General features: G+C 36.6%; 5 protein-coding genes and 1 pseudogene across 6 annotated transcripts; 2 read left to right on the top strand and 4 right to left on the bottom strand.

The window, feature by feature from the left end:
• Positions 1 to 4,594: 4,594 nt before the first annotated feature.
• LOC308428565 (olfactory receptor 1N1) lies at positions 4,595 to 5,530 on the top strand (the record flags this gene model as incomplete). The annotated part of the gene is made up of 1 exon (XM_080927074.1): positions 4,595 to 5,530. The coding sequence occupies one exon, from the start codon at positions 4,595 to 4,597 to the stop codon at positions 5,528 to 5,530; it is 936 nt and encodes a 311-aa protein (XP_080783200.1).
• Positions 5,531 to 8,587: 3,057 nt separating this feature from the next.
• LOC308428560 (olfactory receptor 1J4-like) lies at positions 8,588 to 9,526 on the bottom strand (the record flags this gene model as incomplete). The annotated part of the gene is made up of 1 exon (XM_080927069.1): positions 8,588 to 9,526. The coding sequence occupies one exon, from the start codon at positions 9,524 to 9,526 to the stop codon at positions 8,588 to 8,590; it is 939 nt and encodes a 312-aa protein (XP_080783195.1).
• A 25,097-nt stretch (positions 9,527 to 34,623) lies between these two features.
• Positions 34,624 to 35,595, bottom strand: LOC308428830 (microtubule-associated tumor suppressor 1 homolog; annotated as a pseudogene). The gene is made up of 2 exons: positions 35,583 to 35,595; positions 34,624 to 35,395 (listed from the first exon to the last, which is right to left on the bottom strand). The product of its transcript is annotated as a microtubule-associated tumor suppressor 1 homolog (transcript).
• Positions 35,596 to 36,130: 535 nt separating this feature from the next.
• Positions 36,131 to 37,072, top strand: LOC308428556 (olfactory receptor 1J1; the record flags this gene model as incomplete). The annotated part of the gene is made up of 1 exon (XM_080927065.1): positions 36,131 to 37,072. The coding sequence occupies one exon, from the start codon at positions 36,131 to 36,133 to the stop codon at positions 37,070 to 37,072; it is 942 nt and encodes a 313-aa protein (XP_080783191.1).
• A 9,456-nt stretch (positions 37,073 to 46,528) lies between these two features.
• LOC308428829 (olfactory receptor 1J21) lies at positions 46,529 to 47,467 on the bottom strand (the record flags this gene model as incomplete). The annotated part of the gene is made up of 1 exon (XM_080927397.1): positions 46,529 to 47,467. The coding sequence occupies one exon, from the start codon at positions 47,465 to 47,467 to the stop codon at positions 46,529 to 46,531; it is 939 nt and encodes a 312-aa protein (XP_080783523.1).
• Positions 47,468 to 52,704: 5,237 nt separating this feature from the next.
• LOC308428554 (olfactory receptor 1J21-like) lies at positions 52,705 to 53,646 on the bottom strand (the record flags this gene model as incomplete). Its single annotated transcript, XM_080927064.1, has 1 exon — positions 52,705 to 53,646. One exon carries the CDS (start codon positions 53,644 to 53,646, stop codon positions 52,705 to 52,707), a length of 942 nt encoding a protein of 313 aa, XP_080783190.1.
• Between the last annotated feature and the right edge of the window lie 18,443 nt (positions 53,647 to 72,089).

Raw genomic sequence — 72,089 nt, 5'->3', positions numbered from 1 at the left:
CCCCAATGGAGGAAAGGAGTCTTCCATTTTTATGCAGAACTCAGAGCTGTTCAGACATTGTGGACTGCAACCTTCAGCAGTAGGGCCCTCCAACAACAACAACAACAAACCACATAAAATTGCTTCCCAAAGTGGTTATAAAGTGTGCACTTCTACCATCAAAGGAGAAGTGTTCCCTTTGCTCCACATTTTCACCAGCATGAACTGTCACTTGAGAGTTTGTTCTTGTGGTCCAGGCTAGCCTCTGCCTCCTTCAGTAAATCCTTCCAACCTGCACCACCAGAACCTGCTAGGGGGATTCCAGATGAGAAACTGGAGAGAGACAGAGAGAGAGAGAGAGAGAGAGAGAGAGAGAGAGAGAGAGAGACAGAGACAGAGAGACAGAGACAGAGACACAGAGAGACAGAGACAAATAGACACACACACACACACACACACACACACACACAGAGAGAGAGAGAAACAGAGAGAAAGAGAAAGAGAGAGAAAGAGAAAGAGAGAGAGATTGATTTTATTCATTCTGAAAGGTGGAATCTCAGGGTAATTTTGATTTGCATTTACCTGATGAATAAAGATATTGGACATTTCCTTAGGTGCTTCCCAGACATTAGAGTCCGCAGTCAAGAATTCTGTTTAGTTTTGTACCCCACTTATTAACTGAATTTTTTGGTTTATTGATGTCTTAAGTTTTTTTTTTTATATTTTATATATCAGCTCTCTGATGCATGTAGGGTTGATGAAGATCAGATAAACAATTTAAATAGACCCATAACCCCAAAAGAAATAGAAGCAGTTATTAAAAGTATTCCAATTTTAAAAAAGTTCTGAACCAGATGTTTTTAGTGAAGAATACAAATAGCTAATAACAATATTTCTCAAACTATTCAACAAAATCAAAATAGAGGGAACATTGCCAAACTTATTCTATGATGTCACAGTCACTCTGATACCTAAACCATACAAAGACTCAACAATGAAAGACAATTTTTATTGGAGAGTTTAATGTATTTACACTTCAAATAGTATACCATTTAGAAATTCACCTGTCTTCCATTCACCCTCCCCATGTTTCTATGAGAATGCTCCCCCTCCCACCCACCCACTCCCACATGCCACACTGACATTCCCATACAACGAGGAAAGAAGCCTTCACAGGTTGAAGAGCTTCTATTGATGCCAGACAATGTATCTGTTACATATGTGGCTGGAGCCATGGGTTCCCCCCCCCATGTGTACTCTTTGGTTGGTTGTTTAGTCCCTGGACGCTCTGGGGGGGTCCTTAAAGACAATTTTAATGTCCAAATTTTTAAAACCTTATTAAGTTTTGCTTCTATGTATATACATTTAGATTTTTACCATTTACTTGCATGTGTTGAATCTACCCTTGAAGAAAACAAAATTCTTCCTCTTTTATAACCTACCATTTCCCAACAGTTCCAAATGAGACTTCATATCCATCCCTGTCACCAAGTCTTGGATTTTGTATAGCTTAAGCTTACATAGGTCCCGTACATTTTATCTCAGCTACTGTCCATTTATATGTAATTGTCCTATTGTTTTAATAAGGAACTAGAGACTATGGATGACAGCAAACAAGTTAACTTTCGTGTATATGTACTTATATGTATGTATGTATGTATGTATGTATGTATGTATGTATGTATATATATATTTCTCATGTATATGCAGGAGTAAGTGGAGTTCAGAAAAGGGTATTGAATACCCTGAAAACAGAGTTAGAGTGGTTTTGAGACATCACATGGGTACTGAAAACTGAAGCTGGGTCCTCTTTAAGAGCACCATATGCTTCTAAGCATGGAGTCATCTCCCCAGTCCCAAATTATGTTTCTGATGTTTAATGTTTTTCAAGCATCCTAAAGTAAACAGAGAGGTGCTCAAAAGCCAATAGCTGGGTAAAGCATCTAAAATTTGGTACAGATAATGTAAATATTTTGGTTCACAGATTCATCTGGCTTCCAACTTGAAACATTTTGTTATTATTATGACTCTTTTCTTTACAAGTTTTGTCCCTTAAAAATCTCCTCTAGAACATGATTGGGTAAGATAAATTAAATAGGTGCTTTGTATCTTTACTCAAACACAGGAGAAACTTTCAAGAAAAGTGATATAAAGTTTTAAATTTTGTTTGTGAAGGAGCTTGTAATCAAAGGGACCTTTTTGCAAAAAAACCAGATGTGTCATCCTAGAAAGCATATTTTACTATAGATTAGTGGTGCTCAACATTCCAATGCTGTGGCCCTTTATGGCATTTTTCATGTTGTGGTGACCCCAGCCATAAATTATTTTGCTGTTACTTCATAACTGTAATGTTTGCTAATTATAAATTATAACAAAATATTTATGTGCTACACAGTTTGAGAACTGTTACTATAGATTTTTATTGTAAAACAATATAGGTAAAAAAGTGTTTTGTGTTATGCATAAAAAAACAGTAAAACACCTCAACTTTAATGGCACCCAGTGCTGCAGTAATTTTGTTTGTTCTAATAGAGACAGGGGAATAAGGTATCATAACTGTTCACTAACAAGGCTCTGGGGGACCATGTTCCCTTATTTCTTGTGTCTATAGGCATTGAAAGTAGAGTTTGTTCAACTCTTTTCTAGGGATTATTAGTCTGATGAAACAGCAGCCCTGTATCAGTCAGGTCAGGCTACAAACTGAAAACGTAAAACTTCAAAATTTCTCAAAACCTTGTCTAAGTGGAATCATAAGTTCTGTATCAGATTACTAAGAGTTTTCAGCAAAGAAACACATTTCTCTCAATTTTCCTCTTCAAGCAGACGAATGAAACTGTGACTGCTGCAGCTTTGCATTCAACTATGACCTTGACTTGTCTTCGTGATCCTTTCCTTATTTTGTGGACCCCTCTTCATCTAGAACCCTGACATTTCTTCCTCCAAGGTTCTAACTCTTCTACATAGTGTTTCATCTTCAGTGAATGATGTGATTTTGCCTCAGTTTGTTTGCTGTTTGTATCTAATATTCCTTCTTTAGAACCCTGATTACAGTCAATCCTTTAAAAATATTGTCAATAAGATTATGAGTTTTTCTTTCTATATGAATACTTTTGTGTAGCTTTCTTCTCGGTGAACAGGGTAGCAGTGAGCATAAGAACTTGACTTAACAGGACACCAGGCCCATGTTCTGAAGTACTCTTACCACGAGCATCATCTGTCTCACACTTGACTGACACAATAGATGAAGAGGCAGTGGTGGTAAGTAAAGGGACTGCTTGAATTGGAGGACAGGAAGTAAACCAGTTCATGAAAACGCCTCACTAATGTCTCAAAGCCATGTTAAAATTACTGAGATAATGATTCTGAAAAGGATGACAAAGCTTTTCGAGGAAAAGCAAAATAGGAAATAGAGCAAAAGGTGTTAATTTAAAGTATTGAGCAGAATAACAAAAAGGCAGAATGTAACTAAACAATCTCTAATAAATAAATAAACATTTAAATGTCCCAATTTAAAATAAAATATTTTATCTATTTACATTCTAAATGTTTCCCCCCTTCCCTGAGTCTCCCACTCTTTTAGATAGTAATAAGATAATGGATGCATTTTATGTTCTCCTCTAAAATAACATTCAAGCCCTGTGAAATACAGAGAGGAAACAAATATTTATGTGAAAAAAGAGAGGATCTAGAAGTCAAGGATTCGTGGAATTATCACACAACCAGCATTCTTCTTTGTCTTAAAGGAATTTAAAAGTCATTGGGTCTTAGTAGAGCCTTTCCTCTGAGAATATTGAACGTGCTTAGTCACTGGAGTCTAACTTTTTGAGGCATCACATTTCTGTCATGATTAATTATGATTAATTAATTAAGCAAGAAACAAAATTGGTGGTAACTACTTATTTCTCATGAAAATTTTGAAATTTTGAGATGTGTTAGTCAATTCATTTGTGTAAATTTCAGAGTTTCACAGACATGTCATCATTCTCAGATTTTCCTCTTGGAAAAGTTTGAAATTTTAACTTAGAAATCTAAACACTACTTCAGAGAATCCTTTGGTTTGCAGATAAAAATTTCTTTAGGTGTGAACTCTGAAAAATCAAAAACATTTATGGAAGATGAAGATGTTGTCAAAAAATGTCCCAAGGCCTTGGTGTCTTTTATCTGAAGAAATGATCAAATATTGAGAGAATAAATAATTCAACTGCAATTTATTATAAAATGGGTTAACATGAAGGTTTATTAAAGGTGACTCTTTTTGCATGTTTTTAGATAGTCTCCAGAAAAGATATATAATTTGGATCACTTTAAGGACATTCTAGTGTGATAGAAGAACTTATAGGCTAGACTATGAACATGCCTCTGGAAGATGACCCTCACTGGAAAAATGCTTCTTGTATCACAGACTGCACTGTGGAAGAGAGGAGAACAGTAGAAAGCAAGGAATTGTTCAGGAGAGAATGAAAGGAATTAAAATCCAAGGGTGGGAACATTTGGACTAAGAGTAGTAAATTTAAATATAGATGTGAATGTTGAAGGCTCAAAGCCTAGTGTATGTATCTTGAGACCCGGCCCTGCATTCTAATTATCTTTTCAGACCTACAGATGCTCTAGACTTATGGAAAACCAATCCAGTGTCTCGGAATTTTTTCTACGAGGAATATCAGCATCTCCAGAACAACAGCAGTTACTCTATGGACTTTTCCTATGTATGTATCTTGTCACATTGACTGGGAATGTACTCATCATCCTGGCCATTGGCTCTGACCCACACCTTCACACTCCTATGTACTTCTTTTTGGCCAACCTGTCCTTTGCTGACATGGGTTTAATATCATCTACAGTGACCAAGATGTTGTTTAATGTTCAGACTCAGCACCATACCATCTCCTATACTGGTTGTCTTACTCAGATGTATTTCTTCCTGATGTTTGGTGATCTGGACAGCTTCTTTCTGGCTGTAATGGCCTATGACCGCTATGTGGCCATCTGTCACCCTCTCCACTATTCCACAATCATGAGTGCCCGACTCTGTGCCCTGATGCTTGCCCTGTGCTGGGTTCTGACTAACACAGTTGCCCTGACTCACACTCTCCTCATGGCTCGACTGTCCTTCTGTGTCGTTGGGGAAATAGCCCACTTTTTCTGTGACATTACTCCTGTCCTGAAGCTCTCATGCTCTGACACACATGTCAATGAACTAATGGTTTTTGCCCTAGGTGGTACAGTGCTCATGGTCCCTTTTGTATGCATTGTTATCTCCTATATCCACATTGTGTTTGCCATTCTTCGGGTTCGAACCCCTGGTGGTGGTACAAAGGCATTTTCTACCTGTAGCTCCCACCTCTGTGTGGTGTGTGTTTTCTATGGAACACTTTTCAGTGCCTACTTGTGCCCTTCCTCTGTAGTATCTACAGAGAAGGATGTTGCAGCTGCTGCAATGTATACTGTGGTGACTCCCATGTTGAACCCCTTCATCTATAGCCTAAGGAACAAGGACATGAAAGGGGCCCTAAAGAGGCTCCTCTGTCATAGGAGAATTTTATCTTCTTAAATACAAGAGTAATGTTCAGTGTAGAAAACTAGTCTATGTCAAACAAGTTTCTTCTTATTTCAGTGGAAGCTAAGAGAAAATAAAGGATAGATGTTATAATTCAAGAAATCCAAAATAAGTAAAAAATTTCCCTTCATTTAATTTAACATTTATATTTCTGTGATGGTTAAAAGACTTTCTGCAGTTTGCAAGGTTTTCTCAAGAAATGTTGTTATATTTCTTCACACTGTTCTTCCCATTGCTGCTCAGATATGTTCAAAGTTGAGGTTGGAAAGATTCCTCAGTAGATAAGATCACATGTCCTTCTTTCAACGGACCCAAGTTCAATTCCCAGCACCCAGCCCAGGCAGCTCACAACTATCTTTAACTATCCAGCTCCAGGATATACAGCACCCTCTTATGGTCATTAGGAACACATGCAGGCACATATGCATGTTCATACAGAGACACACATTCATATAAGTAAAAATACATATAAATATAAAATATTTTAAAATAACAGAATAAAAATACTCCTAAAACAAATAAAAATGGTTCAACCGCACTAGCATTCTAGTGACCACCAAATAGAATATAGAAACCTCTTTTCTTAATTAATTGTAAATGTGTCTTCAGATCTAAACTGGGCTTTCTGTCCTTCAAGAAAGAAATAAATGTTAGAATTTTGAAACATGTAAAATGGAATTTAATTCTAACATTCGACTTGACCATTGTCTACCATCTACATAACAATCAAACTTATTAGGATATCAGAGTGTATATTCACTTTGATTTCCCCAATGTTTCTGCAGCAGTAAGAATTTAGGTCAGTTCAGCATATAGAAAACCCCCAAGGTCTATGATTGCTTCTCCATGGCTCACTGTCTAACAGTCTTAGATTCCACCCAGCCAAGCTAGGTTATTATTGTATTAAAAAATTGAAATATATTTCTTTCTTAATATAATATAAATTTATTTCTGGCCACAAAGTTTAAATTTCTATCTCCTACAGTCACCAATTCCTAGTGTGTTGTTGGTAATTCAATGATTTATACCACAGTAGAGATTACAGTTAGGTCTTTGCATCTTGATTGTGCAAAGACATTTTTCCTGGGATCAAATATGAGTGATGATCAGTTTGCTTGTGCATCATTTTTATTTAAGGTATCCACTTTTTAATTGCTTTGTAAAAGCTGGGTGTCTTCAAGTTACTCCTTAAATTATTTAAGGTTATTTATTCACCATAATCAAAATGATCACAGCCACATAGGTTTCCATTCTTAAATATCTGTTCATAAAGCCAAAAATCAAAGCATTCCTTATATGTTCTGCAGAGTGCTGCTTTCCTTCATTACTATGACATGTGTGGAATGCCTCCAAATTATTCTCTTTCCATCCTCATATCATAATATTCACCCAGGCACCTATTGTCTGTTACCCAACATGCAATGTCTAATTTGGTCAATTGCCAAATATATGCATTGGCTATCCAAGTACCTAAATTACTTAATATGGCATCTTGCCTACTGCATAATAAAACACTTATCTACCTGCCTAGATTAATATATGATGCCCTCTTGACTCTTAAATATTTGTGCTTTAGCCACACAACCCCCTTTTAATTTCCTTAAACTTACTATGTTTTTGTAACACCTCTAGTTTATTTTATCCTTCTGTTTAGAGTATCACTTAGCCCATGCATATCAATCCTGCACACCCTTCAAAACTGTTGAAAATTTTCTTCATCATTATATTTTTCCATAGTCTATGCAGCATTTTTTAAGTCCTCTCTTGTGATACTTTTTGTAATTAGGCCATTAAATTAAACCTTAACTATAAAATACATGTACTGACTTGTTTTTTCATGAAATTATTATGAAGACCAACATAGCACAGATATAAGACACTATGAACAAATTCAGCCTATAAGACTGAATCATGAATAAAAAAGCATAAATTTTATTTTTATAGTAACATGTTTTTTGTACTCTGTTGGGTGTTTGTTTTTTTCTTGTTCTATGTGGGTAGACATAGACACACTGCTTGCTATAAAATAGGTAATTGCTAAATGTCTACTAGCTACATGATAAATTAAGTAACATTCTAAGTCTTTAAACAAAGATATATACATTAATGTATATATGTGGTAATCTCATTTCATTTACAGCTTCTTTCTTAAAAAATGTGTGTGTGCATGTGTGTGTGTGTGTGTGTTTGTGTGTGTGTGTGTGTGTATTATGTATGCACATGGAACTGGCTGGACTGAATTTGTTGGTAACATGATGTCATGCCTGTAGCTTAATTATGGAGAGGTTTTTTTTGTTTTTGTTTTGTTTTGGTTTTTTGTTTTTTTTTTTTTTTGTTTTTTTGACACTGTTATCCAATCAAAAAGCCTTGAGTGGAGCAGCTGAACTCACAACTGTGAGTTGTTAGAGAAGGTATTAGAGAAGACACAAAATATTTTTTCTTTCAGCTCACCTTTATTATAACTATTTTTATAAATGAGAAATTTATGGTATTAGAGGCAAAGGAAAGATATGATACTTATTTTTAATGTCCACTTTTGTAAACTTTCTACACCAATGTTGTGATCTTTTAACAATTCTTATGAACAAACATATTTCCAGGAAATTAAAGGAGTGCTTTAAATTATTCTAACACTTATTTGCCTACCAAGATTCAAATATGATGCCCTCTTGACTCTTACATATCTGTGCTTTAGCAATACAAAACCTTTTAAATTTCCTTGATTTTAGCATGCTGTTTTAATATCCCTGATTTATTCTCTCCCTATGTCTAGACTGTTATTTGTCTTGTTGCACATCAATCCTGCCTACCCTTCAAAACTCCAACACTGACTTTTTCAAATCAAAGGGCAAAATAAATTGACAAGGTTAACACAGAATTCACTTTTTATGTTAATGGGATGCAAGTAAAAAAGAAAAGAAGTATTCAGAATGTAGTCTGAGAAATGAAATATTTACTAAGTACATGCTTCATAATGTGACCACAATCAGAGGTATAGTATTTGGAGACACATGAATATATAGGTTTATTATGAGGATATTAAATATGTTATTAAGTTGAGATTGCTACCCTGTTGAGGAGCTTCTTCAAAGCCTCCTTCATGTCTCTGTTCCTTATGCTATAAATGAAGGGGTTCAGCAGTGGAGTGACCACTGTGTACATCACAGAAGCAACTATGCCTTTGCCACTAGAAGTGTTGGATGAAGGTATAAGATAAAGTCCAATAATAGCACCGTAATACAGAGATACCACAGAGAGGTGGGAACCACATGTGGACAAAGCTTTGCAGATCCCTTTCTTAGATGATACTTTCAGAATGGTAGCCCCAATGTGGCCATAAGAGATCAAGATGCATATTAATGGCAGGGTAATGACTGCTGTGCCTAGTGTAAAAATGACCAGTTCATTGAGGGAGATGTCTGAGCATGAGAGCTTCAGCAAGGCAGCAAGGTCACAAAAGAAATGAGGAATGGTGTTGTCAGCACAGAAGGACAGCCGGGCTAGGAGGAGTGTGTGAGATAGGGCACTGACACAAGATAGGATCCAGGACATTGCTATCAGTAAAATACAGAGCTCCTCTCTCATGATGGTGGTATAGTGCAGGGGATGACAGATGGCCACATACCGATCATATGCCATTGAAGTGAGGAGAAAGTTGTCCATATCAGTGAAGAATATGAAAAAATACATTTGTGCTATACACTCTGCATAAGGAATGGATGGATCCTGAGTATACATGTTACTTAGCATTTTGGGTACAGTGACAGATGAAAAGGAGATGTCTGTAAAAGCCAAGTGGCTGAGGAAGAAGTACATGGGGGTGTGGAGATTGGAGTCCAGCCTGATGAGCAGGATGATGAGCAGGTTCCCCAGCACTGTAATCAAGTACATGGCAAAGAACAGGGCAGAGTACATGCCTTGTTCTACTGGCTGGATGGGGAGCCCCATGAGGATGAACTCAGACACAGTACTCTGGTTATCCATTCTCATGTTATTCTTCTCTTTGCTGGGAAAAGAGAATATTAAAGAATGTGGAAACAAGCAGATACTGATTTTACAGCAGGGCAATAAATGTATCATTCATATTTTTATGAATATTATATGCTGGTATTACACAGAGATTTAAAGTAGATTGGACATGAAATGAGAGAATTTGCCCCCCCCATGAGTGTAATAAGTAGCATCATTGGCATTCAACAGCATCTGGGGACAAAGCAAGTGGGACCACATGATGACTGGCAGCTGCAGTCAGAAAGTACCTACACTGTTTTAAGAGAGAACTTAGCACCTTCAAATTGCAGTGTGGAGTTTTGAAATGTGACCTAATTTACATTAATAGTTAAAGTATAAGGTGGAAATTTTAGTGTTCAATAACAAACAATTCAATAAGACTGACTCAAAAACAAACTTCTGGGGATGTACACTGGTAGATCACTCATTCTGCATGCTGGAGGCCCCAAGTTCAATGCCCAGCAAGGCAAGAACAAATGGCTATTGCAAAATATGAATTGCCAATTTTTTGTTATGTATGAAGTTGATGAGAAGATATCTGCTAACTATGAAATCAAGTATAAATATTTCACTTACTTGTATTTTTTAGATAATTTTCTAATCTCATCCTGATTCAATGACCTCTCTTTGCCTCATGAAAACACATATCTCAATATAGAAAGATCATTTTGTTTGTTTTGTTTCTAATGACAATATTAAAAAATCACAGCTGTTCATCTTTGTCCTTCCTAGATTCTTTGGACTTCAGCATCTAGACCAGACCTACCCATTTATTGAGCAACCCTCTCATCAGGAATGTGTGTGTGTGTGTGTGTGTGTGTGTGTGTGTGTGTGTGTTTGTGTGTGTGTGTATACATGTGCATGTATCTCCTTTCCCTAAAGCAATTGTCTTATCTTAGAAATGCTCTAAAACATGATTTAGAAATGCTGTAATGCTGTAGGAAATAGAGTTGATGATCTATGTCCTAAACTTTCAAAAGCTCATTTAAAAGATCCCCCACCCACCCACACACACATACACACTCCACAGCTGCAAATTTCCACTCATGTTACTGGCCCTCTCTCCAGTCTCTCCTCACACCTGATTCTGCCCCATTTCCCATCCCCTCCACTGTCCCAGGGAGCCTCATGGTAGTCATTGTGTTGACCTTATCCAGAATACCTAACAGTGAGGATATGGAACCTGAAGAGGCCATCTCCTGTAGCCAGGCAGAAATCCCTGTGGAGAAATAAGAACACCAACCCACCCACAAAACTTTTGACCCAAAATTTGTCTCTAAAAGAAATGTAGGACACACACAGAGCAGAGACTAAAGGAATGGCCAACCAATAACTAGATCAACTTGAAACCCATCCCATAAGAACTAATCCCTGGCATTATTAATGATACTTTGTTATACTTACAAACAGGAGCCTAGCATAACTGTTCTTTGAGAGGCTCTACCAGCAGCTGATTGAAACTGACATGGACACCCATAGCCAAACATTGGATGTAGGTTGGAAAATTCTATGGAAGAGTTGGGGAAGAAATTGAAAGCACTGTAGGGCATGGGAACTCCACAGCAGGACCAGCAGAGTCAACTAACCTGAATATCTGGAAGCTCTCAGAAACTAAGCTACCAACCAAAGAAGAGACACAACAATTAAGAACGTGTGCTAGGACTAAGTCCCTGGTTCATATCTAGCAGGTGTACAGCTAAGCTTCTACATGGGTCTCCAAACAACTGGAGAAGAGGCTCTCCATATAACTGTAGCCTGACTGTGGCATCCATTTCCAAGAAGGTTGCCTTGTCTGGCCACAGTGGGAGAGAATGTACTTACCTAATCCTGCAGAGACATTGTGTGCCAGAGCAGGGGAATATCTGGGCTGGGCACTCTCTCAGAGGAGAAAGGGATGTAGGATATGGGAGTATTTCTGCATGGGGAGAATAATAGGAATGGGCAGCATTTGGGATGGAAAGAAAGAAAGGAAGGAAGGAAGGAAGGAAGAAAGAAAGAAAGAAGCAAAGAAGGAAGAAAGAAAGGGAAAAAGAAAGGGAAAAAAGAAAGATGGAAAGAGAAATTAAGGTGTGATACCAGAATCTCATTGTAGTTCTCAAGCACAGAAAGTGCTAGAAGAGCTGACTTAAGTGTCAAAGTTTTGTTTTACTTTAGACTTCATTCTAGTTTGAGCAGCCTCTGTTCCTGCGTCAACACAGCCTCTCCCTTTGGCCCTCACCAAAGAGTAGAGAAATAACAATAAGGAGAACACCAAGTGGTCAAGAAGGCAAGAATGCCTGGTCTCCAGGTTCTTACTGCTCTCAAGTGAGGCTGCTTCACTCTGTGGTCTGAAGGATGAAACACTATGGCTGAGTGCAGCATTGTACATTTAGGTCAGCATGGCAAAAAAAAAAAAAAAAGTATGTACACCAGGCTTGGTTACAGTTTATCACTACAGTGTGACCTATAGGTAACTGTTGAATTTGTGAAGCAGTCATTTTTAAAATTTTTAATATTTTACAAATTCATTTACAAGGGCATATTACCTTATGACATATCATTCTACATTTTGATTGGCTTCTCTCTCATACACACCCTCATCTCTTGTTTCTCATCTGAGACTAGACCCTCCATTCCCAATATTTATTTCCCTTTCTTAAAAATTAATAAATATTTCAATAAACATTTTAAAAGAAAATATGTTTTAATGAATATTAAATGGCTAATTTATAACCTAGAAATATATGAAATTAAAACATCAGTTAAAAGGAAAGTTTGATATGAAAAATACCAAGGTGTTGATGTTAATGATATCTTGGTATTTGATTGCATATAGTCACTATTTTCTTAAATCCTTAAAACATATCAATTTCCAGGATATGATAAAATATATGGTATGACATCCTCCAATAATAAGTAAAAACAAAAATTATTTTTCTATTTTCTCTGTAAATGCTTTTTATTTTTATCACCAATAAACAACTTCTCCATTCTAAAAAATATTCTAGAATACCCTTATGGCTCAAAAGTATCAGACTGTACCAGGAAAGGAAGGCAAGGAACCAACAGATTCTATCAAGAAGCTGGGAAATGAGGACTGTGTTTAGTAAGTTGGGCTTCCTAACTAGATATATTCTGAAATTACAATCTCAATACCAACTAAATAGAAGACATTGAAGAGAAAGATTGTACTAGACTGGTCATTCACTACCTATTCTAAATAAACATACATCATGATACCAAAAATCATAAACCATGATATCAGGCTCCCAGAGAGGCTATGTAGACAACTATCTCCATATTTCTTCTTCAGCTACTAAGCATTTGAGGTGAAACAAAATGGAGTTATTGGCCAATGCTGATTGCTACATCTCTGTCTCCTGGATCTAGAAGGAAGCAATTAATTCATTAAGAGCACAGTGAATTGCTGAGCACCTGGACACACACACACACACACACACACACACACACACACACACACACATACACACACACATACACACACACACACACACACACACACACACACACACCCCTCCATCCTTTCTCTAAATTTTGTGCTCAGGGTATCTAGCTCTCAGGAACTTCCAAGCTCACCTCTAGGAGATCCAATACATCCTCATAGTCCAAGCTACTCATTGACAACAAAGAGAAATATCTCGAACCTATATCTTAACCTTCTAAATTCACTGGTTTCAGAAACACGGTTGTGAAGACTCCACTCTGTACTCCAGAGAAAAGACACAAAGGACTAAGAAACCAAGATTTAAGCTAGAGAAATCTGTTAAAGATATATTGAATTCAAAGTTTCCTTCTGACTCCCTTCAGGAAGATGCCCTAGGGCAGTGGTCCCTAAAGTTAGATATTCAAGAGAATTACCCAGGGAACTTGTTAAAGAGTGCAATTCCAGAAAACCTCATTCATGAGAGTTGCGGTCAGGTGACTCTTAGACATGCCCTTCTAAGGGCAGACTTTGAGAAAACACTGTCCTTAGGAAACATGCCAGCTTGCTTGTGAATGTTAGCTCTAAGAGATGTGTGGAAGCCTTCTCAGCCACATTCAGCTTTTCTCCCTCTAGAGCATAGTTAGAAAAAAATTTCAAATGGAGAGGCTCTTTTGAGTGTACTTGTTTGTTGCTTAGAAAGTTAATTTCCCTTTTCTACCACAAATCTAGATAAAACAGACATGAGGACAACCTTTCTATTATGGATTTACTAATCCAGCTAAATGGATTTTTTGTTAATAAACAAATATGTGTATATAAGTGGAATTTATTTTACATTATTTGTTTTCTATAATAAGTTAATGTGGTTATTTTCATTTACACACACACACATTATTATACCTTTAAGAATATTTATTGATCATTTATGTGTGTTCTTTTGAACTATGAGTTTTAATGAGTAACAATTTTGGTTTGTATTGTTTCATTTTTGCAAATCTTCACATATTCTTAATATTAAATCCTATTTAACTGAAGTACCGTTGGCAAAATTCTGAACCCCAGGATTGAAATAAAAATAAATTTAGTTTAAATTTGCTGAACAAAAGATTTTTTAGAATAAATTTACAATCCAGTAATTGCTAGGAATATTGGAAATATTTCAAATGAGGTAGAATAATACATTCCAAGGCACAGTCATATGGGAATAGAAAGTTTCACAACACAATAAGCTTTACATAGACTATGAAAACTTAGAAACAAAAGAAATAATAACTAAATATTACTCTGATTAGACAGTGAACATTGCATTCATGTATTGAAATGTCAGTGTACTCATATGTAAGTATAATTACCATTTACTAATAAAAATAAAAATGAAACTATTAAAATCATTTATACAGTATAGCACTGTTTATTGAGCTCTCATTAATTATTTACATCCAGTTTATTATTGTTTAAGAGCTTGAGGACAAAAAAATGTTTCATAAAACATTCAAATTTGAAGTCAAATACATGATGTAAATAAAAACAGGGTTTTGCTGAAAATATTCAGATATTACTGTGAAAAAGCTCATACATGACAAGAATATCCCAAGTGCTTCTTTGGTATCCCTGTTTCTAAAATTGCAAATAAAGAATTAACATGGGTGTGACATTTGTTTACATGACAGCTACGATGATATCCTTGTCTATCATATTGCTTGATGCTGGGAAAAAGTACTTCCCAAATGGTCCCATAATATTGAGATATCACAGAGAGATGGGAGCCACATATACACAATGCTTTACAAATCCTCATGGTTGAAGGGCCCCTCAAAATGTTATCCAGAGTTTACCCATAAGATACCAATATACATATGTGAAATAGTGACTGCCATCCTGACTGAGAACATGACCAGTTCTTTGTGGAACAGACCAGTTTGATCATGGCATTTAGGTCTTAAAAGAAGCATGTCATCAGCACAGAAGAGCAGCCATGTAAGAAGATGCAAGAGAGGGAGCTGGCATTGTACAGGATCAAAAAACACAGCTTCTAATATTCACTAAGCTCTTTTCTCATGATGGTGGTATAGTGCAGATGTAGTGGATGTACATTATTGATGTAATTGGGAAGCCATTCAGGTCAGTAGCAAATATGAAGACAAGCATATAACAAAAGCATACTCTAAAGGAAATGAAGAATAGTGTGCATGTCCATCAGCACCTTAGGTACAGAGATAGATAAGAGAAAAAGATTCTTGTGAAGGCCAAGTGCTGAAGACGAAGTACAAGGGGGTGTGGAGGTGAGAGTCCAGCCAATGAAAAGGATGATGAGTATGTTCCCCGGCATCATGGTCAGATACATTGCCAGGAGCAGGATATAATACACATCTTGGCATTGTTAGCAGTCATATTAAAAGTACTCATGTTCTGGAAAAATTAAGCTGGTGCTGACCTGGAAGCTTTATACCTACTTATTAGCTGTCAAGTGCTGAATCAACAGGAAAATAAGTGTTCCTCAGGTTACCCAGTTTTGACACCTGCCAGCAACAATAATGACCAGCTTAGCACGATATGCCCATTGCTTTGATAATGGCACGATTTTCATGCTTTCTTTACATTTGCTTCAAAATCACAATTAAACACTTAGATTTTCGGTTCTATGACAAAATAGGCTTAGGAAGGCAGTCAAAGTAAAATGAACACAAATTAAAAAATGACCAAGGTGAACAAGAATGCCATGAAGTGATACATAAATTTAATTGATAATTTACTAGAATCACTAAGTCAGTCATGAAAAGCAGATGGTGGATGAGGAAAGTGCACTTAAGCCACAGCATTATGTTTCTGTGCTGTCTTACACATTGGTTCAGCCTGACTGTAGGGTAAAAGGTTTGAGCTCACTTCCAAGTTTGGAAACCTAACAAAGTACACTGATTCTGAGCCTGAAAATGCACTAATTCCAGAGCACAAAATCACCCCAGTCCCTGAGCCTGAAATCTCATCATTTACTGTTTGGCTTAAAATCCTGCAGATTTCCACCCTGGAAATCTCCACCCCAAAAAACTCCTCTCCTAAAAAAGCCTATATGCGCCTGGGGAGAGAAGACAGTAATAGGTAACACAAAGGTTAATTTCTTTGACTTATAGCTAGGAAGTTCAGGTGCAATCAGAGCATGCACAGAAGGTGCTAATCTTTGAATAGTGTTGTATAATTTTTTTCAACAAGTACTCAATGGGCACAATTGAAGATCACAGTTGGTGACTCAGACCCCTGAGGTTATATCTTTTTCTGTAACCTGCAGAAAAGTTTACAAAAAATAAAGTGATAAACTAAGTCCGGACACTGTAGGGCCAGGGCCTGGAGAAGGGTCTCCTGAAGCTTATGAAAGGTAGGAAATGGTGCAAAGAAGTATTTGTGTTAGGGCCAAGAACTAATTTTTCATATAAGTGGGCAAGAAGAGAAAAAAATGGAATCCGAGAGCACAAGAAGCCAACACCCATCCCCAGGAAGAATAGAATTTTATGCTTTGTGGTAGGGCCTAAAATTGACTGGATTAGATGTTTTTTTTATCTAGGGTAATGGCTTTGTTAGACTAATATTTAGACTCAGATACATTTTTAGAGGAGTGAACAGTTGAACCTTACAAAGTAAAACCATATATCCCATGCTGGACTGAAAGCTTAATAAGGAAAAGGTGTCAGCTCGGGTAATTTTCAGGAATGGACTACAAAAGGGAAACTTACATTTTAGAAGAGGCACAGAATAAGTCAGATCCATGGCTAGGTAGATTTGGGATGATCTGGAAACCCTGGGGCAGGATGGTTCAAGTGAGTTGGGTAGAAAAGTATGTCTAAGACAGTCCAAGTAAAGGCAAGGCTATTTTGTCACTAGGGGGTTCAGAGGAACAGACAAGAAGACATCCTTGATGTCTAGAACAGAGGAATTGAAGGTCTTTGTGTGTGGAAAGGAGAGTATATGGTTGGGTATAACTGGGTGAGGGGAATCATTGCTAAGTTGATATGTTTGATATGCTGAACCAAGTGGTTATTTCCATTGGGTTGTTCAACTACAAGTATGGGATATTAGATATGGAAGATATAAGGTGTAGAAGATTTTTTTTCCATAAAGGTTGGAAGTAAGACACTTAAATCTCTTGAACCTTTGGTGAGAAGGTATTGATTGAGTCTAGGTGATATATCTGGAGAAATTTTGTCATTGAATATTGAGAGGAAAATGATAATTTTTTTAATAAAGGGGTTTTGGGTATCCCATACTCACAGATCCTTTTGGAAGATCAATAAGGAAAAAGGTGCATCAGATTGTGTTGCTTGGAGGACAAAAGGATGAATGATGAACATGGAGGCAAGTAGATAGGGAAAGAAAAGGAGAGAGAAGGTCTCATTTGAGCTAAGAGGTCCTGTCTCAGTAAGGGCATGCATATTGATACTATAAGGAAGGAGTAGTTAAGGGAGATACCACTAAATATTAAAGATAAATGATGGCTTTTGGTGATTCAGGTAAACCTGTCCCTATACTAAGACAATAGAAGACAGGAGGGAGAGTTGGGTCCCCACAACTCCATCTAGATTGAATGAGTAATCCTGATGTCCAGAATTCTGTGCTGGCTACCTAGGGCTTCTAGTCAGAAATTGTGGTAGTTAGACCAAGGGAATCTGGGCCCTCCTCAGACATCCATAACCAGACTTAGAGGGTTGGATAGAGAGGAGTCTGGACCTGATTCTCAGTGTTGCAAAGAACATGGTAGCCATCAATACTTCAATGTTCCTCTTGGTGGAACCATGGTAATGATCAGAATGGTTTTCAACGCTTTGATAGATCTGGGTCCAGTGATCCTCCTAACCACATTTTAGGCAAGGACCTGGATGTTCTCAGGCTTTGGGAGCCTGGGAAGCTGCTATGGCCAACTGAATGGGTCTTCACTCTCTCAAGATGTTTGTTCCTGCTGGCTTTGCCACCTACCACATTTGGTTCCAAAATCTCGAGGCTGACTCTTCAGCCACTTGTTTCCTCCACCTTCTCTGTCTCTCCTCACCTACTTGGTAAGATTTCCTGATCCTGTTAAGCTCCCCAGGGCTCTGCCATGTAGGCAACTCTAGTTATTACAACACTTGCTTCTCTTCTTCTGTTAAAACCTTCTATGTTTCCTTGCCTTCTCTTCCTAGGAGCTACATTTGTATCTGTGACCCTTCCTCTAAACTTCCATGAATTCTGGTTTTATTAAAGCCTTGCTCTATTACTATAGATAGCTTGGTCTCTGTATAGCTTAATGTTTACAACTGGCATTCTCAATTTTCAATGATGGCAACTTTCTCCCCCTGCACAAATCAATGATCTGAAAATTTTTATACCTAAACTTGCTATCTCCTTTCTCAATTTTTTTTAAATATATAGGCACATTCCGGGTAACTATTACATTTGTACATCAATCATTCAAGATAATCTACCTCTAAACAACAGCATGTCCTAATAAGATTGGAAAATTGCTCTAATCAGGCTGTCAAAAACTGATTCAGTTCCCTATCAAGTTCCTTATCCATCTTGTTTTTTTATCTGGGAATACTCCTGTGCCTTTTTTCTCTATAACTAAAAGGAATATTTCTGTAAATAGTACCTAAAACGTATTGAGGTTGCCTGTATTTACCCAGCAAATACCATGGGACAAGTCTTGGCTCTCCTAAATGAATATCAGCTCTTAAAAACACTCTGTCTGGCTGCTTGGAAGAATGTTGGTTGTGTGTCCCTATTGGGTCAAACTCACTACTATCATTTGTGCCCTTCTCACTGGATTATTAGACTCTCTATTTTGCTGCTTATTAACTGCTTTGAGCCAAATATACTACTATCACCCTTATTTCTTCCATATCTCTCTCTTTGGTACCATAGATTGTCTAAATCCTCAGGGACATGCTTTATGAGCACACTGGATTCCTTGGACTATAGTGATACCATGACATTGAGCCCTGCCTCTCAGATGTTATATTCAAATGTTCACAATGCCTCAATCCTTGGTGGCTGCCAAGTGCACTTCTGCATACCTTCTGGGTGGCCTGACACATATATCCTGGTACTCCTTTTACCCAAATTAGGAGTAATACCAGGTGTAAAATCCTTGCTGGTTCCTAACAAAGGGCTTATAGAGATTAAGCATGTGATTAACAACTTATGCGTTCTTGTAGTCCAGGGCAAAAACTGCTGGTGTTGCAACTGGAGCAGCAGAATTGATTATCTCCCTAACTCTTTTTATCCAGGATCTCCACCAGGTGACTCAGACCCTTCAGGGCCAACTAGACTTTCTAAGTATTGTAGTACCCTAGTACTATAATACTATAGTACTGTAGTACTATAAAAGTTAGTGAAGATTATATTTACTAACCACAGAAGAAGGTAGACTTTGTCCATTTTTCTCAGAGAGGAATGTTGCCTCTGTGTTTGCAAATCATGTGTAGTTAGATACAAGATCTCACAACTACAGATGAAACTCAAAAGTGTAAGCAACAGTTTTATGGTGTTGTATCATTAACAGTCCATTATAAAATTGAATATTGTCTTTCTTAATTTACCTTCCCCTTTTCGTAATTTTACTAGTGATAATGAGCCTTATAAACTTCTTATCTTAATTTTTTTCAACAAAATTTTTTCTAACCAGACTTTTAATTATCTGATATTACAAGATTATCAAGCCCTGTCTAGAAAAATAGAAGTGTATGGCCCCCAACTACGCCATGATGGTGAAGGTCAACTTTACCCTAAAGAATCAGATGCCCCAAATTAGATGAAAGTAGTCTAATGCTGATATTGTCACCTTTTCCAACTACAGATTGTTTAGAACAGAAAAGAAGGAATACAGGGTAAAAGGCCCCAACCCACTTCTGGCTTTGAAAACCTATTCAAACCCACTAATCCGTGAACATGAAAACCCACTAATCTCTGAGCACATAAAGCACACCAATCCCTGGGATTGGCTTGAAATCTCACCAATCTCCACAAGGAAATCTCCACCCTGAAAAATATCCACCCCTAAGAAAGCCTATATTAGCCTGTCTCTGGATCTATTCCCTGCTGCTTCTTACCCTAACAGAGGCAGCCACCCTCTTTTGTCTCTCCCAATACATCTCTTATATGAGGTTTGTTGTATGGTATGACTTTGTAGATAGAAGAATATCATTAGAAATCATTTTAAATTTCATTTCTCTGGGATATCTATTATCTGGGTCCTAGCACTCTAGGCAGTGTCATTTGAGGACTCCCTCTTATGGGATAAGCCTCAAGTTGAACCAGTGATTGGTTGGCCACTCCCACAAGTTCTGTGCCATATTTACCACAACACATCTTGCAGAAAAGACAAATTGTATGTTGAAGGTTTTGTGATTACATTGGTGATCCAGTCCCACTACTAATGGTCTTGCCTGAATACAATTCAGGCTCCATATCTTTCATTGCTAGAAGTCTTAGCTAGGGTCACTCTCATAGCTTCCTGTGAGTTTTCATTGTCTTAGGTTTCTAGCTCATCCCAGAGATGCCCCTGATTCCAGGTGTCTCTCTCAGTACTCTCTTCCTTTTCCTTCTCTGCCCGACCCTATCAACCTGATCTCTGCTGATAATATTTCTACTCCCCCTGTACCCTTTCTTTCATCTACCTGAAAGATGTATTGTATTTCCCCCTCACAGTGAGATTTATGTATCTCATCTTGATCCCTCCTTGTTTATCTCTCTTGGACCTTGGATTGTAGCATGGTTCTGTTTTACGTTATGGCTTATATCCACTTACAAGTGAGTACATATTATGTTCACCTATAAAGGTCTGGCTTATCTTTCTCAGTATGATCTTTTCTACTTCTATTTGTTTATTTACAAATTTCATGATATTGCTTTTTACAGCTGAATAATGTTTTGTTATGTAAGTCTACCATATTTTCTTTATCCATTCTTCAGCTGAGAGTCATCTAGGTTGTTTTAGGTTTCTATATATTAATAAAACTGCTATGAACATAGTTGGACAAGCATCCTTGTGGTAGTTTGAATTATCCTTTGGGTACATGTGCAGAATTGGTATAGCTGGGTCTTCAGGTAAATCAATTCCCATCTGTTAGAGAAACAACCATATGATTTTATGGCTTTCCAAAATGACTGCACAAATTTGCAATACCACCAGCAATGGAGGAAAGTTCCCCTTGGTCCATATCTTCACCAACATGACTATCACTGTGTTACTAATCTTAGCCATTCTGACAGTATAAAATGGAATCTCAGAGTTATTTTAATTTACATTTCTTTGATGGCTAAGGCTGATGAACACTTTCTTCGGTGTTTCTTGGTCATTTTGGATTACTCTATTGAGTATTCTCAGTTTAGATCTATACTACATTATTTATTTATTTATTTTTGATTTATTGATGTCTAGTTTTTGGAGTTGTTTATGTATTTTAAAAATTGACCCTCTGTCAGCTGTGGGGTTTGTGAAAATATTTTCTCATTTTTTAGCCTGCCATTTTGTTCTTTGCCTTACAAAAGCTCTTCAGTTTCATACATCTAATTTATTAATTGTTGATTTTAGTACCTGCACAGCTAGTATTCTGTCAGAAAGTTGTGTCCTATATTAATGTGTTTAAGGCTTTTCCCAACTGTCTCTTCTATCAAGTTCAGTGTATCTAGTTTTATATTAAGGTCTTTGATTCACATGGACTTGAGTTATATGCAGGGTGATTTTAAAGGATTGCTTTAGTTATCCTGGGTTTTTGGTTTTCTATTGGATATAAAACCATGTCAAGAAGTTTGGTAAGTTAGAGCAGGTATAGATTCAGAGACTTGAAGGGAACATACCTGAGGCTTAGGTGACTCTCAGTTCCCTGAAGACTCCTGACTTGGAATACATGCAATGTTTCTCACATAAAAGAGACCTGGCCCATGGTCACATAGGCTCAAGACAGAATCTCCATGCCAATGAGGTACCTAGAGGCCTGGAGGGCTTAGACAATAAGCTTTCTTTCCCAGACATTACTCTGCTAAAAGGTATTTAATCTTAGGTGAACCCTGAGAAGTAGGGTAGGGACCATGACAATAAACTGGAACAACAAACTGTCTCTTTTCATCAAGATCATCTTTGTGGAGCTATGGAGAAGCCTTCACCTACAGAGCTCCAGATTAGTCTCTTGTAGAAGACCTCACTGCACTCCCAGCCACAATTACCATCAAGTCTGCCACTGTCAAGCCAAAGACTATCACTGTGAGACAATCAGGGTTTCTTTCTGTATCCTCCTGGGCCTCAGGCTAGGTGCTGTCCACAGCACATGGGCTTCTGACTCTGTTCTCAGCTTCTTTCATGACTCCAAGCAGTGTTTGGATGTCCAAGAACCTGAGAACACCATGACACCAGCCTTGTCGAAGATCAGGGAATCCTACAAACAGCTCTGCCTTTCCCACAACCAAGACTGTGCTTTTCCACCCTGGAGTTCCACTGATTTGGGTCTGAGGGGTTTGCCAGCTGGGACATGCATCAGTAGGAAATGGTTTACACTCTATAACCAGTTGTGAGTCTGTGTTCCAACCTGCCGCTGGGGTATAGGACATGCTGCTGCTTGGATGGGTAGAAAACAAAGGAGCCAGATGTGGGGTCTAAAATTGCACTGATGCTTTCCTACAGGACAGCCATTCTGTGAAGAAAAATGGGGAGAGTGCTTGACTGTGTCTCCTTGTACTGCCACAGTAGATTTCTGGACTTTAGGGAAGTGCCATGACACTAATCAGGGGATGGAAAAATACAGTCAAAGGTGGAGGAGGTCATAGTTGGGTTTTCTGACTTTCAAGCCTCCAATTGCCACTGAAGAACTGCACAGAGAAGTCTAAAATGAAGTGTTAGTGGACCAGAGTCTTTGACAAGGCTGGGACCGGACACTACCAAACTCATGTGCAACCAGGCTTTTCTGAGTTTTGAGGAGTTTAGAGCAGAGTTGGGGGTCCAAGAGCTGAGGATGACATCTAATCTGGGGCCAGGGGAAATGAGATCTTTAGCTTAGCTTAGCTTGGTAGCAGTTTTCTGGAAGATTTAGATTGTGGCTTTATAGGCAGAAACCTTCTCCATGCTTCTCTTCAAGGTTTTGAAGGGAAAAACAAACCATGTTTATCTATAACTTTTATTGACTATTCATGGTGGAAAATAGATGCATACCAAATACTCAGGGTGTACTAGAAATTAAATACCTTTTGCAGTAAGGAATGTCCAGGAAGGGAAGATATTGTCAAAACTTTAAGGGCTTCCAGGTGTCTCTAACATGGTGAACTCTGTTTTGGGATATGGGACCAATGTGGGGAGTATGCCATGTGTTCCAAGCCAGGAACCTGTCAGGAAGCAGGAACCACCTACCATCTCAGGTGGATGCCTAGGTGCTGGGGACTCAGACCCATTCTACCTCATCATGTTTTCTGGCAATGTGTACTGTCACACACATCTTGATTTAGTCAAGCCTCAAAGGTCCCCATAGTTGATAACAGTATTAACACTATTTAAAATTTCAAAGTCTTTTCCTGAGATTCATGCAATCCCTTAAGTGTAATCCCCTATAAAATCAAAATAAAGAACAGATCACATATTCCCAACATATGATGGCACAGGATACATAGTACAATTCCAAATGTAGGGAAGGGAGAACAGTGAGAAAATACTGAATGAAAGGAATTAGAAAACCAGCTGGAAAAACTCCAAACTGTGCATCTCCATATCTGATGTCGAAATGTTCTTCATAATTCCAACTCCTTTCAACTTTGTTAACTGCAACACACTTCTTTCTCCTGGGTTTTTCCCATTCTCTGTTAGCAACTCTCTTCAGCAGTTGTCTTACATCTCTGATATTTCAAACATCTTGCTCTTTCCAAGGCAATGTAGACTTCACCTTCAGAGCTTCACATAATGGCCTTTTAGGGCCTCCATCAAAGGACACCCTTGATAAACACATGGCTCCAGGGTTTTCCTTAGCTGCAGAGGGAGATTCCATAATCTCTTTCATCTATCCTTGACTCTAAACTCAAAACCACATGGCAGAAACTGCCAAGTTATGCTGCTTGCTGGGGAAGGAACAGTCTTCATTTAATAACATCTTCCTTAGCTTTTATACTTGTTTGTTTTTTTAATATTTATTTATTTGATTTATATGAGTACACTGTAGCTATCTTCAGACACATCAGAAGAGGGTATCAGATCCCATTACAGATGGTTGTGAGCCACCATCCCATAGAGAGGGTTGCTGGGAATCGAACTCAGGACCTTTGGAAAAACAGTCAATGCTCTTAACTGCTGAGCCACAGGATTATATTTTTCTTCCTTAACTTTCTGACTTAGGAGTTTTCCTTCACTGCCTAAGCTTGGTTGTTCAGAAATTTCCTTTGTAGATAGGGCTGGCCTTCAACTCAGAGATCTACCTGCCTCTATCCCCAGAGTGCTTAGAATAAAGGTATGTACCACCACACTTAGCTCTAATCTTTTCTATTATTTTTAGTAAGTTAATTACTTAGCATGGTGGGTTATTTCTCTGAGGTCACACTCCCTTTATTCCATTTAACATCTGTCTTTTCTTTCATATATTTATCTCCTTGAACACACACAGGCTTTAGCTCCATTTTACATCCTAAGTCCCCCTTTCACCTCAATATGTACATTTTGTATTTTTACTTCCATAACTGTCCTCTGATAGGCTCCTCCCAGCAGTTAGTGGAAACAGATACAGAGACATACACATGCATATTAGGTGGAGCTCTGGGTATTTTGAGGTAAAGTTGGGGGAAGTATTGAGGAGACCCAACAAAAACAGGGTCACAATAGAAATACTAACAATGTCAACTAACCTAAACCCTTGGGGACTCCTATACAATGAACCACCAACTAAAGAGCATTCATGGGCTGGACATAGGCCCCCTGTACAATGTGTGCAACTTGTTCTTCATGTGGATTTCCAACAGCTGGAGAAGGGGCTGTGATTGATTCTGTTGCTTTCCTGTGGATCCTGTTTCCCTAACTTGGGCAATTTTGTTGGCCTCAGTGGGAAAGGATGTGCCTATCCTCCAATGACTTGATTTACTAAGGTAGGGTAAAACCCAACTTACCACCCTTCTCAGAGGAGAAGGGAAGAGGAAAATGAAGGGAGTATCTGCATAACAGGGACCAGAATCATGGCAAGCACTCAGGTTTAATTAAAGTACCTTTTTATCTATCTTGAAAGACTATATAATTCTATACCTGACTTATATTTTGGTTTTAGGTTGTATGTCATCTGAAAGTTACCTTTTAAAATCTATATTAACTTTCTTGTTGCCAAACAACTGGTTTGGCTATGAGGCTACCAGTCTTCAACCACATCAGAAATCCCAGAATGACTAATATTACCTGATATATGAAAAGCACAAAACACAGCTTCCAAACATAGCCAATATATAGTTCCTCCAAGTGATCAGCGCCCATTATTAGATTCTAAGAAGAAATTGAGCATCAATGGAGTTGCTCCAGTTGTGGTAAGACAGCCACTAGGCAATAATTGCCTCATTCATCTACAGACAATACTGTCCAGAAAGGGACACTTTTGCAAAATAGTTGACTGATATTCTTTGCCAAGCCAAAATTAATAGCTCTTCAGTTTTCTGCATTAAGAAAGGGTACTGTCAGGGGCAGACAGGCCTCTAGTCAAATGATCTTTAATTTAAAATGTGTATAAATATCATATTCTGTGGACTTCTGACTCTTTTGAAGATTATCTATCTAAATAAAGCATCTCTGAACTGTTAAGCCTTGACTACTCTTGGCTATATTTAAGTGAAATTAACTTAAAAACACCCTTCTAATGACTCAGAACCATAAGTTTGTTATCTAGTCTCAACTAGTATTGTTTAACCAACTAAACACAATGTATAAACTTTAAATCTGTATTAAGTCAATTCTTTAGTACTGTAAAAATGATAACTTTGTATCAATTAGAAAGATTTTTACCAATGAAGAGATGACTTTAGCTTAGTTACCAAAATAAGATTATGATTGTCTAATCAAATCTGGCTAATTCCTACCTGTATTATTATGGCCATTTTTAAATTCTTTATAAAGACAACTTTACAATAGCCCTTTTCATCCCCCAAAGTTCAGGGAATCAGGCGATGACTCATCTTGGCTTCTTCAAGCTGAATATATGGGTATTGAGAATTTAGAAGCAGGGAGGGGAATGAAGAATCCAGACAGGCCTCGAGAGGGAAAGCCACACTGATTGTTGCTGTAGTCTCTGATGTCTAGAATCAGGCCAGTTCAGCCTTCTGATAAAAAGCTTTATCATAGCTGTACATTCTGTAACATATATAAAACTCAACAGAAAACATTTTAGTATCAAGAAATATTTTGTTTGATCTTTTTGAATTTAGTTTTTAAGGTGGTCTACCTGTATCAAATCTGATGTGTATAACTCTGGAAGGCACACAGAGCCTAATCACACCTCTTAAAAACACAAAGACAAAACCTTTCTCCCAAAATAGCATGTCCTTTAGTTGGCAACTAGAGTATCTTGTATTTTGTATTCTCTTCCAGACAAATAATATAAACAGAAAACTCAACATCATATCTATTTTGAATTAAGATAATTATAAAGTCTTGCTAGAGGGCATCTGATGAGCCATGTGGCCTTGGTGAGATAATTCACAAAACAAATTACTATCACTAAAAAATCAATAAGTAAGTAATTTGTAAAACCAAGACATTAGTTTAAAGTATTTTGACCTCTCTAGCTCTCAATCTGGACTGTCAGATCTTTAATTATTAATAACTTTTCTAATATATGTCTGTATACACTCTTTGTGGTGCACAGATCTCTATCAATGATAAATATTTAACATGTAAAAATCACCCCCCTTCTCTATCTATCTATCTCTCGGAGTCAGTGACTAATATTTCCTATCTAATTTTGAACCAAATTTTCATATATTTACTACACAATTCTGTAAATCTTGGTCCTTAGCTTAAAGTATTTTGATATGTCTTTCTCTCAGTCTAGAGAATCAGATATTCATTATTAATACCTAACCTAATATATATCTGTATTTATTTATTTTTTTTGATGTACAGACTTTTATCTTAGTTCTGAACTACTGGTGAAAATTTCCAGGTGATTCACATAAATTCTGTACTCTATTCTTCTACGTAGAAAATCAAACTTGACTTGAATACCAATTCTTTATACCATCTTAAAACAAATAAATAATCTTTATCTTTTGAAAACAATTTTTAAAGAATCAAATAGTTACTAATCTCTCTCTATATATATCTCTTTATCTCTTTTTTGCTCTTTATCACTATCTCTGTGTGTACCTGAATTGCCTGCTTTTTAGCCACAAGACACTACAGCCTGTCAGCAAAGCCTATCTCTTTAAGGTTCCGACACTTGAGATATCATATGACTCTATATGGCACTAGCCTCCTCTTACTCAAAAAATAAAAACATTTTAACTAACTCTTAGGCTGATAGCTGTAAACCTTTTAGTGGATTCTTGCCTAACATGTTGGTTTGCCACTTGTTGCAGTAAATATTAAAAAATAAATAAAGGCTTATCTCTATCAGCTCTGCATCTCACTCAACAGGCCTGATATTAGTACGGGGCCCCACTCACCTCTGCTGCCCAGTCTGAGCCACCACCAAGGTCTCACTCTGTTCAAACAACTCCCTTCCCTTGGTGGTTTTTCACCCCACCACCTGTTTTCAGCCTATATTCTGGGGTGTTTCTTTATCCCCAAACTCAACACAAACATAACTCTATAGCCTGATAACTTTTTATACAGATTTATGTATACAATTCCCAATCCACAAACCCTATACACAACAAGATTACATCAAATAGACAAAGATACAAACTTCCCTTCTATATGAAATATTAGACATATAAAATCCTTAAATGTTCATAGCTATTTAATACCAATTAGCCCCCACCTGAATATAGCTCATTTTTTATGGAGGTTCATCTTAGAACTTCTCTTTCATCAGTTTCCCTCCTCTGACCTCTGACCTCTCTTTCTCTCCACCTTCTGGTACTTAGTCACTGGCTCTCCTTTATTTCACTAATGAAAATGAGAAGGTTCAAATGAAGTCACCTTGTGAGGATGTGACTAGGCAGCCCTTCTTGGGGAAGTAAAATTAACATTAAAATACGAACAGCTTCAAGATAATCTAGAAATTAATAAATGGAAAAAACAAGGTATAGGGCTAAACTGAGAATTCTCAACAGTGGAACCTGGAATGGCAAAGAAACATTTAAAGAAATGTTCAATGTCCTTAGATATCAGGGAAATGTGTTCAAAACCACTCTGAGATACCATCTTATACCCATCAGAATGGCTAAGATAAAAAACTCAAGTGACATCACATGCTGACAAGTATGTGGAGCAATGTGAATACTTCTCCATGGTTAGTGGGAGTGCAGACTTGTACAACCACTTTGGACATCAGTTTTATAGTTTCTCAGACAACAAAATATAGTTGTTTTTTAAACAAATTTATTTTAAAAAACAAAGATAAATGTACAAATTTTAAGCATTTTTGCATAAAAGTATATGAATGCATTTTTGTCAATGCTTGGTTTTTTTTTAAAGGTTTGATAGTGTGCATTAAGATCTTACTAGTTACAATGAACATAAAGTACGTGTAAAACAGGATGTAACTTGGAATTAGTCAAAGTTTTCTTGGTGTGTAAAGATTAAGCAAAATGATCTTTTCTTTTTTTTTTCTTTTCTTTTCTTGAACTTCAATATAGTCTGTGAGTTGTTTCTGGGGTGTTCTGAGCTTTCTGGGGTCAGTATCCAATTATCAGTGACTGCATAATATGTCTGTTTTTTCGTGACTGGGTTATCTCACTCAGGATGGTATTCTCTAGATGCACCCATTTTCTTAAGAATTTTGTTAAGTCATTGTTTCTGATAGCTGAGTAGTATCCCATTGTGCAAATGTACCACAATTTTTGTATTCATTCATCTACTGAAGGGTATCTGGGTTCTTTCCAGCATCTGGTTATTATAAATAGAGGTGCTATGAATGTTGTGGTAAAATAGTTGTTATAGCTAGGACCCTCCTGGTAATATACCCAGAAGATTTCTTGCTAAAGTACAGGGACCCTTGCTCAAAACTATTCCTGGCAGCATTATTCATAATGGCCAGAAACTCAAAACAACCTAGATGTCTCTCAACTGAAGAATCAATAAAGAAAACGTGGTACACATACAAAATGAAATACTTCTAACTTTTCAAAAATAAAGACGTCATAAAATTTTCAGGCAACCTGATGGACCATCTTGAGTGAGGTAACCCAGAAAGATGCATATTATGTATATACATTTATAATTGGACACTAGCCATAAAGTTCAGGATAACCATGGTTATACAATCCACAAACCCAAAGAAACTGAGTAATAATGAGGTCCCAAGGGAGGATATGTGAATTGCACTCAAAAGAAGAAATAAAATATCCTGAGATATGAATAAAGAGAGAGGAAACAGGGTAGAAGAAAGGGCAAGGAAGGGTGTGAGGATGGCAGTCAGACATGGCAAGAGGGAGTCATGGGAGGGCTGAGAGTGAAAATATCCACTTGTTGGTGAGGGTCATCTCAGGTACCATCTGGAGAACTGGATTGAGAGATGCTCTGTGGTGACTATGTGGGTGACCCAAGCTGAGATCCTACCAGCATGGGATGTAGAGACTGAAGTGGCCAGCTCATGTGGCTAGGCAGGCTAATGGAAGGAGGGGAACATCAACCCCACCCACACAGAATTTTCAACCCCAAATTTGTCTTGCCTATAAAATATGCATAAAGATGAAACAGGATCTGAGAAAACAGATAACCAATGCCTTGCCCAACTTTGAGAACCATTCCATGAGAGACAACCAACACTTGACACTATAAAAGATACTGTGCTATGCTTGCAGTCAGGAATCAAGCATAAGTGTTTCCTGAGAGACTTCATCCAGTGGCAGATAGGAACAGATGCAGAGCCATAAGGCCAAACGTCAAGCAGAGTTGGGGCTGTTTTGTTGGAAGAGCCAGCCAGAGGGGTCAAATACACCACAAGCAGACCAACAAATATAGCTAACATGGGCTCATGGGGGCTTATAGGAACTAAACCACCAATGAAAGAGCCTGTTGGGGCTGTACCTAAGCCCCACCCCTTATGTAGGTTCCCTAAGAATTGGAGTTGGGGCTGTCTCTGACTCTGTTGGGTGTCATTGGATCCCCTTCCCATACATGGACTGCTTGACTGGGCCTCAGTTGGCCAGCAGGTGCTTAGTCATACTGGGAATGGATGTCCCAAGGTTCAGTGGTACCAAAACTGATTTTCATCTTCTCTGAGGAGTAAATGGGTTAATGGGAGAAGGGATTAGCCAGGGTAGCTCTGGAAGCGAGGAAGGAGGGGAGCTGCAATGGGGATGTAATATGAATAAAATTATAAATAAAGGAGAAAAATTAAGTATTTTGTCCTTAATATGCATATTTTGCATCCATTCCTAACAATAAAAGATATGCATCATTAAAATATATTAACAATTAAAGGCAATAAAGAGAAAAAAAGTCCTTACACTTATTCAAACGTTTCTCTAGTATGAAAAATTTCTGTCTTTTTGGCAAGTGTTTGTTATCCCCTATGGACTAGTAGCAGTTCTCCTCTCAGTTCCATATTGAATGTAGGAAGTTTGATTTCAGATGTTATGGAGCCCACTGCTAAAGTTGAGTTAATCTGTTTCAAAGGTGTCTACCCTTTCATTTGGAAGTTGGTGGTCAGATTTGAAAACGCACGTGAGTGTTCTTAAACCATTCCCAAGCACAGTCCACCTCAAGAATTGTTGTGATGGGTATGACTAAATAAGCACACGGTTACAACAAGAGGTAATAAGTAAATTAATCTGCAAATGATTAAGCACATATCTATATTCCCAAAGGGGCTGGTTGTCTTTGTATCTAGCAAAAATGTTCATGTCCATAGAGAATATTTAAAAGAACACAGTAATTGCTCCCTAATTGTCTCTCACTAGAAACTCTGTCAGTGCTCTCCTGGGTTCACAAACCAACTCTAAAAGAGGAATCCTTCTGTTACTGCCTTGGAGCTGGTGAAAAGAGTCTGCCACTTTCTCAGGGTAGGCATATTATGACTACTCTGTCCACTCTGGCTCTAAGGTGTTTGAAGAACATAAATAACAATTTCACAAAATTGGCAACATTTGATTATCTGTCACTGAGCTTGGTAAGGACAGTATTTGTTAGGGTCTACCCAAGGACTTTATGTTGTGTGTGTGTGTGTGTGTGTGTGTGTGTGTGTGTGTGTGTGTGTGTGTGATCTATAGTTAGTCATAAAGACCTTTGGCAAAAGGTGGGGTTAAAAAGATAAATCAGTGTTTCAGGATCAAAATCATCTGTAATTCCAGTTAAATTTAAATTTAAAATATATGTGGGTGTGTTAATGATCAGTTTTAAAATCTAGCACATGATTAATATAATCAAACAAGAAACATGTTCTGAATCTCAAGTAACCTCAGTAAACATAATGATTCTTTGAAGTTTATATTTTTCTGTCATAATGTTTTACTATTTTCCACTTGTTATTAAATATTTGATTTGCATCCCAGTTGTAAGACCATTAATAATTAATAATCTGAATTTTACATAGGTAAATATATCAACACATATTTTTCTGGGACATACTTTTACCACAACTTTTCACGTATTTACTTTAGTGACTACATATTGCTTCCAGTGAATTTACATTGGTCTTAAACTTATTGATGGAAACTAGGTAGCTCACAGCTAAGTGTAACTCCAGTGCCAGAGGACCAAACATCCCCTTCTGATTCTCATAGGCACTGTGATTATGTGACATACATACAAACAGATATACACATACAAATACAAATTAATAAAATATTTTCAATTGACCAGAATGTCATCTCCTTTGGACTGGATATCAGGAAATTTCAGCTCTCAGTCATCACAAATTATAAGTGAAGCAGTGAACATCTTACACTCGTGGATTATCTCAATGGTCTATTAAAGATTTGTAAAATGCATCAATCCAATGGCTTTATTAAAAAGGAGTCTTTATACTATCATTGTACACTGTTTAAGAAGTTATCTAGCATCAAGGTTGGGAGCATGGATTTTTTTTTTTTAAATCAGACTATTTTTGGGTTAAATACCCTTCAGTTTTTTCCATGGCATATGGGCTTATGTAACCTATTTATACACTCTCATCCTCGTGTTATAATCAGTAAGCTAAAATTGTGCATTTAAAAGTTTTAAATTTTATCTTATATATGTGAGTATTTTTCATGCATGTATGTTAATGTACCATTTGCCTACCTTGTGCCTAAAGAGGCTAAAAAGTGGTGTTGGATCCCATGAAACTAGGGTTACAGACAGTTATGAACATTTATGTGGCTGCTGGGATTCAAGTACAGGTCTTCTGGAAGAGCAGGCCCAGTGTTTTTGCCCTCTAAGATATCTCTCTGATTCTCACATATTTTGTGTAGCCATGTTAATCTGCGATAGAAAATATGTGTCATATAAGCTGTTCTATATTAAGCAACAGATTATATAATTAATGAATAGTTAACCCAGTTTATTAGTATTATTAATATCATCATCAAGGCATAAGTCTTGAAATCACAGATTTGTGGCTGAATCTTAAATTCTCTAAACATTTCTTGGAATTCTTTAGTGTTATTAGGTGGCAATTATTATCTTACTTATGGATGTGGTTACTGAAGGCTTTTGATGTGAGAATACAGGTTGTGAAGACAGTCCTGGAATTGCAACGCAGATTCACTACAGGCTCTTGCTGTAATATTATGCAAGAAGAAATTCCCAGTGTTCTTTTTGGACCAGGTGAGTAGGAATTAAGTAGAAAACTTAGTGTAAACTAAGTGTTATATTTTATCATTATCACAGCTGTTCTCCAGCTCAATTCTGTGGCAAACATCTGAGACAAACTGAGATGGTAAATTTGTTCTGTCTGTAGCTCCTGCTTTCTTTCTGCCTGTAACCTCTGCCTTCCTCTCCACTCTGTTTACATTGAGAAAAGCAGTTCTGTTGTTATTCTGTCCACGTCTCTCCCCCACACGTCTGACACACACCACTCTCATCTATTCCATCTCAGAATCAATGTGGTTATATAAGCTTGCTTCTCTCCACAGAATATTTGCTTTAACCTTAATCTTAACTTGGAACTTTAAAATGATTTTTTTATGTCTGTTAAAAGAATTTTGCAAAAGGACATCCTACTGCAATGGACTGGAATATGGAAGTCTCAAGGCTGCAATTGAAATTACACTACATAGGGGATGATTTTGCATGTTTATTTGAGGGAGAAATCAGACTCATCAGAAGAACTGGAAGAAACATAAAGAATGCTCCATTACTCATTCGACAATCTCTTAAGATTCTGCATCCAGATTTGGGTCCTAAATGTCAGAATCTGTACAGAAAGTTTTTAGGCTTTAGGAGAAAGTGAGAGACTCACGTGTTTCTGGGAGACTAAATGGGACTGTTCACACATACTTGGACTTAGTTTCCAAATGGTATATTGACCCTGTTGGCTATTTCACTGCTGTCATTGGGACTTATTCTTTTGACATAAATTTTTACTGGCTGAAACATGTTGGTTCATAAATACACTCTTCCTTTTGGCCATAGCATAGGGAACCAGGATACTGTTGAGTTCAGTTGACAAAGGAATGGCAGCGCCTCTAGACCTCTGAAATGTTTCTTCTCTACACAATGTTTTAACCTATCTGGGACTTTTGTATGGGGTGAGGTAAAAAACTGTGTGTATGGTGTGTGGATAGACATCTGCCTCAGAACCACTCACAGAGAAGTCCATTCTTTATTTACCCACTGACCAACAATATAATTTTTATCCACTGTAAATTCTTTATTATAAGCCTGTCTGGGCTTAGGCTCCCTCTTCCCCTTCACTGCTTTTCTGGTTTACCTTTGTAATTACCTTTTTAAAATGATAACTGTAGGGTAATAATGTGCTTTTATACACTGTCATAAACCCTTTTCTTCTTTAAAAGTATAGATTTTTATATTTATATATGTTACAAAACAAATCTCAGTTATTTTAGAGATACTAAAATATTAAAATTTGTTTTAAATTTTTCTTTTTTGTGTGCAGCTATTGCCTTTTAATACATAGGAGTGGAGGGCTATGAGAGTCATGTGGCACACCAGTATAGCCATTTCACGCACACACACTCCCTGCCCACAGTTGGACTGAAATAAAAATCACAAGAAGGCTTCTCTTGTAAATAACATTATAAAGGTTATTAATTTTTATTTTAATAGCCTATGAGAATTTTCCCCTTATGTCTAGGTGAAGGAAGGCAAAAAACAAGGTTCCCTTATTTGCTAAGTGCTTTGTGTAACTATGTCAATTTCAGTTAAAAAAATCTGTTTTTGAAGAAGGCTTTTGGACCAAGTTAAAAGTCTTCCTCTAGAGCTCTCAACTCGTAAGTAGCTGATATGGTGGGTGACTGCTCTCCAGTTATCCTGTGGACATTCCAAAAAGCTAACACAGTTCTCTTTCCCATGAGAGGGTCAGTCCTGAAGAACGGCACATGAGTGACTTCAGAGAGCCTTCATGTTCAGAAACTGTTATCTGGGTGAGATGCTGTGTCTGGAAAAGGGAACAGAATTCCTGAGGGACTGGAAAGGGATGGCTGAGGATGTAGGGGATCTCTTGAAGCTGCATAGGTCTCCATTGTGTAGCCTCCACAGCAGCTCCTCATTGTCCATGGACAGTCTCTAGTTGACCGTTGACTTCTTCTCAGGGGACTCTTGCAGTGTTGCTTGCTCTATGCAGAGTTGCCTTGAAATTGCCATATTTTTGTCCATTCAACTTTTTAACTCCTTGTTTTCCTGATGGAGTTTGACAATTGTTCCAGCTTATCAACCAATGCTGTGTTGTTGTTCACTAGTTTTTCCATCTTTACTAGCTCCGTGTCTTGCTGGTGTAGCTTCTCATTCTTGACCGCTTACACAGATTCAGTGATTTCTAGTTCTTGCTCCAGATGCATGACTTGAGGGTTTTTTGAATTCACTTTCTCTCTCGACAGTCACTTTTGTTCCTCTGACTTCAACCCCTTGTTGAAAGCATTGTTCTCACTCTTCTAATCATTGATTTGTTTCTCTAGTGACTCCTGCTTCTCATTAAGCAGATTCTTCAGTAACCTCTTTGCTATTTCATGTTTTTTCTTAATTTCTGAAAGAGAGGTTTCATGGGTCTACTTCAGTAATTCTACTTTCTTTGAGTGTCCAGTTTTGATATCCAGCTTAGAGGTTTCAGGAATGGTGTTTAAGTTGTCACACTGCTCTTGCAGTTGAGTTTTATGTTTTTCTTTTGGACTTTTATTGGAGTTCTTTGCAACTGGGGGAACGGGTACTATTAGGAAGGTCAAGCCTAACTGCTGAACTTGGTGTGTGTAAGCATTTTACTAAAGCTACTATAGTAATTTTACTTGGGTGTGATAGCTGTCTTATCAAGCAGTTGGTGTTATGTATGCCCTAATTATATGTACTACAATTTGGACCACAGCTAGTAAGCAAATAATTACTAATTATAGGCATAGTGACATAGGACTTATAGAAGTAAGAAAACCATCACAAGCTGAATTATGAAGGGTAAGTTGATTTTGACACTAGATAATGGTTTTGCTTCAGGAGAACAAACTAGGAGTTAAAAATCATAAATTCACAACCCCTACTATTTTTTGTACTTTGGTGGATAAAAGACTGTTTTTATTTAACCACACCTTTTGTACAGTAGAAATGGTAACAGTGTATATCTAAGTCAATTATTTGCAACTATTGAATGTGTTAGTGCACACATAAGGTTAGAGCTGTATATAAGAAAAACATTTAGTAACTATTGACTGCAACCATCACTGTTTATAGATACTAGGATCAGACTGAAAAAGTGGCTTCATACCTTTAAGTTTTTATCCCCCACAATATTTGCAGCAAAACATATAAAAATGTTTTTTAAAAAGCATATAAAGAAATATATTCCCTAGGTCTAATAAATATATTTATTATCATATGCCACAATTGTTTATTTCTTCAGCTTTCCCCAGCAGTGGATGTACCCAGCTAATACACAAGTATGAGGCTCAAGAACCATAGCGGTGTGTCTGAGTTCCTTCTCCTTGGGCTTCCCATCAGACCAGAGCAGGGGGCCATCTTCTTTTCCCTGTTCTTGGCCATGTACCTTGCTACAGTACTGGGGAACCTGCTTATCATCCTGCTCATCAGGCTGGACTCTCGCCTCCATACCCCCATGTACTTCTTCCTCAGTCACTTGGCCTTCACAGACATTTCCTTTTCATCTGTCACTGTCCCGAAGATGTTAACAAAAGGGCAGAGCCAGAACATATCCATTACCTATGAGGGATGTGTTTCACAGACATACTTCTTCATATTCTTTGCTGATTTGGACAGTTTTCTTATCACTTCAATGGCCTATGACAGGTACATGGCCATCTGTCACCCTCTCCATTATACCACCATCATGAATCAAACGCGTTGTGCCATGCTAGTAGCTATATCCTGGGTCATAGCTTTTGCTTGTGCTCTTTTGCACACTATCCTCCTAGACCAGCTTTTCTTCTGTGCTGATTACACTGTCCCACATTTCTTCTGTGACCTGGCTGCCCTGCTCAAGTTGTCCTGTTCTGACACATCACTCAACCAAATGGTAATTTTCACAGCAGGTTTGGCTGCCATTATGCTTCCATTTCTATGCATCCTCATCTCTTATGGCCATATTGGGTTCACCATCCTACAAGTTCCCTCAACCAAGGGCATCTGCAAAGCCTTGTCCACTTGTGGGTCCCATCTCTCAGTGGTAGCTCTCTATTATGGGTCAATTATTGGTCTCTACTTTCTGCCTCCATCCAACAGTACAATCAACAATAACATAGTTGCTTCAGTGATGTACACAGTGGTCACTCCCATGCTGAACCCTTTTATTTACAGCCTGAGGAATAAAGATATGAAAGGGGCTTTAAGAAAACTCTTGAGTAAGAAGACAGAGTTTCACAACTGATAATATTTTTGCTTCTGTATTATATTATATCTTCAATAATAGAAATTTGTATTAATAAAAGTATATCTCACCAGATTTTCTTCTACTGCCCTCCCCTTAGAATGCTTTGCTGACATTATTTATGTACATATGTGAATACGAAAACAGGACATTTTATGATTTTATTATATTAGATTATTGGATATTGGGATTGGAAAATATTGGGGCTAGTATCTCTAAATGGGAGCTGTTGTGATTAGTTCTTCCTCAAATGCTTAAATTTATTATAAAATGTGCCTGGATTTTCTGATATCACTTGAAAATTTTATGAAGTATGGCACCCTTTGCACTTAAGCTCTACAACTCTCCAAGAATTTTAATTCCAATTACATAATAATTAGTGCACAGCTTTCTCTTTTCTTGGGAATATAGGAAATGTTTCTTCACGTGTGTATGAAGTTATTTAGTATCAAATGCCATCTCAGTTGTCTTGGGTTTTGTCAACAGTTTAACATGCAGTGAAATCATTTTATTTTGTCCAGACAACAATGTTCAGTGGTTGTTTAGGAAAGCTCAAGTTCAGAGAGGTAACAAGCAACTCATGACCATGAAGTTAGTAAAAGGAAGCTTGAACTTTGGTATTCCAAAGCAATTCCTTGGAGCAAGGCCTATAACAGTTATGTAGAAATCTATTCTAAGGAAGAATTACCAACATATTATGGTAGAAGAGAATATAAAAGCATTCTCAGGAATGTGTATTTTACTTGTATTTTAAACAGGAAATTTTCAGACACACTAATTTCCATTTTTCTGGTGCTGATCTGACCATGGCACCATAAGACAGGATCGACTTATATACAAACATGACTCAAGATTGCAATACTCAAATTAAAGATATTGATGATAAATGAAAGGTAATCCATTATTCGAATCTTGAGTATTTCAATTTAATAAACATATAAAAATACTTGAGCATTGAAGTAAAACAGTCTTGTGAACTGATTTCTCTTGATAAAACTGTGCTATGAGCCCCGACTCCTCCCCACAGGGAAGGGGTTGCTTTCCTTCTTATGTCAAGCTATATAACAGAGGTTTCAAAAGAAACACCTAAACTTTTTGATGTGTTTTTTCCTTTTATGAAATAAAAAAAAATGATGGTAAGAGGGTGGCAGAGAGTATAATGGACTTGTGTTCAGGTATCACTTTTACTTTACATTGAGAGTAATACAGTTGTAAAACATACTTGTAATGCAGAAGGAGGCTAAGAGTGAGGGTGCCCAGAGAATATCTAATGCTTGCCAACAAAGAACTTTGGGAAGTCTAATGATGTTCCAGGAAAAATATGAGGTGGTGACATGGAATCTAGACTTGTGAACTTGGGAGCTCTTAAGGGAAATAGCCACAGTAAGGAAAACTTCTTGTTCTATATCATAGGGCTATGAAGAGGCATGCTAGGAGGCTGATTATCCTTGATCAACATGCAGTGCAGGAAAGAGAATTATTTGTTACTGTTTATTTTGATTTCAGTTTAGGTAGCACTGGTGAATGAATCTAGGGTCTCAGATATGGTGGCAAATACTCTACTGGAGTTAAACCCATAGCTTTTCTTAACCAGATTAATGACCAATCAATATTTTATTTTAATAACAGGAACGTAAGAGTAAGTAATATAGAAGTTGATGTCAGGAGAAACTGTGGCTAAAAAAAAGATGCTTTGACAGGCTTTGTTAAGGTTTTACTGCTGTGAACATACACGATGACCAAGGCAACTCTTATATATGCATGTATGTATTTAACTTTATATATGTATGTATTTAATTTTAATATTTGTTTATACTTTAACATTTTTAATTGAACAACTTTATTTTAAAAAACAGAGATAAATGTACAGATTTTAAAAGCATTTTTGCATAAATTGTTTTGTAATATAGCTTGAGGTCAGGGATGGCGAATCCTGCAGAAGATTTCTTTTTGTTGAGAATAGATTTCACTATTCTAGGTTTTTTTGTTATTCCAGATGAATTTGCAAATGTTCTTTCCAACTCTATGAACAGGGATCTTGATGGGGATTGCATTGATTCTGTAGATTGCTTTTAGTAAGATGGCCATTTTTATTAGTTGATCCTTCTAATCTATGAGCATGAATTATCTTTCCATATTCTGAGATCTTCTTCAATTTCCTTCTTCAGAGATTTAAATATTTTTATACATTCACTTGCTTAGTTAGGGTAATACCAAAGTATTTCATATAATTTGTGACTATTATGAAGGGTATCTTTCCCCTAATTCTTTTCTCTGCATGTTTATCTTTTGAGTAGAGGAAGGCTACTGATTTGTTTGAGTCTATTTTATATCCAGCCACTTTGCTGAAGATGAGGATCTCTAAAAATGGAAAGTTTTACAATGTTCATTGATTAATAGGATTAACTTGGTAAAAATGGTCATCCTACCAAGAGCAATATACAGATTCAACATATTACCTATCAATATTACAACACAGTTCTTTACAAACATGGAAAGAACAATTATCAATTTCATATGGAAAGACAAAAAAATCAGGCTAGCCAAAACAATTCTTAACAATAAAAGAACTTTTTGGTTAATCACTATCCCTGACATTAAACTGTACTACAAAGCAGTAGTAATAAAAACTGGATGGTACTGGTACAGAGACATACAAGTTTATCAATGGAATAGATTTGAAAGCCCAACAATAAGCCAATATGGACACTTGATCTTTGACAAATGAGCCAACAAATTTACAGTGGAAAAAAAAAACACATCACAATATATGGTGTTGGTATGACTGGCAGTCTGTGTGTAGAAAATGTAAATAGACCCATATATGTCACTGTGCATAAAGCTCAAGTCCAAGTGAATGAAGGACATTAACATAAAACTAGATACATTGAATCTAATAGAATAGAAATTGTGAAAGAGCTTCAAATTCATGGGGAAATTTCTTAAGCTTTGGTCCAATGGCTCTGGCTCTAGGATCAAGAATTGATAAATGGTACCTCAGGAAACTGAAAAGGTTCTGTAAAGAAAAAGACACAATCAATAGGACAACTTGGCAACCTACAGATTGGGAAAATATCTTCACCAAACCCACATCTGACAGAGGGCTAATATTCAGGGCAGGCAAATGGATAGAACTAGAAAACACCCTGAGTGAGATAATACATACACCTTTATGTACTTATTAATAAGTGAATTTTATGCCCAAAGTACAGAATACCTGGTATACAACCAACAGGACTTAAGAAGTTTAATAAGCAGAAAGACTAAGTGAGAATGCTTCATTTGCACTTAGTAGGGGAAGATAAATAATCATGGGAGGAAGAAGGTGGGAGTGACTTGTGTGGGAGAGGAGAGATGAAGGGGAAAGGGAGAACAGAATGAGGTATGGAGGAGACTTAAGACATAATGCCTGGATTGTAGACAAATAAAATAATAAATAAAAAATAAATAAAATAATAAATAAGACAAGTACATCATGAATTTTTCAGGAAAATGGATAGTACTAGAAAATACCATCTTGTGTAAGATAACCCAGATATAAAAAGACATGCATAGTATTACTAACTTCTAAGTAGTTATTAGTCATAAAGTTCAGAATGCCCATGCAACAATCCACAGTTCCAAGGAAGCTAAATAACAAGATGTGCCCAAGGGAGGGTGCTGCAATCTCACTCAGAAATGGAAACAAAAGTCACCAAACATGAATGAAAGAAGGGCACTGAGTGGAAAAAGGAATAGGGATGGGGAAGAGGGACAGGAATCCGGTATAGGGATAACAGAGGAGAGTGAATAAAATTGGTGGTAGGCAGAGGTAGGCACCTCTCTCTAGAACATTCCAGAAACCTGAGATCAAGCAAGCTCTAGCATGTCTATAAAGGTGACTCTAGCTGAGACTCCTAGCAGTATGGGATTTGGAGCCTTAAGTGGTCATCTCTTGTAGACAGGCAGGACTGCCATTGGGGGCATAAGAACAACAACCCATCCACAAAACTTTCGACACCAAATTTGTCTTGCCTACAGAAAATGGAGAGACAAAGATGACTAAAGACTGAAGAAATAGCCAACCAATGACTGGCCCAACTTGCATTCCATCCTATGCAGGAAGAACCAATCCCTGATACTATTAGTGATACTCTGTTCTGCTTGAAGACAGGAGCCTAGCATAACAGTCTTTGAGAGGCTCCCTTCAGTTTTTGACTAAAATAGATGTAGATATCCACTGCCTAACATTGGAAGGTCAGATATTCTAATGAAGAGTTGGCGGAAAGAATAGGACCCCAGAGGGGATAGATATTCCACAAGAAGACTAACACTGTAAACTAACCTGAACCCCCAACCAAAGAGCATACATGGGCTAAACATAGGAATGTCTGTGTATGTAGCAAATGTACAACTTTGTTTTTATAAAAATCTCCCAACAACTGGAGCAGGAGCTGTCCCTGACTCTGTTGCCTGTGTGTGGATCCTGTTACCCTAACTGATCTCTCTGCCTTGTATAGCCTTAGTAATAGAAGATGTGACTGCAGTAACTGGGGTGCCTGAGATGTCTAATTTTTCAAAAACTTTGAGAAAAACCCATGAGACAATGTATCAGTAAACTGTCCTGAATTAGAGAAAACAGAATACAATTGTTACATTGTCTCTGGATCCTCCAGAAGCCTCCCACATTGGCATAGATATGGGAGAGCTTATAGTCAGAGAAATTATAGTATAGCCACAATGATTCCAGACATGTTGTCTCATGAAGGTTTTTGCTTTCTAGTTTTTTTTTGGTGAAACTATGGTTAATAGTTTATAATGAACCACATTGCAGGTTTACTGTGATGACCTAAGTGTCTTGTTTCTGAAGTTCATTCTATTTAAAGAATTTACAAAAGACATCATAAAGTTGGGTGGAGATATGTTGAGTGAGGGCTACAGGAAGAAATTGAAAGGTAAGTTGAGGTAGATATGCTCAGAGTATGTTGTATCTGTGTATAAAATCCTCAAAGAATAAACAAAACTATTTTTAAATTGTTGACTACAGAGCTAAAATTGTTTTCAGTTTTATGATCATCTTTTACTTTTGTGGCTAGCTTATTTTTTATCTTTTCTATTAAAACTTTAAAATATATTCAATCATTGCATTCTTCATGTTCTAGATTCTCTCCACCTTGACACCCATCCAACTCCATGGCCCACTAAAAGAAAACAATCTCGCAAGTAAAAAAAAAAAAAAAAAAAAAAAAAAAAAGAAAAAATTAAAAACACACACAGACAAACACATTATAAAAACACCTGAAAACTATAGTATATGAGCAAAAGATCAGTAAGATAAAACAAAGTAACATTTTTTTAAAAAAACACCATTGAGTTCATTTTGTGTTGGTCATCTATTCTAGGAATGGGCTCTACCCTTAAGTGTGGTTTATATGACCAGTGATATTCCAATGGAGAAAAATGACTTTTCCTTTGCCCAAAAACATTGTCACTTGGAGGTATATTTTTAAGAGAAGTCTGATTTGTTGCAATTCTTCCTTTTTATTTTGAGGATTTTACAACTGAGGTATCTCAGTATTTACCATAGTGAGTACAAATATAAATACAGAGGTTCAAACAGAAGCTAAAATATTGTCGGTTTCTGTCATGATATTTGAAAAATGGTTGAGGTAGTTCTTGTTGACCATGATATTTGTGACTAGAAAGTTTAGTTAACACTTAATAGATAAGCAAAGTGACATTATTATTTACCACAAAAATGTGAATTGAAATGGATCATGCAGTTCTGATGTCAGATTGCATGTGTCTAACAGGTGATGTAGATTACAATGATCATGGAACTATTATTAAGGTTGAAAATGAAAAAAGATAGTAATAAGATAAAAAGATTAGGCATAACAAAAGACATAAACATAAAATATACATTTTATGGATGACTGTACCAAACCTAAAATTTATATAAACTATTAATGTCTAATAATTAATGCTAAATGAAGTCATTCATACATCACTAGATGTTAATGATGCCATAATGATGGTGCACTGATCCAATAGGATTAAGGTCCTTTAAGAAGGATTATTTGCTTGTTCTGTCTCTGTCTCTGTCTCTGTCTCTGTCTCTGTCTCTGTCTCTCTCTCTCTCTCTCTCTCTCTCTCTCTCTCTCTCTCTCTCTCTCTCTCTCTCTCTTTCTCACTCTCTCTCTGTTTTTCACTAGCTTTCCCTCCCTCTTTCTCTCTGTCATTTTTTCCTGCTCTCCATTGAACTTTATATCATCTGCTTCCTGGTATATAAACATATAGAAAGAATGCAGTTATTAACATTTGTAAACTATGATGAAACCATATAACCATAGACTTCTATATCCAGAGTTATATGTAATTAAATTTCTGCTGCTTACGACACCCAGTTTCTGGTATATTGCTACAGCATCCTCAAACAAAGAAGTCATGTGTATTAATTAATAGATCTATGTATATTTTAGAGGTTATTACATATAAGAATACAAAGTTTATTATGAGGAATAAACTAAGTTAAATAGATTATTTTTAATGCAGCACCACTATTTTCGTCGTTACAAAAATACACTATCCTTACTATGGTACTCATCATACCATAGTAATGATCTATCTAGCACCTAGATGACCTCTATCAAGTTTCAGATCGTGGTTTAGATAGAACTGTTGCAATTCTACATCAGTCATTGTACAGTATTTTACAGAAAATCCATTTCAATTTGTGATCAAAATAATTGTGCTTAAGAGAGTGGGGGAAAGTCATGTGCTTGGTTACTGTGTCTTTTAAAATAGCAAAAGCAGCAGCAACAAAACAGATAAAAGTGTGTTCAATACAATGATTCATCAGGAGAAAAGATACTTTCCTGCAAGCCTCATACCTAAGATTTAGCCCCAGGGCCCACAAAATAAAAGGACAGTAGAAATTTCAACATGTCTGACTTGCAGACATAAGTACACACACTAAACAAACAAATACATGTTAAATAATTAAAAATAACTAAAAATACATGCCAAGAAATGGTAAACATCTTGAAAGAAGAAAGGAAAGCTGTAGAAAAGTTACTAAGCAGCTGTGAAGTCTATTAGACAGCAAGTCCACTGTCCTGGTTAGGGTTTAATTTCTGTGATAAGACTATGACCAGAAAGAATGCAGGAAGAAAAGGGCCTGTTTTATCTTACACTTTCAGGTAACAGTACATAACTGGAGGAAGTAATGGTAGGAACTCAAGCAGGGCAAACAGAAACCTGGTGGTGGGTGTTGATGTAGATACCATGGATGAGAGTTGCTTAAAGTCTTACTCATCATGTCTTCTGCATTTTGAATTTTTATAGAACTCAAGACTGCCAACCCAAGGATGGTCCCACCAACAGTAGGCTGGGCCTTTCCACATCACTTATGAATCAAGACTCCACAATCCTCCCTACAGGTCAATCTTCTGCAGATATTAATTAAGATTCCCTCTTCCCAGACAAATGTGTGTTTGTGTCAAGTTGACAAAAGGCAAGCAGCACAGTGGCCAAACATAATTATGTGTTGTATGCCTCAAAGAAAGCAAAAGATAAAAGTATTATTAATATTTCCTATGAAGCAAGTGAAATAATAGAGAAAACATTGTACTTACCTTTATTTGAATAGTACCTAACATACATACATAGAAACTTGAAAATCTGTGTCATTTTCTTCATTGTAATTTTAAATTTAACTTGTTATAAATAACTTGTCATAAATAAAATGTCATAAATATAAGTAATGCATTTGGTCATATTTACCTTCTCCCACTCTTCCATTCCAATTTCCATAGGACACGTTATCATGTCTACCCCCAATTCAATGCCCTCTTTTTATATTTTATTAGTTTTATTTTTAATATACTAAAATCAAATAATGTTTCCTTTTGTGTGTAGACATGGGGTCTTCAACTGGAAAATGTGGAACACTTTAGTGGCCATACTCCTGAAGAAAAGTTACTCTCTCTCCTCTAGCAACCATTAACTGTCAATAGCTCACCAGCTAGGGGTACACTATATAAGCACCTCACCTTTAGTACAAGATATTTTTTACTCTCTTGATCTTATAAGGCCTTGTATTGGTAACTATGGCTGCTGTGAATTCTTGTGTGCAATAGGCACATCATGTTCAGAGTACAGCATTTCACAGTCATTTCTCTCCAATTTATAGTTCTTACATTCTTTCATCTACCACACATCCTCGGTTTTAATTAACACATTTCCACCTCTCTTTTCCCTTCTCCTTCTCACCGTCTGTTAGCCCTTTATTTCCAAGTATTTTCCCCTGTTCTTTCATATTACATATGTTCAACTACCCCTTCTTATTAGAATTAACTTGGATTTCAAGATCACATGTCCCCTAGTACTGTCTTCATGCACAATTCATTTAGGCTAAATCTATTCCTGGCCTCCATTCCCCTATACTTTTCACTCCACTAAATGTTTGAAGACTTATGTCCCCAGTATCCCACGTCATCACTTTCAGTTCACATATATTCTAATACCTCTTTCCCTAAATGCATCCTGAGCCAATGGGTCATTTCTAGTTACTTAATTTCCATATGTACTATATGCTAAATATGCAAAAATGTATAAATCTAGGATATGAAATTTCATATGAAAGATAACATGAGGCATTTGTCTTTTCTAACTTGGATAACTTCATTGAGTATAGTTTATTACACATTTATTTTCATACATTTACCTAAAAATATCACAATTTTGGTTTCTTTCACATATATGTATCACATTCTTTTTGATTTTGAACTTTTAAGTTGATAGATTTCTATGTTGATTCTGTTTCCTAGATACTGTGACTATAGCATCAATGACTATGAATATGAAAATGTCTCTGTAATGAGATATAAAGTCCTTTGTATATATTCCCTGGAAACACATGCTGGGTTATATGGAAGATCTATTTTTAGTCTTTGAGAAACACTCAAATTGATATCCCAAGAGACAGAACTATTATTATTTTTTATACCAATTTAAGTTTTTATAAACAAAACAAACTTGATTTTGAATGAGTGTTCCTCATGAAAATAATTTATAAATATTTTATAAAATTAAAAATATAATCAATATTTATATGATCAAATAATATATAGAAAAGTAATGTTTGTTTTTTTTTGAGGAATAAAACAATATTTCATATAGAAATCCATAAGTTTAGATAATAATAAAAGGCAAACTAATAACTGGTCTGAGAAAAAAATTTCATGTACCTAAAGCTATGGTCCTATGAAAAAAGAAAGTAGTGTGGAAATATTCAGAAAAAATAAAAACCTTCCCCCAAGGTGAGCAAAACAATTACAGAGAAACAAAATGCAAGGCTGAGATAAAACAGGACGGAAATTTACAACCCAAAGACACAATGAAAAGCACCAAGTCATAGAATCACGTACAGGACTGAAGAGTTACCAAATACAGAAAGAAGGAAGACCATGACTATCAGTATGAACACAGTTGCCTGCTGAGTATATTTCTCAGGGCTTGTTTCATATCCCGATTCCTCAGACTATAGATAAAGGGATTCAGCATGGGTGTGACCACAGTGTACATCACAGCCACTATGACATCTTTATCGTTAGTATTATTGGAGGAGGGAACAAAATATAACCCAATAATTGCTCCATAATATAAAGAAACTACACAGAGATGAGAACCACACGTGGACAAGGCTTTGCAGATACCCTTGATGGATGGAGTTTTTAGGATAGTGGCTCCTATGTGGCCATAAGAAACCAGGATGCATATGAATGGTACAGTAATGACCACTACTGCCAAAGTGAGGATGACTAGTTCATTGATGGTGGTATCTGAGCTGGACAACTTCAGCAAGGCAGAGAGATCACAGAAAAAATGGTGGACAGTTTTGTCTCTAAAAAGAGAGAGACGTGCAAAAAGAAGAGTATGCACAAGACCATTAGTAGAGGAAAATACCCAGGACACCATCACTAGCAGAACACAGAAGCTCTGATTCATCATGGTGGTATAGTGCAGAGGGTGGCAGATGGCCACATACCTGTCATAAGCCATGGAGGTCAGAAGAAAGTTGTCAACACACCCAAACAGTAAGAAAAAATAAATCTGGGAAACGCACCCAGCATATGAGATGGACTGACTGTGTGTCAGCATATTCACAAGCATCTTTGGAGCTGTGACTGATGAGAAAGAGATGTCTGTGAAGGCCAAGTGACTGAGGAAGAAGTACATGGGGGTGTGGAGGTGAGAGTCCAGCCTGATGAGCAGGATGATGAGCAGGTTCCCCAGCACAGTTGTCAGGTACATGGCCAGGAAGAGGACAGAGTACACAGCTTGGTCCTCTGGCTGGATGGGGAGTCCTAGGAGGATGAACTCAGACACAGTGCTTTTATTAGTCTTTATCATGCTCTGTCTTTAGCTAGATATAAAAATAAATGATATGGAAGAAGCAGTGGTCATTATATTTATTACATCATAATAGCACAATTTTAATTAACCAGTTTCCACTTTCTAACTGGCATATCTCAAGGTTCTTGCCACATTTTTGGGTTCATAATTTTATGGTTAAATTTCTACTAAAATGTGTTATTTGTTTGCCTTTGGGCAAAAAATAGAAAGTACCAAAGTGACCATATCTCTTCAGGCTCATAGGAAACAGCAATCCCTGAAAAAAAAATCTTAGATATCAAATGAAATCATAAAGCCAAGTTCATAAGAAATGAATAGAAATCTAGCAGATGACTTCTCATAGTTGTTGGTGTGACCTAACCTCCAGTGAGACCACCAGAACACTTCTCAGATATGCTTTACTTCTATATACTTAACATGAGCATAACAATTAGGTGTTTGAAACTTCAAAATATTAGAATCTAGAGATTGTACGTGAATGTGAATCTCATAAGCTGGTGACATACATGAGATATTCTATCAATTCTTTTTTTAAGACAGTTCTCTCTTATTCAGCAGTTCAGTTTTCTATCTCCCTGAAGAAATTTGTACCAGATATAGGGAAAAGTAGGTGTGTATCTCTTCTAATGCACACTTACAGAGTCTTTTTTATATAGTCCCTCAGTTCAAGATGAACTGCTCTTATTCAAGCCTGTAGAATATCCAGATATTTTTACTTTTCCAGCCACATTAAGAATCTACCAAAGAAAAAGTTGATTGTTAATATCTGTCTGACAAAAACAGGTAATAAATACTCTTTACCATGATTCATAAGCTTTGTTTTACAGTAATAATTCTTAACAAAGTTTTTGTCGTATTCTAATATTTTTATAATTTGAAAATATCTTTATTCATCTTTCTCATTCAAATCTGTTAGATATAGACCTATCTATGGTCATAATCATTTTATATTTGAAAAAGAAAACATGTGAAACATCAAATAAAATCCAGACTACATATTCTCTCAAAAGAGTTATTCACTCTGAATATGGTGGGTTTTTTTTGAGACTTACATAATAATCTTATCTACTATTTTTTTGAAGAGTTAACTAACAATTACAGTAAAATATACATATAAAATATAAATTATTTCATCATGATTGAGGTATGTTTAAAGTTCACCCATTATTTATTCTGTTATATTAAAAGTTCTTTAAGTAATGCTGTTATAGAATTGGATTACAATTTTTGTTACCTTTTTATAATAATAAATCTAATATATCTTAATTAAAATGATACTTAGCTATCTTCTAGATATGTGGGTTGTTACTAGTAGTTCGTTACATGTCAATAAGTAATATTTGTAAGTTTTTAAACTCTTATGTACACTAATATATGTATCATATGTGTGCAAAATTAATTTCTAAAAATGAAAATTGTCCAGGTATGAAAACATGTTGTGACAAGGAACTCCATTTTATGTGTTTGTATTGCAATTTTAATGTAAGAATCTATCTCATGAAAGTTTTTTAAAAACCTGTTTGGAGAGCACAGAATGAGGGCATACGAAGAACAGAGAAAATTCAAGAATATAGTTAACTGGAAACGATATGGTTTAGAGATCTCTATGGAAGGCTGCATACAGAGAATCTTTTCTACCACATTAGAAATCTCCATTCTATTCTCAGTAACAGGACCAAGCAAGCGTCTAAGTAAAGGTTTTTAGGAGCTGCTGGTAGTAATTAAAACAGAATCAATAGAAATCCAAATAGTTAGTGTAGTGACGAAGCTACAAAATTATTCCACTTTATGTGTAAATTATTGCAGCACAAAATAATCGAACTATAGTGATTTATTGAAAAATCTGAAAAACATGCCCAAGAAAATGATGGAAATTGAAGAAAAGCAAAAGAATATATGCTTTAGCTTTTCATCTCGAAATTAGATATAATAGTCATAGAGAGTCCATCTGAGTACAAATTTGCTGTCACCTTACTTTTTCAAATTTTGGATAGGTGATCGAAGAAAGTTATTTTAAGGATATGTCAATCATAGGGTGTCATGATGAGGATTAGAAATCCAGGTTAAACAATCATCCCACCTCGTGTAAATTCCATTTCAAAAACATGGGTCTTTGATGATAAGCAGAGATACCTTGGCCTACAAGATGTGGAAGCTTCTTCCAAATTTTTATGAAATGTAGAGTGCATAGTAAAACTGGCAGAGTCTTCAAGGAGTTTAGTAGTCCACTGTGAACAACAGAAGGGTTTCAGCATGTAACCTACTATGATAGATATATGTATATATGGTTATTAATGGCTCTTAGAAATCAGTGTGGGTTATAATTTTCCAAATCATGTTGAGGGTGATTCATATTCATATGTTTGGATCATTACCTCAGCTTTCTCCTGGGGTAGAACTATTTGTTGAAGAAGACACAAGAGAGTTCATCCTTTGGAGCAATTACAATAATTAACTATCACGTGTCATTTGCAGGGAAAATATAAAATTTGAGGTTTCTTTTCTGCTATGAAAAAATATAAGCAGAATGCCTAGTATTGCGCTTACTTTCCTCTGTAAAAATTGGAAGAAAAGGGCATCCTGAAATTTGAAGACAGTCTTCTAGGGAAGAAGCAGAGTGAAGATGATAAAAGAAGAGAACAGAGAAGACTGGCTTGATTAAGTGCTTCACGTGTATTTAAGACAAAGTCACAATGAAATCCACTGTTTTGTACACTGATATGGTTCATTTTTAAAAACTTTTTATTAATTCTTTATGAATTTCACATCATAGAATCCAATTTCAATATTCTTCTTGTTCTTTCATATCCACCCTCCTCCCTTATAACTTTTCCTCCAAAGAAAATGAAAAGTAATTAATTTGTTTTAAAGTCTGGCTTTGAAAGCTATAGTGTATCACATTGTGACACAGTTTACCCTTTTGTCCCTTTTGTCACTGCAATGAGTCATTATTCTGGTTCAAATCCTCTGGTTTCTCCTATACCATCAATACTGGATTCTCACTGGTTCTTCCTTCAGACATCTTGCAATTGTCATAGATCATAGATCAATGTCATAGAGATCATGCAGCTTTAGCTATGTAGAAACAGCTCTACCAGTTCATAGATGCTGTAGATGTTGGTTTGGGCCTACTAAAAGCTCTGAATCTGGGCCTGGGTGGTCAGTGAGTTGGTCAGCTGGCCAGTTTTAGGGCACCCATTCCACCAGGGCAAGATCTCCAGCCCTGTCCCATCTAGCTCAGCCAGTGTCATGGCTGGCAAGAGGCTGGAGCAGCTCTCCTGCTCTTATGTTCTCTGGCCAGCTCACCCTCACCCATAACACCAAAGCCAGCTCTTTTATGCTGCCAGGGTGGGTTCAGACCTGTTTTCCCAAGTGCTGCAGCCTGTGAGGGGCAGGGACAGCTCTCCCACTTTTATGGCTTCAAGGGAGCTTCCCTGAAGTGGCAAAAAGAAAAATCTCTCCCTCATTCACATGATTGCATGTCAAACAAAGGGTGCACACTCACACCCTTGGGGTCCCCTGCCATGAGGGTCATTTCTTTTGTGATCCCCAGGCATATACATCTCTTATGAGAGATGAACTCACCAGGACCCACTTCTCTGAGCGCTGCAGCCACCAAGGAGCAGGGTCACCTTTGTACAGTCTTTGAACATCGATATGGTCTTAGGTGGCAGCTCAGACCAGGGATGTCCTCATGGCATTTGGTGGTAATATTAAACATGGACATCAACACAAACCCCTGCTGTTGTGTAACTATGGACCCAGACATAGCTTTCAGCATGGGCCAGGATTTCATCCATGTCCTCAAGTGGCAGAGCAGGTTACTTACTCACATCAGTCTATTCCTCTCCCCACTTGCATCTTCAGTTCTGCTTCTATTTATAGTGCTCAAACCATCTTACTTCTCTTTCTCTTCCATATCACTACCACTGACATTATACTAACTCTCAGTGAAGGTGGGAAATGTGGTTGTGGGCCAGCCTCTCTGTGTCTTGCTCCTACCCATACAATGGAGATAATTTAATAGTTTAACGAAAATGTGTGTGTTGCAGCAGTGCCCTCATAGAAATGAAGTTGAACACCTTTGCCTTGAGCAAATGTAGTTTTACAAGGATTAAAATTTAAGATGGGTTATTTTGAATGGGCATAGAAAGCAATGCATTTGTGTGGAGGGCAGAGAATTATCTTTTTCATTTTAAAATTCATGTGTGACTGTTGGGTTATCATACATCTCAGCAGGTTTGAATCAATTCAGATTACCTAGACTTTCTAACATCCTGCTAACCAGAACCCATCTGAAGAGGCTGAATTTCACAACTCAAACAGAGTATGCACAATTGCAAAACTCTATGGAATTCCTTCAGGATAGCTCTCACTACTGTTTCACAGGACTTCATCTTTCCAGAACCTAGAGATCTCCAATAGTAGTTTTCTTCGCCAATTTGATTCTGATTTGTCTGTTGTGGCCTTTTACATAAATCTAATCTTGTGTCAATGTGAGAACAAGCTCATACACTTGGAGGGAAAAAAGTTATGTACTAGCAACATTCACATTAATACAGTTAAAACCCTTTAGAAATGGAACAGAAGGTACACATAGAAGGACAGAGTCAGAGGAAGGTTGGTGATTGGGTAGAAAATGGTTAAACTGAAAAATTACTTCTGATTACATAGCAGGATGGTGATTCTGGATAATGAGAAGATGTTTTCCAGATGAAAAAAACAACAATTCTGAGTATTTTCACTATAACATATGAAAATGAGGAATTAAGCATAACCTACATGATTTGAACATATGAACTCTATGCATGTAAGAAAACAATACACAGTAAGCAGTAGTTATACACCATTTGATGTAAATTGAAATTAAAAATAAATAGTTGGAAATTTATTAAATTAAAATGAAAGCTACAGTTTGAGTTAAGGCTATTTTTTAAAAAACTCTAGCTAAATTATAAAATTAAGCACAAGTAGCATTATTAATTATCCGACCTTAATATTAACATCTTTAAGAAAGGAGAAAACAATCTTTGTGCAAGACTACCCAGATCAGCAAGACAAAAAAAAGGACAGAAAGAAAATTAAAGAAATAAAAGGAGTTATTTAAAGCTGTATATAATGTAAAGTGTGCCAGACAATGCCTCAAATTACTAACAACCAGCATTTCCCAGTGAAGAGGAGTCTTTAGACAGTGGAGAGATTGTAACTTCCCTTAGTGAAGCAGAAAAAACTAATTACATGGAAAAAGTTGCTCTTGCAAATATATTTTTCAAGGCTCCTTTCATATCCCGATTTCTCAGACTGTAAATAAAGGGATTCAGCATAGGTGTGACCATAGTGTACATCACAGCTACAATGACATCCTTATCATTAGTGTCATTTGATGAGGGGACAAAATATAGCCCAATAATAGCTCCGTAATATAGAGAAACCACAGAGAGGTGAGAGCCACATGTGGACAAGGCTTTGCAAATTCCCTTGATGGAGGGAGTTCTCAGGATAGTGGCTCCAATGCGTCCATATGAAATCAGGATGCATATGAATGGCACAGTAATGACCAGTGATCCTACAACAAGGATGACCAGCTCATTGATGGAAGTGTCTGAGCTAGACAGCTTAATTAAGGCAGACAGGTCACAGAAGAAGTGGTGGAGAGTGTTACCTCTAAAGAAAGAGAGACGAGCTAGAAGAATAGTGTGCACAAGGGCACCAGCAAAAGATAAAAACCAGGATGCAGAAACTAATAAGATGCAGACACTCTGACTCATGATTCTGGTATAGTGGAGGGGATGACAAATGGCCACATATCTGTCATAGGCCATGGATGTCAGAAGAAAGCTGTCAAGATCTGCAAAAAATAGGAAAAAGTACACCTGGGAAATGCACCCAGCATATGAGATGGACTGACTGTGTGTCAGCATATTCATGAGCATCTTTGGAGCTGTGACTGATGAGAAAGAGATGTCTGTGAAGGCCAAGTGGCTGAGGAAGAAGTACATGGGGGTGTGGAGATGAGAGTCCAGCCTGATGAGCAGGATGATGAGCAGGTTCCCCAGCACAGTTGTCAGGTACGTAGCCAGAAACAGTGCAAAGTACATGCCTTGCTCTTCTGGTCGGATGGGGAGCCCAAGGAGGATGAAATCAGATGCACTGCTCTGGTTCCTTGTACTTTTCATCTTCTGCTTGAGATGAAAAAATATCAAAGCAATGTGAGAATGGGAAGCATTATGATTAAGGCAAAATGATGTCAATGTTTTTAATTAGTGTATTTATATTTTTAAAAAATGTCAAACTTTTAGAATGTTAAATGGAGGTTGATTTTTTAGAAACCAATCCAGCATATTTTTGAGGAACCTGAAAATATCACAATTACTAGAGAAGAAAAGATTAGCTTTGAGAAATCTAAGAATCTATAATAAAATTCTGAGATACAGATTGAGGTGACAATTCAGATAAGTCATTAGTTAATAGTAATGCTATCATTCATATAGAATAGTTTGCTAGCCTCTTGATGCTAACCTTAGTTCTAAAAGTGTATCAACCAATGTTTTATGTTTCGGTCTGTACTGGAACTCAAAGAACCTGGTAGGTGGCAATGATGCTCCAGTGTATGATTTAGAGATGTAAAAACACAGACCTATGTTAACATCTTGAAATATCAGATGATAGGCCTTGTACATGCACTTTACATCTCCACTTTAACATTTCCAAATTTCTGTCACTTGCACTCTCTCTCTCTCTAAACAGGTTTTTATTATACATATATAAAAATTCCACGTCTCAAGTTTTCTTCTGTATTCTCAAAAAAAAAAAAAAAAAAAAAAAAAAAAAAAAAAAAAAAAAAAAAAAAGGCAATGATGCCTTTTAAGGGCTGTAGAATGACAGGAAACATTTGGCTTCTCTTTTTAAGGTAATTAAATAGCTTTCTCCATTTTTACTGGTTTTAATCCAGATTTCTTTTGCTAATGAGTCTTAAGTTATTTTCCTTTTGTCGTATTTCTAACATTTCATTTATTATTTCTTTCTCTTTATCAGTTGAAATTGGAACTATTCATGTAGACAATAACAAATAATAGTAAATAAAACATTGATTTGTATATTCAAGCAGAGATCTGTGTTCCATAAATGAAATTAATCTAAATGTCATTGTGTTTGAAAGCTGAGAAAGCCTCAATCTTGAATTAGTTGCTCATTGGTGGGGTTGGTAGGTAAAGTTCTTATTACTACTGCCATCTTTATTGAGATTATATTTAACAATCACTACATTGTACAGTTCACTATCTTAAATAGCCTTATTTGGTTTTGTTATTAGAGGTTAATTACACATTCAGTTATACCACCCATCACAATGTTTGTAATAGTCAGCTTATCATAATGAAGAACTAATTAGCAAATTTTGAATGTTGAGTTTCATTAGTATTTGATAGTATTATTATTTCCAATGTTATAATATGCAGAAGTATTCACTACCTTTTTACACACAAGTATTATTATTATTAATATTATAATATACAGCAATATTTAATACCTTTTTATACACACACATACATACACATAGGTAGACAGACAGACAGACAGATGATAGATAGATAGATAGATAGATAGATAGATAGATAGATAGATAGACAGACAGATAGATAGATGACAGATGGGATAAATTTTCAGAAATAGAACTTGATGGTCTGTATTTATGGTTTTGATAGACAGCCAAATACAAGAAGCTGCAGTTGATAAGGAAGCCTATTTTTAACACTATGTGAATAGAGTCATGATAGTTAAGTGTTTAGAGAGGGCAGAATATGAGCACTAGGAGAACAGAGGAAATTTAAGACCATTGTCAATCTAGAAAAAAATCTATGGAACAGGAATATTACTGAAGAGTCAGGGTATATAAGAGCATTTATGCTTGAATAGAAAGTTTTAATTCTCTGTTCAAAGTGCTTGTGCATACAAGAAAAGATTTGAAAAAAGAAGTGCTAGCTTTAAGCTCTGTTTAGTGAGTGGAAGAGAGCAAAACCAGGTATAGAAGGGAGCTAAGCAGCAGTCTGCAGCAGTTTCAACACAATATACTCACTGGAAGACCCGAGTGCATCAGTGGATATGGACATGGTTAGAGATTTGCCATATAATTTGAAAGAAACCTAGCACGACTTAATGGAAGTTGAAGACAAACTATTTATCCCTCTTTTATCCTGTACTAAGTATTTTATGAATATGAGAGAGATTGTTCAACATGGAGATACAGTACTATTCTATCCTCTCAAACTGTAAATACTAAATTCATGATAAACAACTGAACACAAGACTATGGTGTGGGAAAGTAGAGCTTAAGGATAATATACAATGAACTTAATACACTAAAGTACATACACTCATGACTAAATGGAAATTCTCTTCCTACTCCTGCTTTTGACATACCCCCTTAGATGATAAAATCAGATACCTTCAACTTCAAGATGTGAGAAGGTCCCTCCATTTCTCTCTAGAAGGCATGGGAGACAGTATAATATGTAGGGTCCCTAAGGGACAAAACATTCCATGGTGGCAGCCAGAAGCTTCATCAGCTCTGAACAAAACAAGGTTAGATATACTGGTAAACATTTGCCTGAAGCTCTTGAGAATTTGGTATAAACTCTAATTTTACAAAAGTCAGAGAGGACCCCAGGGGATAACACTACCATCTTGAGTCTAAATTAAAGGCATGTGATAACTGTTAAGTTTCCATTGTCTCCTTGGAGAACACAATCACCTGTTGAAGCAGTAAAGGAGAGATTTTTTCTTTATCCATGGAGGCATAAAGGTTAAAACAAGGAGCCACTAGGAATTTTATGATTCACAAATCTCTTTAGCATCTTATTGATCTTGGGGGAAATATGACTGAGAGTCTATAATGAGCTAAGCTTGTGGCTGAGTGTTATAACTGAAGTTTGGAACCCCATGGCACTGTAACAAGGACAGAAATACACTAAAATTATCACTCTGGATAGAAAAGATGAGATGCTTATATATCATCATCACTCAGACCAAGGGGAATAGAACCAGTTCCTATAAATCTCAGTCTTTTCATCAAAAACAGTAGGATAGGTGTTATGTGGATACATACCCAGAAGACAGCTATCAGTAAAACTTTCTATTTAGCCTCATACAAAGTTTATTCCAAATCATTCCTTATATTCAGTTCATATCAACAGAAACATGGAAACCTAAGTTCTATAAGGAGTGGAATTATACTCAAACATACTTTTTATTTTTTATTGATACTTTGAGAATTTAATAATGCATACTATATATTTCGATTATATTGGTGCCCTCTCAATTTCTCTGCTCTAGCTCCTCCTAGATTAAGTTCCACACTTTTTTACTTTGTGTCCTCTGTTTTTATTATTTTTATATATCAGGTCCAATTTGAGTTGTTCATGTACTTCTGTGTATTACCTCATCCACTGGAGCCTAATGGGACAAACAGTAGAAACCACACCCTTAACTCACTTTACCTTGATTTGCCCTCCCACTGAAGCCATCAAATTTCAATAGCTTCTCATGGGCCTCATGACAATAAATTTGGGGAAGCAATTACAGGCCACCACAAGCATGAATTGGAGGGACTATAATTATATAATACAGACCTGATGCATTAAAGCAAAATAAAACAAAACAAAATAAAACAAAAACAGTATATTTTTAATGGAATTTGTGTCCAGTACTTGAATTTATATATTATACCCTTAAACATCACTATAGTTGCATTTGTTTGTATATGAAATGTCTGTTACTAAGACTAATTGTTAATGGTTTTGTCTTCAGGTTGCTGAGCCAATGACTGAGATACAATTGTATCATAATGGCTGAGACTATTAGTGGAAAAATCATAACATGAATAAGCCTTGGAAAGTTGTAGAAAGTGGAGAAGGTGCATAATTTGTAGGACACTGTAGGAGTACCTTTGAAGAATATGATTCATTCCTTGGATTTATAATCTCTCGGCCTCCCTCACTTTTTCCTCCCTTCCTCCCTTTCTCTGTCTCCTTCCTGGATGTGAGCTGCTTTCTTATCATGTCATACAGTATGTATTACCTTAGCCTTCTCTTCATTTATTTTTAGTATACTGTTTCTCGAGAGCAATACATTGGATCTGTCTTGTAAGATCTGTGAAGTAACAAAATTCTGATTCTTGAATACTTTTGAGCCTTCTTTTTTTAAGGGCTTGCTGATAACATATTGGCAGAAGCCTTCTTCTTTAGAAAGATTGGAAAACTTTAGGATTCTGCTAACTTTTGGGCCCCAAATGCCAATACACACTAGTATCTGTCAGCCCAGAATCTCCATCTCTACTCATTTTTAATACAGTAACCAGGTTGGCATCCACATGCACCTTTAAATAGAGTTGTACTTCCTTTGTCCACATCTCTTTGATATATAACAAGAATATCCAATACTCAACAGCAAGTACAATATGCTATGGGTCAAGACACAATGCTCGATGGGGTAATCTCATATTTGTTGTTCATACTAATTATTTGGACTACATAATTCTTCTTATCTTCACCCAGAGCATCAGCAGCTCCTTCTGTTGACATGTGTTTATTGTAGAGAGTATGAAACTTGCATACATGATCCACTTCAATGAGTCTCTGACATGGAATGAATAGAAAGAAGATATTTAGCTTCATCTTGATACAGGTGACCACCTAGAAAGTACCTCAAGAAAGAATATACTTTTGTTTTAAATCCAGGTGTGGGGTATGGAGCTGTTTCATATTTTCTAGAGCAGCTAATTATTTTATTATTACTCTAGCAAGGACATGCAATTTCTATGATTGTGTTATGGTTGGGAGCTTCAGGATATTTTAGAGGATATATAAATGCTAGGGCCCCCAATAGCAAATTTGGTTGTTTTTAGAGTTTTAATTGTGGGTATTTTTGAAGTTGTTGGTTGGTTGTTGTTGGTGTTGGGTTGTTAAGTCATCATACATAAAGAAGAAACAAAAAGAAGAATTTAGATATTCTGATGGTGACAATCAAAAGTCCTAAGAAATGTGTGTTGTCCCTAAAGAGCAGGGACAAGTAATGATAATGTTGTCCCCTTTCTGATCACATAATTTATTTAGGGACATCTTTATTTTCATATCTATTAATTTTTTTCTCTCGTATCGCATGTTGGGGGCTGAAAGGGTGGAAAGGTGTGGAGAAAGATGGAAAAAAATGTACAAATTAGGCAACAACAAACTACACAACACGCTCTTCCTCAGTTTCCCTTAAAAAAAAGCAGACCTCCCAGAGACATAACTGAAGTTAGGGTAATAAATTAGAATAAGACTGAATAAGACTGGGCACATACCTTCATATCGCCATTGGACAAGGTGACCCAGTAGGAAAAAAATGGTCCCAAGCATAACAAAAAAAGGAGTGAGAAATATATTCCACTTCTAGAGTTAGGGGTCCCAAAAGAACACCAAGCTATACAACACTAAGACATAAGCAGAGGACTTAGCTCAGACCCATACAGGCTCTCTGATGGTTGGTTCATTGTGTGTGAAACCCCATGGGTCCTACTTTGTTGATGTTGTGGGTTTGTTTGTTTGTTTTGTTTTTTTACTCAGTTCCCCTGGCTCCTGAAATCCTTCACCCTCTTCTCTTGGATTCCCTTGGCTCCACCTAGTGTTTGGTTGTGGGTCTTTGCATCTGTTCCTATCAGTTATTGAAAAATGCCTCTCTAATGAGGACTGGGCTAGGCACAGAACTAGCACTATAGCTGAATCATTAGAAATAATTTTATTGATTTTTTTCTTGCCAAACATATTTGGATACATCCTGAGTCACTGAGCTGACCAGACTGTTTCCTGGCCTCAAGATGAATGAATGTTTGTTTGACAATTCACACAAGTTCTTTGCCACCATTACACCAGCATATCTTTCAGGAACAAAGGTTTTCAGGCTGGGTTGATGTTCCTGTCCTGCAGCTGAGAGACTCACCTTCTTGTAGAATATGGTGAGTTTTGGCCCTGTATCCCCCAGCGAGGACATTTCACTAGGCTCACTCTCACAGACTCCAGGGCATTTCTACTGTAGTAAGTTTCTACATCTCTCCCCAATTTCAGCTGTTTCTCTGAGTACTCTCTATCTCTCCATTATTCCCATCATTAGATGAACACTCCTGTTCCCATCTCTAACTAGTCTCCTGACTTCTAGTTCACCCACAAAGTCTTTCCCTTCCTAAGAAGATCCATGAATCACTCTTTGAGCCCACTTTTTAGGTAGTATCTGTGGGTCTTTAGATTGTAGCATGCTCATCCTTTACTTAACAGCTAAGATCCATTATAAGTCAATACATGCCAAGTTTGTTTTTCTGGGTCTGGGTTTCCTTACTCATGATATTTTCTCTAATCCTTTTTTTTACCTTAATGTTGTCATTGTCTTTAACAAGTGAAAAATACAATATTGTATAAATGTACCATATTATCTTTATCTATTCTTTGATTGAAGGACTTTTAGGCTATTTCCAGTTTCTGGCTATTATGAATAAAACTACTATGAACATAGTTGATCAAGTGTCCTTTTGGTAAGATGGGCCATCTTTTGTGTATATGTCCAGGAGTGGTATAGCTAGATCTTGAGGCAGATGGAGTACCAGTTTTCTAAGGAAAATCTATATTAATTTTCATGGTGACTGTGCAAGTTTGCAACACTCCCCTCACTACACATCTGTACCAACATGAAATGTCAAATGTATTTTCAATATTAGCCATTATGACAGGTGTAAGGTGTAATCTCAAAGTATATTGATTTGTACTTACCTTATGGTTAATGATGCTGAATATTTTAAAATGTGCCTGTGATGGTTTGAATATGCTTGGCTCAGGGAGAAAAACTACTAGGAGGTTTGACTTTGTTGGAGCAGGTGTTTGACAGTGGGTGTGGCCTTTAATACCCTTGCCCTAGCTGCCTGGAAGCTAGTCTTTTTCTAGTAGCTTTCTGATGAAGATATAGAATTCTCAGCTCCTATGCACTATGCTTGCCTGGATGATGCTATGCTCCTGCCTTGATGAAACTGGACTGAACTTCTGAACCTGTAAGTCAGCCCCAATGTTAAATGTTGTCCTCATAAGAGTTGTATCTGTCATGTTGTCTGTTTACAGCTGTAAAACCTTGACTAAGACAGTGACTCAACAGTTTGAGATTACTCTGTTGAAAATTCTCTTCTTAGATGTGCATTTTTAATTAGATTATTTGATTAGAATAGATAGAAATCTTTACCCATTTGGTAGACTGACATATTATCCTGATTACAGTGTCCTTTGCCTTACAGAAACTTTTAAGATTCATGATGTTCCATTTATTAGTTATTGAAAACTTTTTTTTGACATCTAGGTAAATGAGAAAGCTTTTATTAACCAAGCACCACTATATGGTCACCTGATTTTTGACAAAGGAGCTGAAAACATTCAATGGAAAAAGGAGAGCCTACTCAACAAATAGTGATGGTCCAACTAGCACTCATCATGCAGAAGAATGAAAATAGAAACTTTCTTATCTCCTTGTACAAAGCTCAAGTGTAAGTGGATAAAAGATCTCCATATTAAACCAGGTACACTGAAACAATTAGATGAGAAAGTAGGGAAAACCTTAGAACACATAGGCACAGGAGAAAATTTCCTGAATAGAACACCAATGGCTTGTGCACTAAGGACAAAGACTGACAAATGGGACTTAAAGAGATTGCAAAGTTTCTGTAAGGCTAAGGACACTGTCAAGAAAACAAAACGGCAGCCAACAGAGTGGAAAAAGATTTTTAACAGCCCACATCAGATAGAGGCCTAATATCCAAGGTATACAAAGAACTCAAAAAGCTAGACACCAGAGAATCAAACAACCCTATTAAAATGGGGAACAGAGCTAAACAAAAAGTTATCAATTGAGGACCATCGATTGGCTGAGAAGCATCTAAGGAAGTTCCCGACATCCTTAGCCATCAGGGAAATGCAAATAAAAACAACCCTGAGATTCCACATCATACCAGTCAGATTGGCCAAGATCCAAACTCAGATGACAGCAGATGCTGGTGAGGTTGTGGAGAAAGAGGAACACTTCTCCACTGTTGGTGCGGTTGTAAACTGATACAACCATTCTGGAAATCAGTCTGGCGATTCCTCAGAAAATTGGACATAGTACTACCTGAAGATTCGGTTATTCCACTTCTGGTCATATACCCCAGAGACACTCCAATATACAACAAAGACACATGCACCAAAATGTTCATAGCAGCTCTATTTATAATAGCCAGAATCTGGAAAGAACCCAGATGTTCTTCAGTAGATGAATGGATACAAAAATTGTGGTACATTTACACAATGGAGTCCTACTCAGCTATCAGAAAAAATGACTTAACAAAATTCTTAAAAAAATGTTTTTTTATATTTTTCTTGAGAATATTATCCTGAGTGAGATAACCCAGTCACAAAAGAACAGATATAATATGCAGTCACTGATAATGGGATTCTAACCCCAGAAAGTTCTGAACACCCCAGAAACAACTCACAGACTGCTTGAAGTTCAAGGAAAAAAAAAAACAAAAAACCATTATGCTCAATCCTTACACACCAAGAAAACTTTGACTAATTTCGGGTTACATCCTGTTTTACATGTACATTTTGCTCATTGTAACTAGTAAGACCTTAGTGCACACTATCAAACCTTTGGGAAACAAAGCCAAGCACTGACTTAAATGTATTTGTACAATTTTTTGCAAAAGAAGCTTAAAATCTGTTCATTTATCTTTTTTTTTAAAATAAAGTTGTTCAAAAAATACTAATACCTAAAAAAGAAAACAAACAAACAAAAACAAAAACAAAAAACTCCAGAGTATTCAGAGATTAAGAGAAATATCTGAGAGAATTATTGACAATGGCATAGAAAATGTTTAATAAAAGATAAAGTATAGAAAAGACAGGTAAAAGAGCAAAAGCTCTTGATTCTCTGGAGTCTACTTTTCTGAGTTATTTGTATATATTGGATATATGAATGACATGTAGGATTGGTAAAGATACTTTCCCAATCTTTAGGATTCTGTGTTCTCTTCTTGAAAATGTACTTAGCCTTACAAAACCTTGTCAATTTCATGAGGTCTTATTTGTCAGTTCTTGATCTTAGAGCATAAGTCATTCATGCTCTATTGAGGAAACTTTCCTCTGTGCCTATGTCTTCTAAGCTGTTCCCCACTTTCTGTTTTTCTTTTTACAATTTTATTGGATAGTCTCTGTATTTACATTTCAGATATTATACCTTTTCCACCACTACCCTCTTTTCTTCCCCTAAACTTGCATTCATGAAGGTGCTTCCTCTCTCAATCACCCCGCTACACCTCAGTGTCTTGCCTGGTTAGTGATGTTGTTTTTTCCATGAGGATGCAAACTTTGCCCACTGTCTGTTCTAAAAGTTTCAGTGTACCTGGTTTTATGTGGAGGTCTTTGATCCATTTTCACATAAGCTTTGTATAAGAAAATAAAGTGGATCGATTTGCAATCTTCTGCATTATAACTGCCAGTTGAACCAACACCATTTGTTGAAAAGGCTTTCCCTTTTCCATTAAATGACAAAGACCAAGTGACCATTGGTTTGTGGGTTCATTTCTGGGTCTTCAATTCTGTTCATTTGATCGACCAGACAATCTATGTACCAATACTATGTGGCTTTTATCACAATTGCTTCATCATAGAGCTTCAGGTAAGGAATGGTGATTTCCCTGGAAGTTCTTTTATTGTTGTGGATAGATTTTGTTTTACTAGGCATTTTGTTATTTCTAATAAAGTTGCAAATTACTCTTTCTAACTCTATGAAGAATTGAGTTAGAATTTTGCGGGGATTGAATTGAATATATAGATAGCTTTTGGTAACATGGCCATTTTTACAATGTTGATCCTTCCACTCTATTTGCATGGGAGATCTTTCCATCTTCTGAGTTCTTCTTCAATTTCTTTCTTCAGAGATTTGAAGTTCTTGTTATACAGATCTTTCACTTGCTTAGTTAGGGTCACACCAAGGTCATTTTGTTTGTGACTACTGTGAAGGGTGTCTTTTCCCTAATTTCCTTCTCAGTCTGTTTTTCCTTTGAGTAGAGGAAAGCTACTTATTTATTTGAGCTAATTTTATAACCAGCCACTTTGCATAAGTTGTTTATCAGCTGTAGGAGTACTCTGGTGGAATTTTGGGGGTCACATAAGTATACTATTATATCATCTTCAAATAGTTATATTTTGAGTTTTTCCTTTCTGGCTTGTATTTCTTTGACTTCCTTTTGTTGTCTAATTGATCTGGACAGGATATCCATTACTATATTTAGTAAGTAGGGGGAGAATGGAAAGCCTTGTCAAGTCCCTGATTTTAGTAGGATTGCTTCAAGTTTCTTACCATTTAGTTTAATGTTGGCTACCCATTTTCTGTATATTGCTTTTACTGTGTTTAGATATGGGCCTTGAATTCCTGATCTTTCCAAGACTTTTAAAATGAAGGGGTCTTGAGTTGTTAATGGTTTCTCAGCATCTAGTAGGTTATTTTCCTTTGAGTTTGTTTATATGATGGATTATATTGATTGTTTTCCATATATTGAATCATACCTGCATCCCTATAATAAAGCATACTTGATCTGGTGAATGGTGGTTTTGGTGTCTTCTTAGATTAGGTTTGCAAGAATTGAATTGAGTATTTTTGCATAGATGTTTATAAGAGAAATTTGTCTGAAGTTTTCTTTTTTGTAGGATCTTTGTGTGGTCAGGTGTGAGTGTGATTATGTCTTTGAAGAATGATGTCTGTTTTTATTTTGTGGAATAGTTTGGAGAGTATTGATATTAGGTCTTCTGTAAAAGAATAATAAAATTCTGTCCTGAACCCTTCTGGTCCTGGCCTTTTATGCTTCGGAAACTTTTGATGACTGTTTCTATTTCTTTGGGTGTTATGGGATGGTTTAGATGGTTTATCTGTTCCTGATTTAATTTTGATACCTGGTATCTGTCTAAAAATTTGCCCATTTACTTTACATTTTCCAGTTTTGCTGAGTATAGTATTTTGTAGTAAGATATGTTGATTTCTTGAATTTCTTCATTTTCTGTTGTTATATCTTGTCTTTCATTTCTGATTTTGTTAATCTGGATTCTTTCTCTGTATTCTCCAGTTAGTCTGGCTAAAGGTTTTTGTTGACTTTCTCAAAAAAAAAAAAAAAAAAAAACCAACCAAAGAAACAAACAAAAAAACACCCCCTGGCTTTGATGATTCTTTGTATAGATCTTTTTCTTTTTACTTGGTTTATTTCTGGTCTGAGTTTGATTATTTCCTGCCATCTATTCCTCCTGGGTGTATCTGCTTCTTTTTGTTCTTGAGCTTTCATGTGTGCTGTCAAGTGGCTAGTGTAAGCTTTTCAAGTTTCTTTTTGAAGGCACTCAGTGGTATGAGTTTTCCTCTTAGTACTACTTTCTTTGCAACCCATAAGTTTGGCTATGTTTTGCCTTCATTTTCATTTAATTCTAAAACATTCTTAATTTTTTAATTTTTTTCTTGACCATGTTATCATTGAGTAGAGCATTGTTCAGCTTCCTTATATAAGTGGGCTTTTTTTTTTTTTTTGTTATTGAAGATCAGCCTTAGTTCATGGTGATATGATGTTATCCATTCTGACCATTCGTAATTCCTTGGATGAGAATTTTTGTTTAGCTCTGTACCCAGTTTCTAATAGTATTACTTGGTTCACTGGGATCTAACTTTTTGAGTTCTTTGTATATTTTAGATATTACACCTCTATTGAGTATAGGGTTGGTAAAGATCTTTTCCCAATCTGTAGGTTGCTGTTTTGTTCTATTAACAGTGTCCCATTTTTCTTTCAGAAAATTTTCAGTTCCATGAGGTCCTATTTGTCAATTGTTGATCTTGAAGCTAGGCCATTGGTATTATCCTCAGGAAAATGTTCCCCATTCTAATGTTTTTAAGACTGTTTCCCACTATCTCTTCTATTAGATTCACAAAATAGAAATAGAAGGAACACTATTGTCTTAGGATTTTATTGCTATGAACAGACACCATGACCAAGGCAAGTCTTATAAATTACAACACTTAATTGGGGCTGACTTACAGGTTCAGAGGTTTAGTTCATTATCATCAAGATTAGAGTTTGGAATCACCCAGGCAAGCATAGTACAGGAGAAGCTGAGAGTTTTACATCTTAAAGCCAGAAACAGAATGAACATTCTCAGGCAGTTAGGAGTAATGTCTTCAAGCCTAGCCCCAGAGTGGCACACTTCCTCCAACAATGCCATACCTTCTAATGATGCCAATCCCTGGGCCAAGCATAAGGAAACCATCACAACTATTTAATCCATTCTATGGAGCCACAGTTACACTGATACCCAAACCACAGAAAGACCCAAGAAGAAAAGAGAACTTCAGACCAACTTTCCTCATGAATATTTCTGCAAAAGTACTCAATAAAATTCTCACAAACTAAATCCAAGAATATGTCAAAACAATCATTCAACATGATCATGTAGGCTTCACCTTATGGATGCAGGAATAATTCAACATTTGGGAATACATTAATGTAATCCACTATATAAACAAACTCAATTAAAAAAAAAACACATGATCATCTCATTACATACTGAAAAAGCCTGTGATAACATACAGCAGCCCTTCATTATAAATGTCTTGGAGAGGTCAGGAATTCAAGGCACATGCCTAAACATAATAAAAGTAGTATACATCAAACCAATAGCCAACATCAAATTAAGTGGAGAAAAACTTGAAGCAATCTCACTAAAATCAGAGTCAAGGCTGCCCACTCTGTCCAAATTTATTTAGTATATAGTACTCTACATTCTTTCTGTTGTTGTTGTTACCATCCAATTTATTTATTTATTTTTAAATTGAACACTTTTTTTTTTACATTTCAGATGTTATCCTTTTTCAGTTTTACTTCCAGAAACTGTCTATTCTACCCACTCCTTCCATAGGGATACTCCCAACCGCAACCACCCACCCACTGCCACATCCCAAACCTCTTGTTTCCATATACTGGGGCATTGAGCTTTCATTGATCCAAGGACCTCCCTTCAACTGATATCAGATAAGGCCATTCTCTGCTAAATATGCAACTGGAGCCGTAAGTTACTCCATGTGTTCTCTTTGGTTGGTGGTTTGGCTCCTGTGAGCTCTGGGGGCTCTGGTTGGTTGATATTTTTATTCTTCCTATGGTGTTTAAAACCCCTTAGCTCCTTCAATCCTTTCTCCACCTCTTCCACTGGGGTATTAGTGGTCATCCAATGGTGGGCTGAGAGCATCTGTCTTTCTTTTTCTCTGGATCTGGAAGAGCCTCTCAGGAGACAGTTATATCAGGCTCTATCAGCAAGTATCTCTTGGCATCCACAGTAGTTTCTATGTTTGATGTCTGTTTACAGAAGGGATCCTCAAATGGGGCAGGCAATCTCTGGATGGCCTTTACTTCAGTCTCTGCTCTACAATTTGTCTCAGTATTTCCTTTAGACAGTTTCCAATCTGGTAAGATTTTGGAGATAAGTGGGTGGCACCATCTCCCAACCAGGGCTTTTGCCTAACCTCTGTATATGGTCTCTACAGGTCCCCTCCCTCTTTGTTGGGCATTTCAGCTAATCTTTTTTTTCTATTATTATTATTTTTTAAACGACTTTATTTTGCAAAACAAAGATAAATGTACAGATTTTAAACATTTTTTGCTTAAAATTATACATTTTTGTCAGTACTGTTTTTTCAGACATTAAAATAAATTTTACATAGAACCATGTGAATATATTTTTTAGTCAGTACTTGATTTTTTTCAAGGGCTTGACAGTATGCATTGAAAACCTACTAGTTACAATAAGTGTAAAGTACATGCAAAACAAAACGCAACATGGAAATAGTCAAAGTCTTCTTGTTTTGTGAATATATGTATATTTTTTGTTTTCTTTATTTCTTGGACTTCATACAGTCTGTGAGTTGTTTCTGGGGGAGTGCAAGCCTCTGGGGTTAGCATCCCACTATCAGTGACTGCATAGTATGTCTGTTCTTTTGTGACTGGGTTATCTCACTCAGGATGATATTCTCTAGATGCAGCCATTTTCTTAAGAATTTGGTTAAGTCATTGTTTCTGGTGGCTGAGTAGTATTCCATTGTGTATATGTACTACAATTTTTGTATCCATTCGTCTTCTGAAGGACATCTGGGTTTCTTTCAGCTTCTGGCTATTATAAATAGAGCCGCTATGAACATTGTGGTGCATATATCTTTGTTGTTTATTAAAGTGTCTCTGGGGTATATGCCCAGAAGTGGAATAGCTGGGTCTTCAGGTAGTACTAAATCCAATTTTCTGAGGTATCGCCAGACAGATTTCCAGAGTGGTTGTATTAGCTTCCAACCCCACCAACAGTTCTTGTTAGGTCCCAAGAACCTCTTGCTTTCCTGGAATCTGGGACTTGCTGCTGCCTTCCACCAGTTCCACATAGCTTATTGCTACAAACTTTTGGGCTCTTTGTATATATTAGATATTAGCCCTCTATAAGATGTAGAATTGGTAAATATATTTTCCTAATCTGTTGGTTGACATTTGTCTTGCTGACAGTGGTTTCACCCCAGGGATACAAGAGTGGTTCAACATAGAGAAATCCATTAACATAATCCACTATATAAGCAAATTCAAAGGGGGGGGGGACACATGTTCATCTCATTAGATTCTGAGATAGCATTTGACAAAACTCAACACCTCTTCATGTTAAAAGTATTAGAAATATCAGAAATTCAAGACCCATACCTCAAAATAGTAAAGACAATATACAGCAAACAAGTAGCCAACATCAAACAAAATGGAGAGAAACTTGAAGCTATTCCACTAAAATCAAGAACTAGAGAAGGATGCCCACTCTCTGACAACCTATTCAATATAAGATTGAACTTCTGGCCAGAGCAATTAGACAACAAAAGGAGATGGAATGGATATAAATTAGAAAGGAAGAAGAAAAAATATCACTATTTGCTCATGATATGATAGTATATTTAAGTGATTCCCCAAAATTTCACTAGAGAACACCTAACAGTGATAAACAGCTTCAGCAATGTAGCTGGATAAAAAAATTAACGCAAACAAATCAGAAGCCTTCCTTTATTCAAAGGATAAACAGGCTGAGAAATTAGGAAAACTGCAACCTTTACAATACTGTTGTGACTCTAACCAAGGAAGTGAAAGATTTGCATGACAAAAACTTGGATTGGAAGGATCAACATAGTATAAATGCCCATCTTGCTGAAAGCAATCTACAGATTCAATATAATCCCCATCAAAATTCCAACTCAATTCTTCAATGAATTTGAAAAAGCTATTTACAAATTTATTTGGAATAACAAAAAACACAAGATAGCAAAAACTATTCTCAACATTAAAAGAACTTCCAGGGGAATCAATATCCATAACCTCAAGCAGTATTACAGATCAACCATGATATAAACCACATTGTACTGGAACAGAGATAACCAAGTAGATCAATGGAACAGAATTGAAGACCCAGAAATGAAACCACAAACTTATGGTCACTTGACACTTGACAAAGGGGCTAAAAATATTCAATGAAAAATAGAGAGCCTCTTCAACAATTGGTGTTGAACAACTAGCAGTCAGTATGCAGAAGAATGCAAATTGGTCCATTCTTATCTCCTTGCATAAAGTTCAAGTCCAAGTGGATCAAAAACCTTCACATAAAACTAGGTACACTGAAACTATTAGAACAGAAAGTAGAGAAGAAATTAGAACACAGACACAGGAGAAAATTTCCTGAACACAACACCAATGGCTTATGCTCTAAGATCAAGAATCAACAAATGGGACCTCATGAAATTGCTAAGTTTCTGTAAGGCTAAGAACACTGTCAAGAAGACCAATAGTAGCTAACAGATTAGAGAAGGATCTTTACAAATTCTGCATCTGATAAAAGATATATACAATATATTCAAAGAACTCAAAAGTTAGATTCCAGATGATTTAATCTTATTAGAATATTGTGTACAGAGCTAAACAATGAATTCTCAACTAAGGAGTAGCAAATGGCAGAGAAGCACCTAAAGAAATGCTCAATATCCCCAGCCATCAGGGAAATGCAAATTAAAACAAACCTCAGATTCCACCTCATGTCAGTCAGAATGGCTAAGATCTAAACCTCAGGTGACAGCAGATGCTGGTGAGGTTATGGAGAAAGAGGAATACTCCTTCATTGTTGTTGGGGTTTCAAGATGATACTCTGGAAATCAGTCTGGCAGCTCCTCAGAAATTTGAACATAGTACTACCTGAAGACCCAGCTATACCACTCCAGGGCATATATCCAAAAGATGTTCCACATACAACAAGAACACATGTTCCACCATGATCATAGCAACAATATTTATAATAGCCAGTAGCTGGAAAAAAACCAGATGTCCTTCAACAGAGGAATGGATACAGAAATGTTGGTTCATTTACACAGTGGAGTACAACTCAGCTATTAGAAACAATGATGCTATAAAAATTCTAGGAGAATGGTATTATATATTAGAAACTATCATCCTGAGTGATATAATCCCATCACAAAAGAACACACATGATATACACGCATTAATAAGCTGATTATAGCCACCTAAAGCTCTGAATACCCAAGAAAAAATCTACAGAATTTATGAAGGTCAAAAAGAAGGAAGGCCAGAATGTGGATGTCCTAGTCCTTCTTAGAAGAGAGAACAAAACACTCACAAGGGGAAATACAAGGTCAAATAGAGGAGCAGGGATTGAAGAAAAGATTATCCAGAGACTGCCTCACCTGGGGATGTATCCCACGTACAGTCACCAAACTCACACACTATTGATGATACCAAGAAGTGCTTACTGGCAGGAACCAAACATGGATACCACTTTAGAGGCTCTTCCAGAGTCATACAGATACAGTTGAGGATGCTTGCAGTTAATCATCAGACTGAATACAGGGACCTCAATAAAAGATCTAGAGAAAGAATTGAAGGAGCCAAAGGGTTTGCAACCTCATGGGAAGAACATTACTAACCAACCAAACTCTCCAGATCTCCCATAGACTAAGATACCATCCATTGAGCACACATGGATGAGACCCATGGCTCCAGTTGCATATATAGCAGAGGATAGCATTGTCTGGCACCAATGGGAGAAGAGGCCTTTGGTTCAGTGAAGGTGTGTTTTCTCAGTGTAGGAAAATGCCAAGGCACCGAGGTAAAAATAGTGATTAGGAGATGGAATACCTTCATGAAAGCAAGTGGAAGGGAAAGGGGGAATGAGAGGTGAGGAGTAGGATACATTTTTAAATGTAAATACAGAGAATATCCAATAAAATATTAATAAAAAATACAAACAAACAAACAAAAAAGAACTCCAAGTCTGTAAAGTAAGAAATTGAAGAAGATCTCAAAAGATGGAAAAAATCTCTCACGTTCATGGTTTGGCAGGAATAATATAGTAAAAATAGCTATCTTGCCAAAAGAAATCTACAGATTCAATGCAATCTTTATAAAAACTCCCACCCAATTCTTTATAGAGTAAAAAAAGCAATTCTCAAAATCATTTGGAATAACAGAAAACCTAGAATAGGGAAAACTATTCTCAACAATAAAAGAACTTCTGAGGGAATTACCATCCCTAACCTCAAGCTGTAATACAGAGCACCAGTTATAAAAACTTTATGGTACTAGTACACAGCAGTATTAATAAAATATATGGTATATGATATACAGGCAGGTATATCAATGAAATAGAATTGAAGACCCAAAAATAAACCCACACACCTATGGTCACTTAATCTTTGATAACAGAGGTAAAATCATCCAGTGGAAAAGACTGTATATTCAACAAATGGTGCTTGTTCAACTAGCAGTCACCTTGCAGAAGAGTGCAAATTAATCCATTCTTTTTTTTCCTTAGCTGTTCTTTATCAGAAACCCCTTTGAACAAAAACAGGTGTGAAATTAGGGGAATTTGATGAAAATTAAAAGCTAATCAGAGTACAAGGCCTTTAAAATATAAAAACACTATTAAAAGCTGAAACAATATGAAAAGCATAGTTGTCTTGAAAGTAACATCTTGGTCCACAAACATAAAAAAAGAACACCATTCTCAGATCACAGCCAAATCAATACAATCCCATAAAGTGGTGTAGCTGAGCTAATGAGTAAGCAGGGTGAAAAGCTGACCTACTTTTTTTTCTTGAGCTTTATACAGTCTGTGACTTGTTTCGAGGGTGTTCAGAGCTTTCTGGGGTTAGAATCCCATTATCAGTGACTGCATATAATTTCTCTTCTTTTGTGACTGGGTTATCTCATTCAGGATGATATTCTCTAGATGCATCCACTTTCTTAAGAATTTCATAAAGTCATTGTATCTGATAGCTGACTAGTACTCCACTGTGTAAATGTACCACAATTTTTGTATCCATTCATCTACTGAAGTACATCTGGGTTCTTTCCAGATTCTGGCTATTATAAATAGAGCTGCTATGAACATTGTGGTGCAAGTGTCTTTGTTGTATATTAAAGTGTCTCTGGGGTATATGCACAGAATTGGAATAGCTGGATCTTCAGGTA

The sequence above is a fragment of the Micromys minutus genome, assembly GCF_963924665.1.
Source record: "Micromys minutus genome assembly, chromosome: 13".
Taxonomy (NCBI): domain Eukaryota; kingdom Metazoa; phylum Chordata; class Mammalia; order Rodentia; family Muridae; genus Micromys; species Micromys minutus.
This window is presented reverse-complemented; position numbering and strand designations above follow the sequence as displayed.